The sequence below is a fragment of the Hypomesus transpacificus genome, chromosome 13 (genome assembly GCF_021917145.1).
Source record: "Hypomesus transpacificus isolate Combined female chromosome 13, fHypTra1, whole genome shotgun sequence".
In the NCBI taxonomy this organism is placed as follows: Eukaryota; Metazoa; Chordata; class Actinopteri; order Osmeriformes; family Osmeridae; genus Hypomesus; species Hypomesus transpacificus.
In genome coordinates, this window is record NC_061072.1 from 4,926,712 (window position 1) to 4,998,800 (window position 72,089).

Here is a 72,089-nt window from a genome sequence, read left to right on the forward strand (position 1 = left end):
GTCAGTGTGGACCCATGGCCTTGTTGAAGAGGCAAACAGCGGAAGGGTGGTGTTCAGGAGTTTGACGGACGGATGACTGGAGGTGCAGCTGTTGGTGTACAGGGAGAAGAGCAGAGGAGAAAGGACGCAGCCCTGAGGTGATCCGGTGCTGATGGACCGGGAGTCAGAGACTTGTGTTCTCAGCTTAACGCACTGCATCCTGTCAGACAGAAAGTCTGTGATCCACATGCAGGTGGAATCAGGCACGTTCAGCTGGGAGAGCTTGTCCTGGAGCAGGGCTGGGATGATGGTATTGAAGGCAGAGCTAAAGTGCACAAACAGGATCCTGGCGTAGGATGCTGGAGAGTCCAGGTGCTGCAGAGTGAAGTGGAGGGCCATGTTAACTGCGTCGTCCACAGACCTGTTGGCTCTGTAGGCAAACTACAGGGGGTCCAGTATAGGGTCTGTGATGGATTTAAGGTGTGCCAGCACCAGGCGCTCACAAGACTTCATTACCACAGAGGTCAGGGCGACGGGTCTGTAGTCATTATGTCCAGTTGGCCTGGGCTTTGTGGGCACAGGGATGATGGTGGAGGACTTGAGACAGGCTGGCACATGGCATGAGATGTTAAAGATGTAGGTGAACACCGGAGACAGCTGGTCAGCACAGTTCTTGAGGGTGGCAGGGGAGACAGCGTCCGGCCCAGCTGCTTTGCGGGGTTCTGCCTCTTGAAAAGTCTGTTAACTTTCTCTCCTGAATGGAGAGTGTTGTCACTGAGTTGGTGGGGAGCGGGGGGGAGGGAAGGGATAGTTTAGGGCAGTCCAATTGTCTTTCAAAACGACAGTAGAACTCGTTCAGGTCGTTGGCCAGACGAGAGTCGTTAGTGGAGTGGGGGGCTCTTGGCTTGAAGTTGGTAATCAGCCTGAGCCCTCTCCAGACAGAAGCAGTCGTTAGCACAGACGCTTCAGCCTCTATGAGTACAGTCGTTAAGCCTCTCTCACCGCCTTGCTAAACCTGTTCTTCGACTCCTTGAATCTGTCCTTGTCCCCACTCCTAAACGCGGTCTCTTTGTCCAGCCTCAGCCTTCTTAGTTTAGCTGTAAACCAGGGTTTGTCATTGTTGTAGCTCACCCTGGTGCGTGTTGGTATACAGCAGTCCTCACAGAAGCTGATGTATGACGTCACAGCCTCCGTGAGCTCATCCAGACTATTGGTAGCAGTCATGAACATGTCCCAGTCAGTACAGTCCAAGCACACCTGCAGTTCCTCCATAGCCTCACTGGTCCACTGTTTCGATGTCCTCACAGCAGACTTACAGCGCTTAAGCTTCTGCCTGTATGCAGGAATCAGGTGGACCATGGCGTGGTCTGAATGACCCAGTGCTGCTCGGGGAACCGCATGGTAGCAGTGATCCAAAGTGTTCTCTTCTCTGCTAGGGCATTTGATGAATTGTCTGTATTTGGGGAGTTCTTGAGTGAGATTGCCTTTGAGCACAATAACCAAGGAATCGGGATTTTCATGCTCCACACTCAATATCTGGTTGGCGAGCACACGTTGACCCACACGTATATACACACGTATACACCCATACATACACACATATACCAGGTTTTATAATGATAATAATAATAGTAATAATCAAATAATAGGTGTGACATTTTGAAAAATTACAGTCAAATTTTTACCAAATATGAAAACAAAAATGAAAACATGTTATGTTTGCAATATTATACATTTTTCTCATTGTGGCTGTCTCTAAGGCCATGACAGGCTGATACATACTTTGCTGCTAAAATACAGCAGTTAGGTTTTTCTCCCAATAAATAAACCAGTCTCTCTCTATTTGTTACATTTTCAAATTCCTTGTATATGTTGGTAATTTGGGGGAAGTATTTGGTTCGAATGTCTTTATAGTGGTCACATTCTGTTAGGAAGTGGAGCTCTGTCACCTCTTGTATGAAAAGTGCTATATAACTTACTATATAAATAAAGTCTTACTTACTTACTTCTCCCTGTGAGCAGACAGAGCACAGCCTCTCCTCTCTGGGCAGCCATGTCTGCCTGTGACGGTCTCTATGGCCAGGCTGTGCTCACTGAGTCTGTATTTAGTTAATGTCATCCTTATTTTTGGTTCAGACAAAGTGATCAGGTATTCTTCCTTTGTGTACTGTCTTTTTAGATTTAAATAGCATTCTGTTTTGTTATTTTGGAATAATTATGTGGCTGCTGTCTTGAGGCTCTGTGGGGTTTGGTGAGCAGAGCCTCTGGACTAGCTGGATGAGGGGACTCTTATCTGGCTTCATCTTTTGGCATAGAAGGGCTTTGTGGTGGAAGGTATTTTCATCATTTTGGCTAAGGTGTAGGTAGAATTGAGTTGCTCTTTTTTGTATTTTGATGAGAGGATACACTCCTAATTCAGCTCTGCAGGCATTGTTTGGGGTTTTGCGTTGAACTCTCTTAATATGTTTTTACAAAATTCTGTGTGCAGCCTTTCTATGGGGTGTTTGTCCCACTTGGCAAATTCTTGGTTTGTAGGTGGGCCCCAGATTTCACAGGCATATATCGCAATGGGTTATATAATGGATTTAATAATTTTAAGACAGATTTTGATTGGGATGTCAATTTTAACATTTCTTTTGATGGCGTAAAAAGCCCTTCGTGCCTTGTCTCTCAGGTAATTTGCAACTTTTTGGAAGTGGCCTGTGGTGCTGATGTTTAGACCTAGGTAAGTATAATTTTTGTTGTATTCTAATTTGTCAGTTCCCAGGAGGAATCAATATTTGGGATCCTGATTTCTGGTTCTTTTTCGAATTTTAGTCTTTTTAGATTGACTTTTAGGGCCCAATTTTGACAGAATCTGTGCAGCAGGTCTAGATGTTGCTGTAGTCCCTCCTTGGTTGGGGACAGAAGCACAAGGTCGTCTGCAAAGAGGAGGCATTTGACCTCTGTGTCCAGGAGAGGGATTCCAGGTGCTGCAGACTGTTCTAGTTCCCTCGCCAGACCATTTATGTAAATATAAAAGAGGGTGGGACTCAGACTGCATCCCTGTCTTACTCCTCGACCTTGGCCAAAGAAGTATGTGTGCCTTTGTCCAATTTTGACTGCACACCTGTTATTTGTGTACATTGATTTTATGAGGTCATATGTTTTCCCAACGACTCTGCTCTTTATCAGTTTATATAAAAGGCCTTCACGCCAGATTGAGTCAAATGCTTTTTGGAAATCAACAAAGCAAGAGAAGATTTTAGTCATGTTTTGGTTAATTTGTTGGTCGACAATTGTTTGTAGAGTGAATATATGATCTGATGTACGGAAATTTGGTAGAAAGCCAATTTGACATTTGCTCAGTATATTGTTTTCGCTGAGAAAGTGCAGGAGTCTGTTATTAATAATACTACAGAGGATTTTACCCAGTCTGCTGTACACATATCCCACGGTAATTATTGGGATCGAATTGTTCTTCTTTTTTTAATATTGGGGTGATCAGACCAGACTTTAGGGAATACACCAGAACTGAGGATGATGTTAAAAAGTTTTAGTATGGCCAATTTAAATTTGTAATCCGTAAATTTGATCATTTCATTTAGTATACCATCAACACCGCAGGCTTTATTGGGTTTTAGGTTTTGTATTTTATCTTGTAGTTCATTCAATGTTATTGAAAAATCAAGAGGGTTCTGGTCATTCTTAATTTCAGATTCAAATAATTGTAGCTCATCGTGTATGTGTTTTTGTTCTGGGTTTTTATCTATGTACATGAAAAGCTTGGAGAAGTGGTTAATCCATATATCCCCATTTTGAATGGGTAATTCTTCATGTTGTTTATATTGTCTGTTCCAGTTTTCTTTATAATTATTGGCCTTTTTGGGATTTTTGTTACATTTAGTCATTTTGTTACAGGTTTTAAGATTAGATAGAGAGGCAGATAAATCATACATGTTGTTTATGTTCTCTATTGCTACGTTGACACCTTCACTATTATAGGGGAATGTTTTGTTAAAGAAATTATCCAATAGAGATTGTACTTGTGGCTGATGATAGCATCCTGATAGGTTTCTTGGCTATCTTTCTGCCATCAGTAACAATTACTAATGCTATGTTGATTGCTTGTTTTAGATGATTCTTGATTAGTTAATTCTTTGTTCATATACAGTGTGATTTTGCTTTGGTCTGATAGGGAGGTGGATGGGCTTACTGTAAATGCTCTGAGAGACTCTGGGCTGAGGTCTGTGTGATACAGTAGTCCACAGTACTACTGCCAATAGATGAGCTGAAGGTGTACCTTCCGTAAGAGTCCCCTCTTAGCCTACCATTGACTATATAGAGACCAAGGGTGCAACACAGTTGTAGTAGTTGAGACCTGTTTCTGTTAGTCATTTTGTCGTAGTTCAGTCACACTGGGCACCTAGGGAAGCTGAGGCTGTCTCCACCAGGTAGATGCTTATCCCCTTGGTTGCTAAGAATGTTCTCCAGTTCTGGAGTTTAGGTCACCACAAAGCATTACATTTCCCTGGCTTTGGAAGTTGCTTATCTCTTCTTCTAATATGGAGAAGCTCTCTTCTTTAAAATAGGGGGATTCTACTGGGGGTATATAAATGGCACATAAGAAGACATTTCTCTCATTTGAGAGTATTTTGCAATCTATTTCTATCCAAGTGTGAAATGTTTCTTTTTTGATCAATTTAATGCCATGACTGAAGTCTGACCTATACCAAATGAGTACACCTCTTGAGTCTCTTCCCTGTCTAACTCTTGGTAATTTAGTGGATGGGATTATTAGTTCTTTATAACCTAGGGGGCAACCAGTAGGTTCATCGCCTCTATTCCAAGTTTCCTGTAGGATCATTATGTCTTATGGTGTGTTGCTCTACTCACCGCTTGAGCGTAGCTATGGCGGCCAGGATTGGGCTCTTGTCATTCTGTGGACTGGTTGTAGAGGGTGCACTGGGGAGGATCAGGTAGGTTTAGGAAGATATTGGGGCTGACCAGGGTTGGTTTGGGTAGAATGGATTGGGAGGTGGGGACTCTGTGACGGTAGGTATTCTGGTCCTGATGGAGTCTGTCTGTCTGTCTGTCTGTCTGTCTGTCTGTCTGTCTGTCTGTCTGTCTGTCTGTCTGTCTGTCTGTCTGTCTGTCTGTCTGTCTGTCTGGTGGTGCTGTAGTCTTGTGGGGGGGTTTCTGGATGTAGGTCCTCTGTGTGCAGCGTGTGTGTTGTAGCTCCAGGAAGACTTCTCCTTTCTCTGGTTGGGCTGTGTGACCTTACGCTTCTCCTATGGGAGTTGTTCGGATTTCGATTGAGCGCTACATCTTTGAGTGTCTTGGCGAAGGTAGGGATTACTGATTTGTAAAGGTGTACTACTTGGTTATACAGACAGTTGAGATCAAGTGTGGGGTGGTGGGCCAGTTGGACGTTAGGCTTGAGTGTACAATCTCTGGATAATCTGGCATTAATCCTCGGGATGGTGGCAGGGTGGAAGTATTTTCTTGGTAGCAGCGTAGAGATCACTACTCTTGAGTTAGGGAAAGTGTGTGTGGCTTTCTCTATCACACCTTTGAGTGCAGTGGCCACAATTATCTTGCAGTACTCTTTGTACCCGTCGTTTGTACCCGTATGAATAATTACAGTGTTTCCCACAGATTAGAAAGCTTATTGTGGCGGGGAGGGGTGGGGGTTGTCAGACCGGGGGGGAGGGGGGGGGGTCGTAATAATTCCTTCGTTAATAATTTGTTACACAGTTAATTTGTTAATAATTTGTTACATTAAATATTAATCCAAAATGATTCACACCTTCACAAAATTAACAACAACTAACATATCATTTTTGCATTATGCATGTAGCAACGCTAGTGCTAAACAACTATTTAACTGGTCGGCTCCATGACGCCGGGTAAGTAGCTAGCTCTTGAGACTTCTCACCAAAAGAACGAAGGGGTAACTTCGAGTACTGTAAGTCGCTCTGGATAAGAGCGTCTGCTAAATGTAAATGTGAGTAAGGTACCTAGCGAAAAGTAGCCTCAACGTTCCTCGACTTTTAGCTATGTTACTAATGCTGAAGGCTCGCTGATATAGCTGTCGGTCTTACTAGAACGGCATATGTATGCATTGTTGCTAACGTGTGCTGACGTTGTGACTGTGTGCATATGTGAGAAAGACGCATGAGTGACAGAGAGACGGAGGGAGAGCAGGGGAAAGGAAATGCAGCTGAACGAATACGCTGCGTGTTTTAACCTAAATAGCGATTAAAAAAAAATGTTTTACGAAACGCAATATGTGGCGGTCGGTGTTGATTCTGTGGCGCACCACCACAAATTAGTCTATGTGTGGGAAACACTGAATTATGTGACTGGGGGATCCTATCTTTTCTTCATTCAGCAGGTCAAGGGTACCTTGGATGTTTGGACACCAGAGTTTTGTAACTATGTGTCTCTGAAATAGCCTTTTTTTCTTCCATGTACTTGCCATTCGAGTCGATTAGGAGCACTATTTCTGGAATGTGTGTGTCCTCTGTAGGTGGTGTGGCCTCGGTATGGTTGTCATTTACTATGCAAGGGGCGGAGTTCAGTTGGTCCTGATTGATTTGTCCCATATTGTCGAGGTTGTTGTCGAGGTCAGAGGTGGGTTGTATTTTTTTCTTTGCTCTTTTTCATGCCTCAGCTCTCTTATCTCTTCACTCATTGCCGCCAGCTGGGCCTGATAGCTCAACCTTTCTTCCTGTAGTTCTTTCATTTCTATCCTTAGTGCAGACACTTCTCTCTTGAGGTCGTCCCTTCTTTCCTCTGATTCTTGATGATTGCTTAAAGGCACTTTTCTCTGTTTTTCAGTGTTTTTTGTCTGTGATGATTGTAGTATGTTGATGAGTTCTCTCATTTCAACAAGTTCAATTTCTAGTCCTGTGAATCTCTCTCTCCTGTCCATTAAGGAGGCGCAGAGTTTTGACGTCCGCTCGTCACTGGGGTCGACTTCCACGGGAGTCTGTGTGGTCTCTATAAGGCCTTCAGGAGGGGGGGGGGGGGGGGGGGGGCATCGTCTGCATCGTCTGCCCCAGCCAGGATGAGGGGGATGTTCTCAGTCTGCTCCTGTTGTGCCTTCTCTTTAATATTTAAAAACTCTTGTTGGAATTGTTTAATGTCTTTTCCTTGCACTATTATTGTTCCAGTTTTGTACAGGTTAATGTGGGGTATGTCTTTCTCTGGTTCTTCCTCATCTCTTATTCTTAGTTTCCAGCCATTGCAAATCTCTTCTTTTTTAGTTGAGGGGTAGTGCGCTTTAATAGCACTGTGCCAAGCGAGGGGCTGGTCACTGTAGAAGATTAGGTTGCTGACATCTCCAATTTTGTAGGAGTCGGCATATAGTATCTCAGGGTTCTTTTTTAGAAGCTTTTGTTTGTATTGTTTTCGGCCATTCTCATTGGTAATGTCCTTTGGATATACTATGGATATTACCTCCATACCAGGGGGGAGGGAATCCATATTCTAGTACATTTCAGAGGATATTCAATTGTCTGTCTTTCACTTTTATCAGTTAGCTAGTCTAACTAGTTGCCTGTTTTGATAGCTCTGATTTGTTTGACAACAACTCGTAGTCACTGGGATATCCTTAATTTCTCGTTTATATAAAGCTCTGTGTAGTTTTCAATTAACTCCTTACATTTTTTCCAGGTATTGATCTCTTATACTTTTATATTTGTAACATTTAAGTAGGAAATGTTTTTCAGTTTCAATTTCCCCTGATGTACAGTGCCCACAGATTCTGTACTCTTTAGGTAACCATGTTTTTTGATATCTTCCTTTTTCGATTGCAAGGGTGTGGTCACTCACTTTTGGTCATTCTGTATTTAGTGAGCAGTTGTGTCTGCTTTATGTCCTTGACAGTATATAGGTATGCAGCCATTTTATACTTTCTATTCAGGCCCCGATAGCAGTGTAATTTGTTTTGAGTCTTGGTATTTGAGTCTAAGTATTCTATAGTTTTGTTTCCCAGTGTGAATATGTGCCTCTTTTCCTGACATTTGGGCTTTTTTTGTTTGACCATGATTTTGGTCTTTGTTATATTAACTTCCATGGTCCAATTTTGGCAGTATTCTTCGAGTAAAACCAATTACTGTTGTAGCCCTTCTTTTGTGGGTGACATCAGAACCAGATCATCTGCGTAAAACAGGGATTTGATTTCTGTGTCATGGAGAGGGAGGCCGGGTGCAGTTGATGGTTCAAGGGTCTCTGCTAGTTTATTGATAAAGATGTTAAATAGAGTGGGGCTTAAGTTACAACCCTGGCGGACACCCCTCTTTTGAGAGAAAATATTTGTGTGTTGGTCTCCAATTTTAATGCTGCATTTGTTGCCTGAGTACATAGATTTGATGATGTCAAATGTCTTCCCTCCGATGCCACATTGGAGGAGTCTGTAGTAGAGTCCCTCATGCCAGATGGAATCAAAGGCATTTCTAAGGTCCACAAAACAAGTAAAGATTTTGCCGTTTTCCGTGTGGTGTACATTTTTTTCAATAAGTGTATGTAGGGTGTAAATGTGGTCTGTGGTGCGATATTTTGGAAGGAACCCTATTTGATTTTTGCTGAGTGTACTGTGTTCATTAAGGAAGTTTAGGATTCTGTTGTTTAAGATACTACAGAATAACTTCCCCAGATTACTGCTCACACAGATACCTCTGTAGTTGTTGGGGTCACATTTGTCTCCACTCTTGTAAATAGGTGTTATTATGCCTTGATTCCAAATGCTAGGAAAGTGTCCAGATTTGAGTGTTATGTTGTATAACTTGAGTACTCCTGTCTGCATTTCTAGAGAGCTACTTTTAAGCATTTCATTTCTAATGAGGTCGGGACCACAGGCCTTTTTAGTTTTAAGGGACTGGATCTTTGTTACCAATTCTTCCTTTGTAATCGGGAAATCAAGTGAGTTTTGGTTGTTCTTAATGGTTGCTTCTAGTTTTCTTAGGTGTTTGATTGTTAGATTTTGGTTTTGGTTCATACTTTCTAGTGGGATTTCTTCGTATAGGCTTTCAAAGTGGTTTTTCTAGATTTCCCCATTTTGGATTGGTGGTGTGGTGGAATTTTCTACGATTGAATGTCTGAAGTCAGAAGAATTTGTCTTTATCTGTTTATTCTTGAAATCAAGGAGGAGCAGTTCCAAAACAGTATCATAAATGATGTCTGCAGTAGAAGGGCTCTCTAAAGGTGTCATGATCTGAACACTCTTTTATACAGTAATTCCAGACAGTTACATCATTAGTTCAATAGTTCATGTCTATCAAAAGAGGAATCTTCAATAACAGAAAGTTAAAAAGGGAAATAGGTTGCAGAACTGGATACAGATGCTCAATATTAAAAAACAGAGCTTGAGACGACAGAAGCAGAACTTGTCAGCAAAACACCCCTGGAGTATGGGCAAAACAACCAGGGTCAAACAGTCAAATTGTTAGACGTTTGTCAGCAAACGGAAACTTAAGCAATACTGTCTTAGGCTAAAAGGTTATGCCATTTTTACAGAAGTTAAAACCTCAGCAATAATTGTTCTAGGCCAAAGAATATTATAGACATCTTAAAGGGGCAATTGACTGCAAAACCGATTTTACCTTGTCATTGTTGAAAAACGACAGTTCGGAGGGTAAACTGAACATACCGTGAATATCAAAGTCCATTGACACCTCTTTCCTATTCAAATCTCAAAAAGAAAAAAAATTGCTGTAAAACGCTAGCTTTTCAACAAAGCCACCGGTCCTACGTAGGACCGGTGATCGCCCTCTTATTGGCTCTGGTCTGTATCTTTGTCACGCCCCAGAATTTACATCCAGACCAGCCCGAGGTAGCGTCTATCTCCGATACTAGTTTAGCTGCGCGCTGCTCTGTGTAGGCTACTTATAAGGAATTACAAAGAAGAACGTTTTGAATTATAACAAGGATATTGAAAATGGACCACGATCGTAAATGCTGTGTTCCAGGCTGTATAGGGAAGGCTAACACTCACAGTCTTCCCAAGGAGCCAAACATTCAACAGGCATGGCTGCTGTTGTCTATGAGAAGATCCCGGCGAAGTTCGACACTCAATCATTCATTTGCTCTGAACATTTCACCCAAGACAGTTTTGACAACCTTGGACAATTTTAAGCAGGATATGCTAGGAAGCTGAACCTGGAAAGAGGTGCTGTTCCAACCGTATGCTCATTGCAACTGCAAGCTATAAGGACAGTATGATGTTGTGCTAACAGTTATTAGCAATGCTAACGTTTCCTGTATATAGCATACCAGGTAGAATGCTAAATACGTTTCTACACACATCAAATGGCTCTAGCTAGACTAGCTGTAGTCGGCATTAGAAGGGAAGCTTCCGAAAAATAGCCAGAAAACGAACTGCAGTCTGGCTTATTGCTGACGCCTGTCTAGATAATCTATTTGAAAGAACTGGAGAAAGGCAGGTTTTAGATACAGGATACGTTAGCATTGCCAGTAACTGTTACTAGTAACACCTAGACTGTAGGCATGTAAACAAGTTTAGCTTGCTAGTTAACGCAAGAGCATAGAATGTGTGATAATTTAGCCTAGTTTATTGGCAATGGGACTAACGTTGATTCATGTTCCTGACTGTGTTTCATTCAAATAAATAACCTGTGTAATGAAAATCTACAATTCACGATGCATGTTTGTCCCGATCTTTGTCATGTTATTTTACAGCAAGATATCTAGAGCTAGCCTAGCTAGCTAACTGAAGCCGAGTAGAATCACGATATGGTTTGGTTGCTAAGCTGTAGCCTAACGTTCTACCCACCTAAGTCAATCCAGTTTGTTTCAACAACAGAAGTGGAAACAAGTAATGTTATCATTTCAAATGATAGATAGTCAATCTGTTGAAAACAGTGTTGTGTAGACACAATAGATTTATTTGCGCGTTTTTATTTCAAGTCTCCAACTTCGGTGTTTCAGCGAGTGCTGCTGTTGGCCGTGTTGCGTTTTTGCTCCCAGCTTCACTCGTTGATAACCAACCAATCAGCGCGCAGCTTATCTAAATATTAATGAGCATACCATAAAAGGAGAAAAGCTAGTGTTTTTTCCCGGGAACATTTCAGAGGATCTGTCAGAGGGCATAGAACAGCACCCGGGCCATTTTCAACCCAACCAATGTTACACACCCTATTCGGAGACCTTAAGGAACAGTGTGAAATACCCAAAAAAAAACAGTCAATTGCCCCTTTAAAGAATAGTAATTTTCTATTACAATTCCCCCCTTTTGATCAAACCCTTGATCAACATAAAAATCATATAAAACAAAGAAAATACAACTACATGGAATACATCAAATGTGTTACCCTTGTTACAGTTGAAAACACTTCATCATTAACCAGTAGAAAAAGCAAAAGCTGTTTTTGCGAGACATAGACGTCTCTGAGTTTTTGAGCAAGCAGAAAAATATACAGAACAATTTTTACCATCTACCCGGAAGGGCAGAGAAGACACAAAGGTGTCCAACAAAAATGGAAATAAAAGGACAGTCACCTATTATAATCATATTCCAAATAAAAGTTGGTCATGATAAACTGATGAGAGCACGTACCCTAGCCTGATGATGTACTACCCAAATTGTAGGAGACAAGGGAAAATCAGAGCTATCAGGAGACATAGAAATGTAAGTGTCATCAGAGGATACAGTATGTAATGTAATATCAACATTTTCATACGGGCCAAAATGCAAATATCGTAATTCAGAAGGGTAAAATGTACAAGCACCAATAGGCAAACGTTCCAACAAATCAGAATGTGACACAATCATGATCAAAAACAAATTAGACTATGACCGAGGCATCATCAGAGTTGGAATCAGAACCAAAATCTAAATCAGATGGACTTGCCCAGGGCCTCCAAAGGTCAGTCGGCAGAGGAGCGAAAGTGGGGTTGCGGTCTGTAGCCACAAGATTGAGGAACTGAGTGTTAACAGATCTGTCAATGGCCTTAACAATCATCAGCCAGAGTCAGCCATCCTAACCGGGGAAAATACATTGTGAATTTAATGGTTGTCCCTAAACTCTCCCACGTACAGTACGTCTGTAGTTCTGAAAGCTTTTAGTCAAGGCGGGTGGGTATGTACGAACATAAGCAATGTTGCGAGAATTTTTTACTACTCTTAGATATCGAACAGTCTCAATTCTGGCTAGACATGAGTGTCACAGGACAATCTCCTTCTGTTATGTTGGTCGGGCCATATATCGCCACGCGCTGATCAGTCTGTTCCCTTGGGAGTCTCACCATCTGATATACTGTACGATGAGTGAGATACCACCAGTGGAGATAGGATCAGAGTGAGGATCAAGGCCAGCCCCATCACGGTACCTAATCTGGAACGGTTGCAGGATGTTCTCATGGTGGTCGGCGGTCCCACGTTGTCCCTTGGAGGTTGCTTGGTGACAACAGATGTGGGTGTATTCTCTGGAACGTGTATGTGCATTATGTATTTCGCCGGTGCAGTTCAGAGCAGCGTTCTTCGTACACTCTAGAACTGTGATGAGTCAGCGCAGCCCTGCCGTGTAAGTGTGTGGGAGGTGTGTGGTTACTCGGGAGGCTCAGGAACCTTTCTGCAGTGATTGGCGTGGATCCAGGTCGCTCTTTCAGCCGTCTTTACAGCAGTGTGTGTAGTTAGCAGGATCTGGAACGGTCCTAAACACCTCTTCGATCTCCAGTTCTTCCTGCGCAGATCTTTCACCAGGATCCAATCACCTGGCTTAAGGTTGTGTAGAGTACCTTCAGCTGGCTGGGGCAATGCGTCTCTTCTGTTAGGGTGCAGGCAGATTACTTCCACAGGGCTTTCTCCTGGGGGGTTGCGAATGACTGAAGAGCTGCAGCCAGATGACAGGCCTCAGTTAGGGCTATCAACTCAGCTGCCTGGGCTGAGAGGTGGCTGGGAAGAGAGCCTGAAACAAGAGTGTCATGTGCAGAACAAACAGCATATCCAACTTTGTTAACACTCGTAGAGGGGTCGCAAGAGGCGGACCCATCCACAAACAAAATGAAGTCGGGGTTGGATAATGGTGTTTCCTGGAGATCAGGTCTGGGAGTGCAGGCCTCCTGGAGGGTTAGCACACAGTCATGGGGTTCACCATCCACAATTGTGGGTTAAAGGGTAGCAGGGTTAAGAACATTACAACGCTTGATGGTGATGTTAGGCATATTCAACAATGAGGCATTGTAACGTAACCACCTAGCGGCGGACAGATGAGAAGTTTTCTGTTCGAGCAAAATTAATGAAACAGCAATGGGGACAAAAAGGGTTATAGGTGAATAAACTACTATGTCTCTTGATGCCATGACTGCTTTCTCTGCAGCAGCCACGGCTCTCAGACAAAGCGGAAGTCCAGCTGCAACTGGGTCAAGTTTAGCAGAGAAGTAAGCAACCGGACTTTGCCCTCCCCCATGCTCCCGCAGGAGAACAGAAGTCATGCACCCATTTTTCTCATCCACAGCTTGAATGAAAGGCCTAGTTGGATCTGGAAGACCTACAGTGGGTGAAGACTGTAGGGTTAGTTTCAGTTCACAAAAACTGTCATACGCTTCCGGTGTCCATGTAACTTTGTCATTTGAGGAGAGGCTCTGCCCATGAATCAGCGCACTGAGTGGGGCCTCTAGGATTGCATAATTTTGAATGAACTGTCGACAGTAAGAACAAATACCAAGAAATGACATGACTTGCTTTTTTGTAATTGGCTTTGGGATGTTTTGAATTGCTGCTATTCTCTTGGGAGAGAGAGATTTGCCCTCATGTGATCACAGCTGTCCCAAAAATGTTACAGACTCTTTAACAAACTGCAGTTTTGACAAACTGGCTTTGTGGCCTTCTGAGGCCAAATGTTTAAGCAAGGTGATGGTGTCTTTTCTGCACTGGTCAGCAGTTGGCGAGCAGGTCATGAGCTCATCGACGTAGGTCAGCAAAACTGTTCCTGGAGAGAGTTCAAGTGTCTCAAGGCTGGTCTTTATGGCCTCGTTGTAGATTGTAGGACTTTCACAGTAGCCCTGACATAACCTGGTGAAAGTGTAAGCCTTTCCGTCAAAGTTGAATGCAAACCAATACTGGCTGTCCTTATGAACAGGAACACTGAAAAAGGCATTGGCCAAGTCAACAACAGAAAAGAATCTTGCTGTGGGTGGGACTTGTGATAGAATGGTGTAAGGATTAGGCACGTGTGGAGCACGTGGCTTCACGGCAGCATTGACAGCTTGCAAGTCCTGAACAAGGCGCCACTCAACAGGAAGGCCCACGTCACAAATCTTTTTAACAGGAAATAAAGGGGATCTGACAGGAGATGACTCATAAGGCACAATATCTCCAGCATTGAGCAGAGACTCAAAAACAGGTCTGATACCAGCAAGAGCTTCAGGTTTAAGTGGGTATTGTTTTCGACAAGGCCGGAAATCAGACTTTGGAGGGATAACCACTGGCTCACAGTTCTTGATCAAACCAACATCATACTTGCCAGTGGCCCACAAAGTTTTAGGAACCGAGTCAAGTGCTGGGTCAGGTGATAAATCAGACTGTGTCATTGTCAGAAAAGGCAAGTGAACAGACTCCTTTACTATTTGTTCGTGACGGACCACAGGCACATCAGCAAGGAAAGACTTCTTGAAACAATTCATAATAAGTGAATAAGAAACGTTGGGGTCTGTTGTACTGACCCAGTCAGAGACCTTCAAGCATTCAGCCAGAAACGGGCCCAAATCTCGCCAAGACATGTCGGAACTCCTGACCAAATAGACATGAGAAGTAGAATCACAAACATCACAGAAACTCTGTTGATCTTGTTTTAACAATACTTCAGCAACACAACAAAAATCCATATAATACAAATTAACAATCTGCAAACTCTCTGATTTTACAGCCTGAAACCAGCCGGTTTCATAAACTGTATCTGCTCCAATACTAATATGAGAAGTACAATGCAAATCATCCAGCATCATAACAGGTCAAAATTCCAGCGGAGACAATCGGGGGCGCAACGGCCGGTCCTCCCCTCTCTTTGAAAATGTTGAGGTTTTGGAGACCAAACACCTTTGTTTGGGATGATCAGTCCCCGTCCGCGTCGCTCCCGACGATCACTCGTGGAATCCTGTTCGTGACGCCAAGTTTGTGGTGGAATTTTCTATGATTGAATGTCTGAAGTCAGAAGAATTTGTCTTTATCTGTTTATTCTTGAAATCAAGGAGGAGCAGTTCCAAAACAGTATCATAAATGATGTCTGCAGTAGAAGGGCTCTCTAAAGGTGTCATGATCTGAACACTCTTTTATACAGTAATTCCAGACAGTTACATCATTAGTTCAATAGTTCATGTCTATCAAAAGAGGAATCTTCAATAACAGAAAGTTAAAAAGGGAAATAGGTTGCAGAACTGGATACAGATGCTCAATATTAAAAAACAGAGCTTGAGACGACAGAAGCAGAACTTGTCAGCAAAACACCCCTGGAGTATGGGCAAAACAACCAGGGTCAAACAGTCAAATTGTTAGACGTTTGACAGAAAACGGAAACTTAAGCAATACTGTCTTAGGCTAAAAGGTTATGCCATTTTTACAGAAGTTAAAACCTCAGCAATAATTGTTCTAGGCCAAAGAATATTATAGACATCTTAAAGAATAGTAATTTTCTATTACAGTGGTACCACTGCTCTTGAGGTGTTCATGTTATTCTACCTTTCCCAGAATTAGTTTTGGTCAATTGACTGTTCTATATCATTCAGTGTTGTATACATGTAATTGAGCTTTTTTTTGTATTTAATAGTTTGTTTATATTGTTTGAGGATTTCGCAGTACCTCAGGCGTAGGACATGGTCCTTTGGCTGGAGGTGTTTCAAGTTTGAGTATTTTCTCAGTTCCTTTCTCTTTTTTTGCACTCATAATCAAACCATTTCTCTTTTTTAATTTTGTTAGGTTTAATATTTACTTTCTGCTGGCCAGCTTCTTTTGGAGCATTGTGAAAGATATGGTTTATATCTCTCACGGCCATCTCTCTCTATCTCTCTCTCTCTCTCATTGGCTTTCTGAGAGTAGAGTGTATTCTAGACTGCAACCTTTTTTACCCAACAAATCCAGTTGATCATTAAAAGTTCCAGAAAAAGGGGAGAATAAATGGCAACTTATCACATCTGGAAATTAATTGCATGTTGAGGAAATTAAAACTAGCTTGTATAGCATCATCATTAGAACTGCATCATTTGACGTCTTTATTAGGCTATTTACATTTGAATGTCCATTTTACTTAAATTGACTCAAGGTTGACTGGACACAACTTTCTACTCTAACTTTCACAAATTTCTACCATTATCATCAGATCAGAAGGATTTTATTTGCCATGAATGTTTGCACAAACAAGGAATTTACTTTGGCAGGGAGGTGCATACATTAAACATATAGGAATATTGAAACTTAAATATGTGGACTAACTATACAAAAGGAGCAAAGTCTAGCTAATACTAAGGGGGGTCTAGCTAATACTAAGGGGAATAAAAAAGAAAAGTAGCCCTAATTTACAATCTAACCTAAAAATAAAGATAGTGCAAACGATACAATAGTGCAAATTGAAATGTGCAGGGTGTCATTGTGCAGATTGTGACACTGAATTAAAAGACAAAACAAGACACAAGACAAAACAGAGCACACCGAGCTACCGCGGCTGCCATCGTCGGCGCCATCTTGCTACTTGCTATTAAAGTGCATGGAATACACATGTTTGCTAATTACTTGCTATTATTTCCCTTCAAGCTAATTCTTTCTTTTGGTTAAACCAGTAATGACAGATTTCACCCTTGTAATATTAATACGGCATGACAACAGAAATAGTTCCACTGGTAGTATTTTTGGATGACACACACGGCTCAAAGCATTTAGGGAATACACTGAGGTAAATACAGGATTTGATTTCAGACCATTTTTGACAAAGAATTGTAAGATGTAGGCCTACTGAGATAAAAATCTACATACATACATTAAAGCTTCATGAGTGTTACTGATCTAATCAAGCTACTTAGTAGGCCTACTGATGACTTTCCGATGAAAATAATGAATGAATTGTCTAGGATACAAATGTTTACTTAACTTAGGAACAAATCAAATCAAATTTATTTGTATAGCCCTTTTTACACGCAAGCATGTCACAGAGGGCTTCACATGCGCCCATAGAACTGCCCCTCAACCAACCTAAACCCTCAAGGAAGACAAGGAAAAACTCCCTGAAAAACTCCCACCGGGAGAAAAAATGGAAGAAACCTTGGGAGGAGCAATTCAGATAGGGATCCCCTCCTCCAGAGACGGTTGGTAAGAGAGAGGAGCAGAACACAAGCTAAACATAGTCATACAGTGTCAATGGGTTTTGAAACACCAAAATCCATTGTTCGGCTTTATAGACGTTGGATGGGACCGGGAAACTCGCTGTTGGCCGTCATGGAGACTGGATTCCGGGTGACGACCTGGTTCAGCGTTGGCAGACCGACGACCAAGCAGGTCCTGACAGCTCAAACCCCCCACACCACAGGGAATGTGTGGGGGGGGGGGGACAGAGAGGAGAGCAGGGATTAGAGAATGCCAGGAGCAGCTAACAGTTACAGTCATAATAGAATGAGATCCCCACCGGTCAAGTGTGGACTAGTGCAGCAATTTAACAGAGCAAAAAGGGTATTTGATGCAGCCCCACACACCAAAACAACGACAGCCCCCCTCAGTTGGAACATGAAATCTGTTCCAGGGGAAAGAACTCTAAAGTAGGTTATACTTATACGAATAAGGATGAAAACAACCAGTCCCCCGTTGTCTCCAACTAGTAATAAAAACTATAACAGTAACAATATACAGCAACGGAACTATAATAATAATAATACTAACAATATACAGTAACAGGTGTACTTTATTTGTAACATCTAGCTGGGCAATGTGAACATAAGCTATAATTAAAATTTAAAAGTTACATGTGATACACACATAGGCAAGCACACACCCCAGGTTTACATAGAAAGTACACACATACTTCCCTTTAACGATCATAGAATTGACTAAACAAGAACGTTTTTAATCTAGTTTTAAATGTCGAGACAGTATCAGCTTCCTTAATTGAGATGGGTAATTTGTTCCAAAGAAGAGGTGCTCTATATGAGAACGCCCTACCTCCAGCAGTTTTTTTCTTAACTTTGGGTATTACCAGATAGCCGGCATTTTGAGATCTTAGAGTCCTTGCGGGGCAATAGGGTGCAAGGAGACCGGAGAGGTACAGTGGTGCCAATCCATGCAGAGATTTGTAAGTTAGTAGTAGAACTTTGAAATCAGCTCTGGCTTGGATAGGGAGCCAGTGTAAAGAGATAAGAGTCGATGTTATATGATCAAACTTTCTAGTTTTAGTCAATAGTCTAGCAGCAGCATTTTGCACCCGCTGTAAGTTTTTTAGGTAGGTAATTGGGAGGCCAGAGAACAACACATTGCAGTAGTCCAATCGGGACGTAACAAAAGCATGTATTACTTTTTCAGCATCATCCTTTGAGAGGAATTTTCGTATTTTGGCAATATTACGTAGATGGAAAAATGCTGTTCTGGTGATTTGCTTAATATGGTACTCAAACGAAAGGTCTGGGTCCATTGTGACTCCCAGATTTTTTACCAGCTGGCTTTGAGATACTTTGACGCCGTCTAAGTCTAAGGTTAGATGGGATAAATTATTTCGGTGTTTTTTCGGACCAAAAATTTGAACCTCGGTTTTATCCGAATTAAGAAGAAGGAAATTTGCAGTCATCCAAGTTTTCAACCCGGAAACACAGGTTTCCATAGCATGTGGAAATTCTCCCGGCTTTATAGACATGTATAGCTGAGTATCATCTGCATAGCAGTGAAAATCTACCCCAAAACTTCTAATTATGTTTCCTAAAGGCAACATATAGAGTGAAAATAACAGAGGGCCTAAAACTGAACCCTGTGGTACTCCGTATTTTACAATGGAGCTCCTGGATGAGCAACCATCATAGTGGACATATTGTGATCTATCAGATAGATACGATCTGAACCACTGAAGTGAAGTACCAGAAATCCCAACATAGTTCTCCATACGTTCCAGGAGAATCTCATGATCTACAGTGTCAAAAGCTGCACTTAGGTCTAGAAGAACAAGGACAGAGCTAAAGCCCGCGTAAGAGGCTAATAATAGATCATTGACTACCTTGGCTAATGCAGTTTCAGTGCTGTGGTGAAGACGAAATCCAGACTGGAGAGGTTCATAGAGCTGATTTGAGGAGAGGTGCTCAGTGAGCTGTTTTGCCACAGCTTTTTCCAAAATTTTGGAGAGAGATGGCAAATTTGAAATGGGCCTGTAATTGCTAAGACAACCTGGATCCAGGTTTGGTTTTTTAAGAAGGGGCTTGATAATAGCTTGTTTGAAATCGTCAGGGACTTGTCCAGTTACAATAGATTCATTAATAATACTAAGCATGGGCGGTCCAATAATATGGAGAAGTTCCCTACAAAGTTTGGCAGGGAGGGGATCGAGAAGGCAGCTAGTGGGTTTCGAGGAATCTATCAGCTTGATGAATGCTTCCATAGAAATAGGGTTAAAGTGAGTGAGAGTCTCAACATGCAGAATGCTAGGTACAGCGGGAAAATCAGTGTTGATGGCCACTCCTCCAGGACTAGTCTGTAGTTTGTCCCTTATTGCATAGATTTTTTGGTCAAAGAAATCTAAGAAATCATTGGGAGAGAGATCTGAACTAACACAGAGTGTACTTTTCTTAGTGAGTTTTGCAACAGTATCAAATAGGAACTTAGTGTTGTGTTTGTTCTTACTAATCAACTTAGAGAAATATTCTGATCTGGACCTGATGAGGACTTGCTTGTACTCTATTTGGCTGTCCTTCCAGGCCAGGCGGAAAACCTCCAATTTAGTGGTACGCCACTTATGCTCTAATTTTCTAGTGGACCTCTTGAGAGTGCGGGTTTCCTCTGAATACCATGGAGCCAGTTTCTTGTCTATTCTTTTCCTTGGTTTGAGTGGAGCAACAGAATCTAGGGATTGCTGAAGAACCAAATTCAGATCCCTTGTTTTAGCATTTAATGATTTATTCGGGACATCAAGTGCTTCTAGTGCAGCGGGTAGAATACTAGCCAGTTCCAGAGCTGTATTTGGGGTTAAGCAGCGGCTAATAGAAATATTCTGGGTGCCTCCAAGGCTCTGGCAGAGATCCATTTTAAAGGTTACCAGGCAGTGGTCTGATAATATAGGATTGTGGGGATGGACAATGACATCACTAATCTTGATTCCCCGCGTGAGAACAAAAGTAAATGACCATGCGCGATTCACACACACACTGTTATTTTGTAGCCTAATGATATTATTTTAATGTTATCCCTTAGCCGACATATTAGACATTGTGATGATATCATTCTGTTGATACACTAGGCCTAGAGTGCATGTATTAATTTTCGATACTGAGACTGCAGTCGGCCAATGATCAAAAGGACTGTTTGGGAAGGAAAATCACTGATTTATTTTGCATACACAAGAGAACGATCCGCATCCTTCGGGGTGCGCGCAGCCCCACTTTTACCATAAGGAACTTCCCTGCAAAGAAGCATCAGGCGTGACATCATAATCAGAAGTTGACATAGCAACGGACACATCTTGGCATTCCAAAGCATTATGATGTCACGCCTGACGCTCTTTGGCAGCCGATATTAGCTAAGACTGACACAAACAGAAACGCAGTACAGAGATAAGGTCTTAATGCGTATCACTAATCATCATTGCACAGTTAAGAACAAGCACTGTCAGAAATATGGGAGTTACATCATCATGTGTGAGAACTTTTGGTGTGCTTTAGTTGGAAGAGAAGCCTTAAGTAGGCTACCTGTGTGCCTTACCAGTTGCCAAATACTAGTAGGTAAACACAGTCTTGTGTTTACAGAAGTGTTCACAATTTTCCATCTGCAAAATTGAGAAAACTGAACTTCCTCAAGCAACAAAGGGCCAAAGTTTCAGAAAATGAAGCTTAACCCTAACTTTAAACAAGATGGTCCTTACATGGAAACAAGGGTGAGTTTCTCTTTATTCAGTAGAGTATAGACAGCTGACTGGCTTTTATTTCAAAAATGGTGTGAGAGGAATACTCATCTGTGAATGGCACCTCATTTGTAGCGAGTAAATGTCATTTTAAATGGATCACAGCTCATAGCATGAAGCCTTTTCTCTCTTCCCTAGGAGTACGGTGCCTCCCTCAGAAGAGATCCCTCCACTCTGACTGAAGGGGGGAGAGGGGTGTACATGGGCCACCACCCGGCCGAGGGCAGGGGTCCCTGGGCTGAGGAGGGTGGACGTCCCTATAGAGAGAGCAGGACCACTAGACTGGGAAGGGTGGAGCCTGTTGAGTGGAGGGCACCAACGTACCAAGAGGAACTAGAACAGCAGGTGACCCCCCCCTCCCTTCTATGAGTTGGGATACTGTACAAAAATACGCAAAATACTGTAAATAGTATTGATTCTGCTCATAGATAAGTGACTGGTATTGAAGGTACAAACTCACCAAAACATGGACTGAACTTAGATACATGGAATTTTCTTGCTCAACTTTGAGTTAAGATTCTGTGTTTTACTTTAGTCTATCTTTGAAACAAGTAGAGCAATGATGGTGGGCATGTAATGTTTTGACTTGAATGGTACAGAGAATGGAGGAGTGAACGTTTTGGTCGGATCAATGATAAAAGTTGTAGATTTATATAGATTTTTAACATCATTTGTAAGTTAGTTTGATTCATTCCATTTAGACCGTCTCACCCAGTGAAAGTCAGTCTCATGTTCATGATGATGTCATAATCTATGCTGGGTCTATCCTCAAATCTTTGGTACATGTAGTTCCACGGGAGTCAGTATTCCTCACCATATTCTTTCAAAATCTTGAATCCCTCCAGATCCAGGAGAAGCAGCAGCGCCTGAGGCTGGAAAAGAAAGAAAGAGACTGGGCTGAGGCCAAGATGGAGGCTGAAATGAGGAACTACAACCCATGGGGCCGGGGAGGGTGCGGCGCACCCCTCAGAGACACCCGAGGGGACCTCATATGTACGTTGTAGCATGTTTCACTAACCTTCATTGTTGGCTCACCTTTCATATATATAGGTGCTCATCTGATCTGTGAAGCCCTCTGTGACATTGTAAGAAGGGCTATACAAATAACATGATTTGATATAGTCACTTTGTAGAGGGCCACATTTTAAACAGTTTTGAAGTCAGGGGTAAAAATGTTTGCTGGTCTGCTGCTACTTTTGAATCTTGTATTTAAAACACTTCTTATGATTTGCCTGTCTAGCTGACCTGAAGCAGATGCACAGGCAGAATGAGGAAGCTTGGTTGAACCCCGAGACCTCTCAGAGAAATGTCACCAGGCCCAACCTGAGAGAGGACAGACTGCCTCCTATAAACACAGTCTCAGGTAGACAGTCACTGCACCAGCTGGCACATTGCAGATAACACATACATTAACGTGCATGGAATACACATGGTTGTAATATATTTCATCTTTGCAGGTTCTGATCATGTCCAGACCAGTGACATTTCCAGCAGTTTGTTTGCTAACCAGCAGACAGGGGCGCACTGGGGGCAACACCTGGCCGAGGGCAGGGGTCCCTGGGCTGAGGAGGGTGGACCTCCCTATAGAGAGAGCAGGACCACCAGACTGGGAAGGGTGGGGCCTGTTGAGCGGAGGGCGCCAACTTATCAGGAGGAACTGGAACAGCAGGTGACCTCCTCCCCCCCACCTCTATATGGATATTGGAATACAGTACCAAAATACCCCAAATGCAATTAGTTCTGCTCATAGATAATGTTTCGGGATTGAAAGAACAAACTCACCATCATGTGGACTGAACTGTAGAACATGGAATGTTCTTCATCAACTTTGAGATGTGGTGGTTGAAATTGAGATGTGGTGGTTGAAATTGAGATGTGGTGAATGAAATTCCAAGGTGGACCTTGTGATGGTGGGCAGGCATGTAAGGTTTTGACAGAAAGGGTAGAGAAAAGGGAGTAGGTAGCCTTTTGGTCAGATGAAACAGAGCAGTTGTACATCAAAGTAGATTTGTGGGGGTTTTTTTTATACGTTACTTGAATTCACAAAGGGGATCCTTCCCATTTAGAGCCTTTAGCGACTCTGTTTCATAATGAAATAATCTTTATGCTTTTATAACCTGATAAAGGTAAATACAAGACCATCTTTATTCACAAAGGATGAATTATTCTAGTTGTGCAAGATGAAAGTCTCATGTTCATGATGTTGTCATTGTGTACGCTGACTGAGTCTATCCTCAAACCTCTGGTACATGTAGTTCCAGGGGAGTCAGTATTCCTCACCAAATTCCTTCATAACCTTGAATCCCTGCAGATCCAGGAGAAGCAGGAGCGCCGGAGGCTGGAGAAGGCTGAGAGGGACCGGGCTGAGGCCAAGCTGGAGGCCGAAATAAAAAATTATGACCCATGGGGCCGGGGAGGGTGCGGCGCACCCCTCAGAGACACCCAAGGGGACCTCATTAGTACGTTGTAGCATGTTTCACTTACATTCCATGTTGGCTCACCCTACAGGATTGCATAAGTTGATTGGAGTTCAATTGATGGCATATATTTCTGTGTAAAGTGTCTGACTGTACTCTGCCTGTCTAGCTGACCTGAAGCAGATGCACAGGCAGAATGAGGAAGCTTGGCTGAACCCCGAGACCTCTCTGAAAGAAGCCACCAGGCCCATCCTGAGGGAGGACAGACTGCCTCCCATCAACACAGTCGCTGGTAGACAGTCAATGCACCAGCTGGCACACTGCAGACATCACATCATTTCACGCGAATGTAATACACACGTACACACAATGCATATGACTGTTCTACTTTATCTTTGCAGGTTTTGCCCCTGTCCAGACCTCCATGTTTGCCAGAGGAAATGTGTTTCCTAACCAGCCAACGCTTCATCAACTCACTGAACTGGATAAGTATAAGCTTGGCCTAAAACAACAGGTACAGTGTGGTATGGTATGGTTTGGGATGTGTTATGTACAGATTTCAAGAACCTGGCCTCTGGTGGCTGTTGGGTCTTTTAGCTTCAACAAGCCATTGATTTAAAGGATGTTGTGTACTGTACACAAACACACACACCCACACACACACACACACAGGTACACGATGTTGTATAACAAACTGTTTACCTTTCGGGCCCTGCCCAGATTGAGGAGAAGCACCTTAGGGAGGCAGAGGAGAGGGAGAAGCTACGCCTGGAGGAGGCGAAGGAGGAGAGGAGGCTGGCAGAGCAGAGGGCTCAAATGAAGAGGGAGTTTGACGAGGAGAAGGAGATCCGAAAACTCAAGGAGATGGAGGTCAGCTGGGCACTGATTGGCTAAGAGGGATTTGGCAGACATTATTGTATATGCCTTTGCAATATACAGTATACAACTTATCTTATGTGGACCACACACTCTTGAATAACAATGCTGAACAATCTTGATAGTAGAATTGGATTTTTATGGTGTGGACAATACACGTAAGGGTTGATTTTAAGCGAGTGTAACATGTTCTTGTGACTCAGCTGTAATTAGCTCAATAAAGTTTGGTCTTCTTCTTGCAACAGAAAAGGGGCAAAAACAAGGAGCTGGTCCGTCTTGCAGAGGAGAAGAAGAAAGAGGTGGAGAAGAAGAAGAAAGAGGTGGAGGAGAATGAGATTGCTGCTGGGAGGATGCGCTATGAGAAAGAGAGACAGACGCGCATTCAAGAGGTGAGAGGACCACAAAACTTTATTAGAAAGTTAAACAAACAGAAATATCAGTATGATCCCCATCTTACTGTCTATCTGCAGGTGCGAAGGGAGATCTCGCCTCCCATCCCCACGCTCCAGAAGAGACACAGGACCCCCCAGTCCACCTCCAGTCCCCCCAGCATGGACAGCAGACGATCCACCTCCTCCATGTCTGTAAGTTACCGCTTGTATAAACCATAAACGTACTGTGGAGTGCATCATCTGAAAACAGGTAGAAACACATGTCTCTGTCCCCCACAGACACCTTTTAGGAATGTTCTCTTTCAGGAGTGTTCTTGTGACTCAGCTGTTATTAGCTAAATAAAGTTTGGTCTTCTTCTTGCAACAGCAAACGGACAAAAACAAGGAGCTGGTCCGTCTCGCAAAGGACAAGAAGAAGAAAAGGGTAGAGGAAGAGGAGATTGCTGCTGGGAGGACGCGCTACGAGAAAGAGAGACAGGCGCGCATTCAAGAGGTGAGAGGACCACACAACTTGATTAGAAAGATTTGAACAAACAGAAATATCAGTATGATCCCCATCTTACTGTCTATCTGCAGATGCGAAGGGAGATCTCGCCCCCCATCCCCACCCTCCAGAAGAGACACAGGGCCCCCCAGTCCACCCCCAGTCCCCCCAGCATGGACAGCAAATGCCCCACCACCCCCATGTCTGTAAGTTACCGCTTGTATAAACCATAAACGTAGTATGGAGAGCATTGTCTGAAAACAGGTATAAACTGATGTCTCTCTCCCCCCCCACACACCTTTTAGAAGGGTTCTCTTTCAGGGCTCCAATCCCAGACAGCTTCTGTCCCAGCTGTTAGGAAGGAGTTGAGAGCTGCAGGTAACACACACACAAAAACACTAAATGTTCCAAATAGCTAGAACCAACACATTGTGGATTAGTTGGTATGTTGGTATGTGATTGTGTGTGTACGTGTGTCAGGCTGCCTTCCAGAGTACGAGAGGGAAGTCCTCTGTAAGTTGTCTGCAATCCGTAAAAAGCTGCTCAGAGAGCAGAAACGGGCGGAGGGCCAGATGATGCGCTCAGAGTGAGAGGAGCTGGACTCACTTGACAGGTAACACCCTTCGCGACTGGGGCACTACTGCAAAGTTTAGGGGAGAATAGAACAGAGTTTGGTCATGAAGTATGAAATGCTAAATTTCTCTATGTGGCTTAGGATGGAGGCTTCCAGGGAGTTTATCAGACTGCCAGATGACTACATCCTGTCAAAGAGGGTGGACCCAAAGAACATGAAGAAATACTGACTCACTTTCTTTCTCTCTCTCTCTCTCTCTCTCTCTCTCTCTCTCTCTCTCTCTCTCTCTCTCTCTCTCTCTCTCTCTCTCTCAGTCTTCTCTCTCTCTCTCTCTCTCTCTCTCTGTTTCTCTCTCTCTCTTCTCTCTCTCTTCTCTCTCTCTATTTTTCTCACTCTCTTACTCACTTTCTTACTCTCTCTCTTTTTCTCTCTCTCTCTCTCTCTCTCTCTCTCTCTCTCTCTCTCTCTCTCTCTCTCTCTCTCTCTATCTCTCACTCTCTTACTCAATCTCTTACTCTCTCTCTCTATTTCTCTCACTCTCTTACTCACTTTCTCTCTGTCTCTCTCTTTCTCACTCTCTGTCTCACTCTCTCATTCTCTCTTCCTCTCTTACTCACTCTCTCTCTATCTCTCATTCTTTCTCCCTCTCACACTCTCTTACTCTCTCTCTCTCTCTCTCTCTGTCTCTCTCTCTCTATCTCTCATTCTCTCTCACATCTCTCTCTCTCTTTCTCTCTCTCTCTCGTTGGCATTCTGAGAGTAGAGTGCCTTGTAATCTGCAACCTTCTTTACCCTACGAATCCATTAGATCAAAAAAAAGTGGAGAATAAATGGCAACTTATCACATCTGGAAATTAAATGCTTGTTGAGTTAATTAAAACTAGCTTGTATAGCATCATCATTAGAACTGCATTATTTGACGTCTGTATTAGGCTATTTACATTTGAATGTCCATTTTATGTGAATTGCGATTGTTTCAGTTGAAAACGTAGTGGACTGAATAAAAAAAGGTCCACTGTGGATACTTATTACATTTACATTTATTCATTTAGCAGACGCTTTTATCCAAAGCGATTTCCAAGAGAGAGCTTTACAAAGTGCATAGGTCACTGATAATAACAACAAGATAGCCCCAAAGCATTACGGGTAGCCAAAACAAGAAGCACACATTGTGAACAACCAAAAAATAAGTGCCAAAGGGAAGAACCATAAGAGCATGTCGTTAAGCAAGTTACAATTAAACAACATGAATCTCTAAGTGCATGTGTACCTGTAGAAAAAGCAAGCAACAGTCAAAATAAAAATAAGACCAACTAAAATAGACTATTTCGCTGCAAATACAACAGTCCAAATCAGTTACAACTAACCAACAAGAGCAACAGGTCTCTAAGCAAGACTCATTGTGATCCTTGAGGAAACTAGCATTGGGTTCAGCAAACCATTCCTAAGTACCGTTGTACTCCCGGAACAAGTGCGCCTTGAGCCTTCTTCTTGAGCCTTCTTTTGAAGGTGGAGAGACAGTCTGTGTCTCTGATGGAGGTGGGGAGTTGATTCCATCACTGGGGGGCCAGGCAGGAGAAGAGCTTGTGTTGGGACCGGTCGGTCTTGAGCGGTGGGACCACCAGGCGGTTGTCTGCAAAAGGCCGTGGGTGGCGGGTGGGGGTGTAAGGCTGCAGGAGAGACTTGATGCTCGTCATCCATGGTGACCCCAAGGCTCATGGCAGAGGATGAAGGGGTCACCGTCGCAGATCCCAGGGTGATTGAGAGGTCGTGGGAGATGGAGGGTATTACAGTTTTTCTCAATTGCTAAAACACTAAAACCCATTGTCTGAACAAAGTTGTCAGTTGCCTAAACTCATGTAGCTAATTGTGCAGTCTGTTGTCAATACCTTAAACTATTTCACATGGTACAACACAATTTGCAGATCTCACTTAGACTTTTCAGCAAAACCCTAAACACATTCTCAGTCTCAAAACACATTCTGCACTCTAATGCACATGTCATCCATACTGGTAAACACAAGTGGCAACAATCCCATACCAATAGAGAACCCCTGTCATTGATTAAACACAACCACTCAAAATAGATTTCACTTGATGTCAAATGATGTGACACAACCAATATAAGGCAGTTTTGAGAGCAAACAGTTTGTTGAAGGTGGGAAGGAGAAGGTCTGAGAATGGATTGAAGAAACAATGTGAGAGGACGAGGACGAGTGCGTGTTCGAGGTGGGCGACGAGGAGGAAGAGGAGGAGGGCAAGTAAGAGGAAGAGGAGGACAAAGAGGAAGAGGAAGACAAAGAGTGGAAATATTGGATGAAATTAGAGCAACAGTCATCGACCATGTTATAGTCCATGGACTGACAATGAGGGAAGCAGGACTTAGAGTGCACCCCAATTTGAGCCGATTTTCTGTGTCCACCATAGTAAGAACATTCAGAGAAGAGAACAGGTAGAGTATACTACTGTATTTTTGTCATTGCAGATTTACTGTACTACACTATTGCAGCTGTTTCAATAGACATTTGTAAAGTTCATCACTGTATGTATTGTACTGCATGAATATTTTTTGTAACTGCACATCTATTTTCTGTAGAACTGCAAGGCTGCCACATGCAGGTGGAAGGACAGCCATATTCACTCCGGAGCAGAGACCATTATAGTGGGCATGGTCCTTCAAAATATTTGATACGACTCTGAGAAATCCAGGAACGAGTCATACAAGACAACACACACTTGACCGTGTCCTCCATCGTTACAGCATACGAATAAAACAGGTATACCGAGTACCTTTTGAGCGCAACTCACAAAGGTTGAAAGAACTGCGAGCTCAGTATGTGCAAGTAAGTGTACTTTCAGACACATTTACTATAATCCAGATTGTGGACAGTACTGCCACATACTACGTGAATGACATTACTCTTCAGTTCATACAATGTATGTGAATCAGAAGTGCATACGGTAGGCCTAATTGAACTCTACAATATAACACTGTGTCTGTACGACTTACAAAATTCTCCATACAGTATATTGTATTCCTACACAGACAATATTTGACTCGGAATCCTTGGAGAGACCCCATGAGTTCATCTTTGTCGATGAAGCAGGCTTCAATCTAACGAAGAGGAGAAGGAGAGGCCGAAACGTTATTGGACAGCAGGCCGTTGTTGAAGTCCCTGGTCAACGAGGTGGCAATGTCACAATCTGTGCTGCTATCAGCAACCATGGTGTTCTACATCACCATGTTACACTCGGGCCATATAACACCCAGCATCTTCTCAGATTTCTTGCCAATCTAAGACATATTTTTTTTGAGCAGCGGGTTCAAGAGCAGCAGGGTCAAGAGCTAAATGAGAATCCCATTCCCACCTATGTGATAGTGTTGGACAATGTCAGTTTCCACCAAGCTGCTCTGGTAAGGGAATGGTTCCACATCAATGGTCAGTTTATGACCTTGTACCTCCCTCCATACTCGCCTTTCCTGAATGCGATTGAGGAGTTTTTCTCCTCATGGAGATGGAAAGTGTATGATAGACAACCCTACACCAGGGTAAATCTGCTGCAAGCCATGGAATTAGCCTGTGATGACATAGGTGAGGAATCATGTCAGGGCTGGATACGGCACACAAGAGGCTTCTTCCCCCGTTGTCTCAGGAGAGAAAATATTGCTTGTGATGTCGACGAAGTGCGCTGGCCTGACCCAGCCCAAAGACAAGAAGATGCACATTGATGACATGATGACTCCTTCGATTTTTGTCCCTTTTTACTCTAATGTACAATAAACAAGTTGTATGGCCCTGGACATTGTGCTTTCTATTTGTTACAGTAACAGTACTGACAGCTCAATATATTTTAAGTGGTTGCAGGTTCATATCAACAAAGAACAAGAGTGAGTTGTGAGTAGTGAGATGCAGGGTACCGTACTGTATAGGGGTACAAGGAGGAGAAAGAACCAACAAAAATTTGAGCAAAGCAGAGTAGTCATTTCTGATACATTTTTTGCTACTACGCTCAAAATCTATTGAGCAGTCAGTACCGTTACTGTAACCAATGGAAAGCACAATGTTCAGGGCCATACAATTTGTTCACTGTACAGTATACGGCCTACAATGCACTGTACTACAGTATACAATACTATAGTAAAAGGGACAAAAATCAAAGGAGTAAATGTGATCAATGTGCTTCTTCTTGTCTTTGGGCTGAGTTAGGCCAAAGCACTTTGTCGACATCACAAGCACTATTTTCCCACCTTCAACATCCTGTTTACTCTCTGAACTGGCTTATACACAACTCATATATATATATATATATATGAGTTGTGTCACATCATTTGAAACAAGTGAAATCAATTTTGAGTGGTTGTGTTTAGTCAATGACATGTTTTCTCTATTTGTATTTGATTGTTGCCATTTGTGTTTACCAGTATTGATGACATGTGCATTACAGTGCAGAAAGCGTTTTAAAAATGAGAATGTGTTTAGAATTTTGCTAAAAAATTCTAAGTGAGATCCGCAAATTGTGTTTTACCATGTGAAATAGTTTAAGGTATTGATTACAGACAGTGTAATATTTGTATTTTATATTGTATTTTACACTGTAAATTGGCAAGTTATATTTTCTTTTATGGCAACTTATATTTTATTTTATTGCATATTTTATTTTAATTGTATTCCACTTAGTATTGCTAGTTTATGTATCCTTAGTATAGTTAAACCATATATCTACATTTAAGATTCCTATATGTTTATTGTATGCACCCTCCTGCCAAAGCAAATTCCTTGTCTGTGCAAACTTTCATGGCGAATAAATCCGTTTCTGATTCTGACAGGCCAATTAGCTACATGAGTTCAGCCCACTGAGAACTTTGTTCAGCCAATGGGTTTTAGTGTTTTAGCAATTGAGAAAAACTGTAATACGGCATGACAACAGAAATTGTTCCACTGGTAGTATTTTTGGATGACACACACACCTCAAAGCATTTAGGGAATACACTGAGGTAAATACATTATTTTATTTCAGACCATTCTGGACAAAGAATTGTAAGATGTAGGCCTAATGAGATAAAAATCTTCATAATAACCATCTACGTAAATACATTAAAGCTTCATGAGTGTTACTGATCTAATCCAGCTACTTTGTAGGCCTATTGATGACTTTCCGATGTAACTTATGAAAATAATGAATGAATTGTTTAGGCGGGATACAAATGATTACTTAACTTACGAATAAAAGTAAATGACCATGCGCGATTCACACACACACTGTTATTTTGTAGTCTAATGATATTATTTTAACGTTATCCCTTAGCCGACATATTAGACATTGTGATGATATCATTCTGTTGATACACTAGGCCTAGAGTGCATGTATTTATTTTCGATACTGAGACTGCAGTCGGCCAATCATCAAAAGGACTGTTTGGGAAGGAAAATCACTGATTTATTTTGCATACACAAGAGAACGATCCGCGTCCTTCGGGGTGCGCGCAACCCCACTTTTACCATAGGGAACTTCCCTGCAAAGAAGCATCAGGCGTGACATCATAATCAGAAGTTGACATAGCAACGGACACATCTTGGCATTCCAAAGCATTATGATGTCACGCCTGACGCTCTTTGGCAGCCGATATTAGCTAAGACTGACACAAACAGAAACTCAGTACAGAGATAAGGTCTTAATGCGTACCACTAATATTAGTGTCATTGCACAGTTAAGAACAAGCACTGTCAGAAATATGGGAGTTACATCATCATGTGTGAGAACTTTTGGTGTGCTTTAGTTGGAAGAGAAGCCTTAATTAGGCTACCTGTGTGCCTTACCAGTTGCCAAATACTAGTAGGTAAACACAGTCTTGTGTTCACAGAAGTGTTCACAATTTTCCATCTGCAAAATTGAGAAAACTGAACTTGAGAACTTCCTCAAGCAACAGAGGGCCAAAGTTTCAGAAAATGAAGCTTAACCCTAACTTTAAACAAGATGGTCCTTACATGGAAACAAGGGTGAGTTTCTCTTTATTCAGTAGAGTATAGACAGCTGACTGGCTTTTATTTCAAAAATGGTGTGAGAGGAATACTCATCTGTGAATGGCACCTCATTTGTAGCGAGTAAATGTCATTTTAAATGGATCACAGCTCATAGCATGAAGCCTTTTCTCTCTTCCCTAGGAGTACGGTGCCTCCCTCAGAAGAGATCCCTCCACTCTGACTGAAGGGGGGAGAGGGGTGTACATGGGCCACCACCCGGCCGAGGGCAGGGGTCCCTGGGCTGAGGAGGGTGGACGTCCCTATAGAGAGAGCAGGACCACTAGACTGGGAAGGGTGGAGCCTGTTGAGTGGAGGGCACCAACGTACCAAGAGGAACTAGAACAGCAGGTGACCCCCCCTCCCTTCTATGAGTTGGGATACTGTACAAAAATACGCAAAATACTGTAAATAGTATTGATTCTGCTCATAGATAAGTGACTGGTATTGAAGGTACAAACTCACCAAAACATGGACTGAACTTAGATACATGGAATTTTCTTGCTCAACTTTGAGTTAAGATTCTGTGTTTTACTTTAGTCTATCTTTGAAACAAGTAGAGCAATGATGGTGGGCATGTAATGTTTTGACTTGAATGGTACAGAGAATGGAGGAGTGAACGTTTTGGTCAGATCAATGATAAAAGTTGTAGATTTATATAGATTTTTAACATCATTTGTAAGTTAGTTTGATTCATCCCATTTAGACCGTCTCACCCAGTGAAAGTCAGTCTCATGTTCATGATGATGTCACAATCTATGCTGGGTCTATCCTCAAATCTTTGGTACATGTAGTTCCACGGGAGTCAGTATTCCTCACCATATTCTTTCAAAATCTTGAATCCCTCCAGATCCAGGAGAAGCAGCAGCGCCTGAGGCTGGAAAAGAAAGAAAGAGACTGGGCTGAGGCCAAGATGGAGGCTGAAATGAGGAACTACAACCCATGGGGCCGGGGAGGGTGCGGCGCACCCCTCAGAGACACCCGAGGGGACCTCATATGTACGTTGTAGCATGTTTCACTAACCTTCATTGTTGGCTCACCTTTCATATATATAGGTGCTCATCTGATCTGTGAAGCCCTCTGTGACATTGTAAGAAGGGCTATACAAATAACATGATTTGATATAGTCACTTTGTAGAGGGCCACATTTTAAACAGTTTTGAAGTCAGGGGTAAAAATGTTTGCTGGTCTGCTGCTACTTTTGAATCTTGTATTTAAAACACTTTTTATGATTTGCCTGTCTGAAGCTGACCTGAAGCAGATGCACAGGCAGAATGAGGAAGCTTGGTTGAACCCCGAGACCTCTCAGAGAAATGTCACCAGGCCCAACCTGAGAGAGGACAGACTGCCTCCTATAAACACAGTCTCAGGTAGACAGTCACTGCACCAGCTGGCACATTGCAGATAACACATACATTAAGTTGTAGTGCATGGAATACACAGTCAGGTTGTAATATATTTCATCTTTGCAGGTTCTGATCATGTCCAGACCAGTGACATTTCCTCAGAGACACCCGAGGGGCAGTTTGTTTGCTAACCAGCAGACAGGGGCGCACTGGGGGCAACACCTGGCCGAGGGCAGGGGTCCCTGGGCTGAGGAGGGTGGACCTCCCTATAGAGAGAGCAGGACCACCAGACTGGGAAGGGTGGGGCCTGTTGAGCGGAGGGCGGACCAACTTATCAGGAGGAACTGGAACAGCAGGTGACCTCCTCCCCCCCACCTCTATATGGATATTGGAATACAGTACCAAAATACCCCAAATGCAATTAGTTCTGCTCATAGATAATGTTTCGGGATTGAAAGAACAAACTCACCATCATGTGGACTGAACTGTAGAACATGGAATGTTCTTCATCAACTTTGAGATGTGGTGGTTGAAATTGAGATGTGGTGGTTGAAATTGAGATGTGGTGAATGAAATTCCAAGGTGGACCTTGTGATGGTGGGCAGGCATGTAAGGTTTTGACAGAAAGGGTAGAGAAAAGGGAGTAGGTAGCCTTTTGGTCAGATGAAACAGAGCAGTTGTACATCAAAGTAGATTTGTGGGGGTTTTTTTATACGTTACTTGAATTCACAAAGGGGATCCTTCCCATTTAGAGCCTTTAGCGACTCTGTTTCATAATGAAATAATCTTTATGCTTTTATAACCTGATAAAGGTAAATACAAGACCATCTTTATTCACAAAGGATGAATTATTCTAGTTGTGCAAGATGAAAGTCTCATGTTCATGATGTTGTCATTGTGTACGCTGACTGAGTCTATCCTCAAACCTCTGGTACATGTAGTTCCAGGGGAGTCAGTATTCCTCACCAAATTCCTTCATAACCTTGAATCCCTGCAGATCCAGGAGAAGCAGGAGCGCCGGAGGCTGGAGAAGGCTGAGAGGGACCGGGCTGAGGCCAAGCTGGAGGCCGAAATAAAAAATTATGACCCATGGGGCCGGGGAGGGTGCGGCGCACCCCTCAGAGACACCCAAGGGGACCTCATTAGTACGTTGTAGCATGTTTCACTTACATTCCATGTTGGCTCACCCTACAGGATTGCATAAGTTGATTGGAGTTCAATTGATGGCATATATTTCTGTGTAAAGTGTCTGACTGTACTCTGCCTGTCTAGCTGACCTGAAGCAGATGCACAGGCAGAATGAGGAAGCTTGGCTGAACCCCGAGACCTCTCTGAAAGAAGCCACCAGGCCCATCCTGAGGGAGGACAGACTGCCTCCCATCAACACAGTCGCTGGTAGACAGTCAATGCACCAGCTGGCACACTGCAGACATCACATCATTTCACGCGAATGTAATACACACGTACACACAATGCATATGACTGTTCTACTTTATCTTTGCAGGTTTTGCCCCTGTCCAGACCTCCATGTTTGCCAGAGGAAATGTGTTTCCTAACCAGCCAACGCTTCATCAACTCACTGAACTGGATAAGTATAAGCTTGGCCTAAAACAACAGGTACAGTGTGGTATGGTATGGTTTGGGATGTGTTATGTACAGATTTCAAGAACCTGGCCTCTGGTGGCTGTTGGGTCTTTTAGCTTCAACAAGCCATTGATTTAAAGGATGTTGTGTACTGTACACAAACACACACACCCACACACACACACACACAGGTACACGATGTTGTATAACAAACTGTTTACCTTTCGGGCCCTGCCCAGATTGAGGAGAAGCACCTTAGGGAGGCAGAGGAGAGGGAGAAGCTACGCCTGGAGGAGGCGAAGGAGGAGAGGAGGCTGGCAGAGCAGAGGGCTCAAATGAAGAGGGAGTTTGACGAGGAGAAGGAGATCCGAAAACTCAAGGAGATGGAGGTCAGCTGGGCACTGATTGGCTAAGAGGGATTTGGCAGACATTATTGTATATGCCTTTGCAATATACAGTATACAACTTATCTTATGTGGACCACACACTCTTGAATAACAATGCTGAACAATCTTGATAGTAGAATTGGATTTTTATGGTGTGGACAATACACGTAAGGGTTGATTTTAAGCGAGTGTAACATGTTCTTGTGACTCAGCTGTAATTAGCTCAATAAAGTTTGGTCTTCTTCTTGCAACAGAAAAGGGGCAAAAACAAGGAGCTGGTCCGTCTTGCAGAGGAGAAGAAGAAAGAGGTGGAGAAGAAGAAGAAAGAGGTGGAGGAGAATGAGATTGCTGCTGGGAGGATGCGCTATGAGAAAGAGAGACAGACGCGCATTCAAGAGGTGAGAGGACCACAAAACTTTATTAGAAAGTTAAACAAACAGAAATATCAGTATGATCCCCATCTTACTGTCTATCTGCAGGTGCGAAGGGAGATCTCGCCTCCCATCCCCACGCTCCAGAAGAGACACAGGACCCCCCAGTCCACCTCCAGTCCCCCCAGCATGGACAGCAGACGATCCACCTCCTCCATGTCTGTAAGTTACCGCTTGTATAAACCATAAACGTACTGTGGAGTGCATCATCTGAAAACAGGTAGAAACACATGTCTCTGTCCCCCACAGACACCTTTTAGGAATGTTCTCTTTCAGGAGTGTTCTTGTGACTCAGCTGTTATTAGCTAAATAAAGTTTGGTCTTCTTCTTGCAACAGCAAACGGACAAAAACAAGGAGCTGGTCCGTCTCGCAAAGGACAAGAAGAAGAAAAGGGTAGAGGAAGAGGAGATTGCTGCTGGGAGGACGCGCTACGAGAAAGAGAGACAGGCGCGCATTCAAGAGGTGAGAGGACCACACAACTTGATTAGAAAGATTTGAACAAACAGAAATATCAGTATGATCCCCATCTTACTGTCTATCTGCAGATGCGAAGGGAGATCTCGCCCCCCATCCCCACCCTCCAGAAGAGACACAGGGCCCCCCAGTCCACCCCCAGTCCCCCCAGCATGGACAGCAAATGCCCCACCACCCCCATGTCTGTAAGTTACCGCTTGTATAAACCATAAACGTAGTATGGAGAGCATTGTCTGAAAACAGGTATAAACTGATGTCTCTCTCCCCCCCCACACACCTTTTAGAAGGGTTCTCTTTCAGGGCTCCAATCCCAGACAGCTTCTGTCCCAGCTGTTAGGAAGGAGTTGAGAGCTGCAGGTAACACACACACAAAAACACTAAATGTTCCAAATAGCTAGAACCAACACATTGTGGATTAGTTGGTATGTTGGTATGTGATTGTGTGTGTACGTGTGTCAGGCTGCCTTCCAGAGTACGAGAGGGAAGTCCTCTGTAAGTTGTCTGCAATCCGTAAAAAGCTGCTCAGAGAGCAGAAACGGGCGGAGGGCCAGATGATGCGCTCAGAGTGAGAGGAGCTGGACTCACTTGACAGGTAACACCCTTCGCGACTGGGGCACTACTGCAAAGTTTAGGGGAGAATAGAACAGAGTTTGGTCATGAAGTATGAAATGCTAAATTTCTCTATGTGGCTTAGGATGGAGGCTTCCAGGGAGTTTATCAGACTGCCAGATGACTACATCCTGTCAAAGAGGGTGGACCCAAAGAACATGAAGAAATACTGACTCACTTTCTTTCTTTCTTCTCTCTCTCTCTCTCTCTCTCTCTCTCTCTCTCTCTCTCTCTCTCTCTCTCTCTCTCAGTCTCTCTCTCTCTCAGTCTTCTCTCTCTCTCTCTCTCTCTCTCTCTGTTTCTCTCACTCTCTTACTCAATCTCTTACTCTCTCTATTTTTCTCACTCTCTTACTCACTTTCTTTCTCTCTCTCTCTCTCTCTCTCTCTCTCTCTCTCTCTCTCTCTCTCTCTCTATCTCTCACTCTCTTACTCAATCTCTTACTCTCTCTCTCTATTTCTCTCACTCTCTTACTCACTTTCTCTCTGTCTCTCTCTTTCTCACTCTCTGTCTCACTCTCTCATTCTCTCTTCCTCTCTTACTCACTCTCTCTCTATCTCTCATTCTTTCTCCCTCTCACACTCTCTTACTCTCTCTCTCTCTCTCTCTCTGTCTCTCTCTCTCTATCTCTCATTCTCTCTCACATCTCTCTCTCTCTTTCTCTCTCTCTCTCGTTGGCATTCTGAGAGTAGAGTGCCTTGTAATCTGCAACCTTCTTTACCCTACGAATCCATTAGATCAAAAAAAAGTGGAGAATAAATGGCAACTTATCACATCTGGAAATTAAATGCTTGTTGAGTTAATTAAAACTAGCTTGTATAGCATCATCATTAGAACTGCATTATTTGACGTCTGTATTAGGCTATTTACATTTGAATGTCCATTTTATGTGAATTGCGATTGTTTCAGTTGAAAACGTAGTGGACTGAATAAAAAAAGGTCCACTGTGGATACTTATTACATTTACATTTATTCATTTAGCAGACGCTTTTATCCAAAGCGATTTCCAAGAGAGAGCTTTACAAAGTGCATAGGTCACTGATAATAACAACAAGATAGCCCCAAAGCATTACGGGTAGCCAAAACAAGAAGCACACATTGTGAACAACCAAAAAATAAGTGCCAAAGGGAAGAACCATAAGAGCATGTCGTTAAGCAAGTTACAATTAAACAACATGAATCTCTAAGTGCATGTGTACCTGTAGAAAAAGCAAGCAACAGTCAAAATAAAAATAAGACCAACTAAAATAGACTATTTCGCTGCAAATACAACAGTCCAAATCAGTTACAACTAACCAACAAGAGCAACAGGTCTCTAAGCAAGACTCATTGTGATCCTTGAGGAAACTAGCATTGGGTTCAGCAAACCATTCCTAAGTACCGTTGTACTCCCGGAACAAGTGCGCCTTGAGCCTTCTTCTTGAGCCTTCTTTTGAAGGTGGAGAGACAGTCTGTGTCTCTGATGGAGGTGGGGAGTTGATTCCATCACTGGGGGGCCAGGCAGGAGAAGAGCTTGTGTTGGGACCGGTCGGTCTTGAGCGGTGGGACCACCAGGCGGTTGTCTGCAAAAGGCCGTGGGTGGCGGGTGGGGGTGTAAGGCTGCAGGAGAGACTTGATGCTCGTCATCCATGGTGACCCCAAGGCTCATGGCAGAGGATGAAGGGGTCACCGTCGCAGATCCCAGGGTGATTGAGAGGTCGTGGGAGATGGAGGGTATTACAGTTTTTCTCAATTGCTAAAACACTAAAACCCATTGTCTGAACAAAGTTGTCAGTTGCCTAAACTCATGTAGCTAATTGTGCAGTCTGTTGTCAATACCTTAAACTATTTCACATGGTACAACACAATTTGCAGATCTCACTTAGACTTTTCAGCAAAACCCTAAACACATTCTCAGTCTCAAAACACATTCTGCACTCTAATGCACATGTCATCCATACTGGTAAACACAAGTGGCAACAATCCCATACCAATAGAGAACCCCTGTCATTGATTAAACACAACCACTCAAAATAGATTTCACTTGATGTCAAATGATGTGACACAACCAATATAAGGCAGTTTTGAGAGCAAACAGTTTGTTGAAGGTGGGAAGGAGAAGGTCTGAGAATGGATTGAAGAAACAATGTGAGAGGACGAGGACGAGTGCGTGTTCGAGGTGGGCGACGAGGAGGAAGAGGAGGAGGGCAAGTAAGAGGAAGAGGAGGACAAAGAGGAAGAGGAAGACAAAGAGTGGAAATATTGGATGAAATTAGAGCAACAGTCATCGACCATGTTATAGTCCATGGACTGACAATGAGGGAAGCAGGACTTAGAGTGCACCCCAATTTGAGCCGATTTTCTGTGTCCACCATAGTAAGAACATTCAGAGAAGAGAACAGGTAGAGTATACTACTGTATTTTTGTCATTGCAGATTTACTGTACTACACTATTGCAGCTGTTTCAATAGACATTTGTAAAGTTCATCACTGTATGTATTGTACTGCATGAATATTTTTTGTAACTGCACATCTATTTTCTGTAGAACTGCAAGGCTGCCACATGCAGGTGGAAGGACAGCCATATTCACTCCGGAGCAGAGACCATTATAGTGGGCATGGTCCTTCAAAATATTTGATACGACTCTGAGAAATCCAGGAACGAGTCATACAAGACAACACACACTTGACCGTGTCCTCCATCGTTACAGCATACGAATAAAACAGGTATACCGAGTACCTTTTGAGCGCAACTCACAAAGGTTGAAAGAACTGCGAGCTCAGTATGTGCAAGTAAGTGTACTTTCAGACACATTTACTATAATCCAGATTGTGGACAGTACTGCCACATACTACGTGAATGACATTACTCTTCAGTTCATACAATGTATGTGAATCAGAAGTGCATACGGTAGGCCTAATTGAACTCTACAATATAACACTGTGTCTGTACGACTTACAAAATTCTCCATACAGTATATTGTATTCCTACACAGACAATATTTGACTCGGAATCCTTGGAGAGACCCCATGAGTTCATCTTTGTCGATGAAGCAGGCTTCAATCTAACGAAGAGGAGAAGGAGAGGCCGAAACGTTATTGGACAGCAGGCCGTTGTTGAAGTCCCTGGTCAACGAGGTGGCAATGTCACAATCTGTGCTGCTATCAGCAACCATGGTGTTCTACATCACCATGTTACACTCGGGCCATATAACACCCAGCATCTTCTCAGATTTCTTGCCAATCTAAGACATATTTTTTTTGAGCAGCGGGTTCAAGAGCAGCAGGGTCAAGAGCTAAATGAGAATCCCATTCCCACCTATGTGATAGTGTTGGACAATGTCAGTTTCCACCAAGCTGCTCTGGTAAGGGAATGGTTCCACATCAATGGTCAGTTTATGACCTTGTACCTCCCTCCATACTCGCCTTTCCTGAATGCGATTGAGGAGTTTTTCTCCTCATGGAGATGGAAAGTGTATGATAGACAACCCTACACCAGGGTAAATCTGCTGCAAGCCATGGAATTAGCCTGTGATGACATAGGTGAGGAATCATGTCAGGGCTGGATACGGCACACAAGAGGCTTCTTCCCCCGTTGTCTCAGGAGAGAAAATATTGCTTGTGATGTCGACGAAGTGCGCTGGCCTGACCCAGCCCAAAGACAAGAAGATGCACATTGATGACATGATGACTCCTTCGATTTTTGTCCCTTTTTACTCTAATGTACAATAAACAAGTTGTATGGCCCTGGACATTGTGCTTTCTATTTGTTACAGTAACAGTACTGACAGCTCAATATATTTTAAGTGGTTGCAGGTTCATATCAACAAAGAACAAGAGTGAGTTGTGAGTAGTGAGATGCAGGGTACCGTACTGTATAGGGGTACAAGGAGGAGAAAGAACCAACAAAAATTTGAGCAAAGCAGAGTAGTCATTTCTGATACATTTTTTGCTACTACGCTCAAAATCTATTGAGCAGTCAGTACCGTTACTGTAACCAATGGAAAGCACAATGTTCAGGGCCATACAATTTGTTCACTGTACAGTATACGGCCTACAATGCACTGTACTACAGTATACAATACTATAGTAAAAGGGACAAAAATCAAAGGAGTAAATGTGATCAATGTGCTTCTTCTTGTCTTTGGGCTGAGTTAGGCCAAAGCACTTTGTCGACATCACAAGCACTATTTTCCCACCTTCAACATCCTGTTTACTCTCTGAACTGGCTTATACACAACTCATATATATATATATATATATGAGTTGTGTCACATCATTTGAAACAAGTGAAATCAATTTTGAGTGGTTGTGTTTAGTCAATGACATGTTTTCTCTATTTGTATTTGATTGTTGCCATTTGTGTTTACCAGTATTGATGACATGTGCATTACAGTGCAGAAAGCGTTTTAAAAATGAGAATGTGTTTAGAATTTTGCTAAAAAATTCTAAGTGAGATCCGCAAATTGTGTTTTACCATGTGAAATAGTTTAAGGTATTGATTACAGACAGTGTAATATTTGTATTTTATATTGTATTTTACACTGTAAATTGGCAAGTTATATTTTCTTTTATGGCAACTTATATTTTATTTTATTGCATATTTTATTTTAATTGTATTCCACTTAGTATTGCTAGTTTATGTATCCTTAGTATAGTTAAACCATATATCTACATTTAAGATTCCTATATGTTTATTGTATGCACCCTCCTGCCAAAGCAAATTCCTTGTCTGTGCAAACTTTCATGGCGAATAAATCCGTTTCTGATTCTGACAGGCCAATTAGCTACATGAGTTCAGCCCACTGAGAACTTTGTTCAGCCAATGGGTTTTAGTGTTTTAGCAATTGAGAAAAACTGTAATACGGCATGACAACAGAAATTGTTCCACTGGTAGTATTTTTGGATGACACACACACCTCAAAGCATTTAGGGAATACACTGAGGTAAATACATTATTTTATTTCAGACCATTCTGGACAAAGAATTGTAAGATGTAGGCCTAATGAGATAAAAATCTTCATAATAACCATCTACGTAAATACATTAAAGCTTCATGAGTGTTACTGATCTAATCCAGCTACTTTGTAGGCCTATTGATGACTTTCCGATGTAACTTATGAAAATAATGAATGAATTGTTTAGGCGGGATACAAATGATTACTTAACTTACGAATAAAAGTAAATGACCATGCGCGATTCACACACACACTGTTATTTTGTAGTCTAATGATATTATTTTAACGTTATCCCTTAGCCGACATATTAGACATTGTGATGATATCATTCTGTTGATACACTAGGCCTAGAGTGCATGTATTTATTTTCGATACTGAGACTGCAGTCGGCCAATCATCAAAAGGACTGTTTGGGAAGGAAAATCACTGATTTATTTTGCATACACAAGAGAACGATCCGCGTCCTTCGGGGTGCGCGCAACCCCACTTTTACCATAGGGAACTTCCCTGCAAAGAAGCATCAGGCGTGACATCATAATCAGAAGTTGACATAGCAACGGACACATCTTGGCATTCCAAAGCATTATGATGTCACGCCTGACGCTCTTTGGCAGCCGATATTAGCTAAGACTGACACAAACAGAAACTCAGTACAGAGATAAGGTCTTAATGCGTACCACTAATATTAGTGTCATTGCACAGTTAAGAACAAGCACTGTCAGAAATATGGGAGTTACATCATCATGTGTGAGAACTTTTGGTGTGCTTTAGTTGGAAGAGAAGCCTTAATTAGGCTACCTGTGTGCCTTACCAGTTGCCAAATACTAGTAGGTAAACACAGTCTTGTGTTCACAGAAGTGTTCACAATTTTCCATCTGCAAAATTGAGAAAACTGAACTTGAGAACTTCCTCAAGCAACAGAGGGCCAAAGTTTCAGAAAATGAAGCTTAACCCTAACTTTAAACAAGATGGTCCTTACATGGAAACAAGGGTGAGTTTCTCTTTATTCAGTAGAGTATAGACAGCTGACTGGCTTTTATTTCAAAAATGGTGTGAGAGGAATACTCATCTGTGAATGGCACCTCATTTGTAGCGAGTAAATGTCATTTTAAATGGATCACAGCTCATAGCATGAAGCCTTTTCTCTCTTCCCTAGGAGTACGGTGCCTCCCTCAGAAGAGATCCCTCCACTCTGACTGAAGGGGGGAGAGGGGTGTACATGGGCCACCACCCGGCCGAGGGCAGGGGTCCCTGGGCTGAGGAGGGTGGACGTCCCTATAGAGAGAGCAGGACCACTAGACTGGGAAGGGTGGAGCCTGTTGAGTGGAGGGCACCAACGTACCAAGAGGAACTAGAACAGCAGGTGACCCCCCCTCCCTTCTATGAGTTGGGATACTGTACAAAAATACGCAAAATACTGTAAATAGTATTGATTCTGCTCATAGATAAGTGACTGGTATTGAAGGTACAAACTCACCAAAACATGGACTGAACTTAGATACATGGAATTTTCTTGCTCAACTTTGAGTTAAGATTCTGTGTTTTACTTTAGTCTATCTTTGAAACAAGTAGAGCAATGATGGTGGGCATGTAATGTTTTGACTTGAATGGTACAGAGAATGGAGGAGTGAACGTTTTGGTCAGATCAATGATAAAAGTTGTAGATTTATATAGATTTTTAACATCATTTGTAAGTTAGTTTGATTCATCCCATTTAGACCGTCTCACCCAGTGAAAGTCAGTCTCATGTTCATGATGATGTCACAATCTATGCTGGGTCTATCCTCAAATCTTTGGTACATGTAGTTCCACGGGAGTCAGTATTCCTCACCATATTCTTTCAAAATCTTGAATCCCTCCAGATCCAGGAGAAGCAGCAGCGCCTGAGGCTGGAAAAGAAAGAAAGAGACTGGGCTGAGGCCAAGATGGAGGCTGAAATGAGGAACTACAACCCATGGGGCCGGGGAGGGTGCGGCGCACCCCTCAGAGACACCCGAGGGGACCTCATATGTACGTTGTAGCATGTTTCACTAACCTTCATTGTTGGCTCACCTTTCATATATATAGGTGCTCATCTGATCTGTGAAGCCCTCTGTGACATTGTAAGAAGGGCTATACAAATAACATGATTTGATATAGTCACTTTGTAGAGGGCCACATTTTAAACAGTTTTGAAGTCAGGGGTAAAAATGTTTGTTGGTCTGCTGCTACTTTTGAATCTTGTATTTAAAACACTACTTATGATTTGCCTGTCCAGCTGACCTGAAGCAGATGCACAGGCAGAATGAGGAAGCTTGGTTGAACCCCGAGACCTCTCAGAGAAATGTCACCAGGCCCAACCTGAGAGAGGACAGACTGCCTCCTATAAACACAGTCTCAGGTAGACAGTCACTGCACCAGCTGGCACATTGCAGATAACACATACATTAACGTGCATGGAATACACATGGTTGTAATATATTTCATCTTTGCAGGTTCTGATCATGTCCAGACCAGTGACATTTCCAGCAGTTTGTTTGCTAACCAGCAGACAGGGGCGCACTGGGGGCAACACCTGGCCGAGGGCAGGGGTCCCTGGGCTGAGGAGGGTGGACCTCCCTATAGAGAGAGCAGGACCACCAGACTGGGAAGGGTGGGGCCTGTTGAGCGGAGGGCGCCAACTTATCAGGAGGAACTGGAACAGCAGGTGACCTCCTCCCCCCCACCTCTATATGGATATTGGAATACAGTACCAAAATACCCCAAATGCAATTAGTTCTGCTCATAGATAATGTTTCGGGATTGAAAGAACAAACTCACCATCATGTGGACTGAACTGTAGAACATGGAATGTTCTTCATCAACTTTGAGATGTGGTGGTTGAAATTGAGATGTGGTGGTTGAAATTGAGATGTGGTGAATGAAATTCCAAGGTGGACCTTGTGATGGTGGGCAGGCATGTAAGGTTTTGACAGAAAGGGTAGAGAAAAGGGAGTAGGTAGCCTTTTGGTCAGATGAAACAGAGCAGTTGTACATCAAAGTAGATTTGTGGGGTTTTTTTTATACGTTACTTGAATTCACAAAGGGGATCCTTCCCATTTAGAGCCTTTAGCGACTCTGTTTCATAATGAAATAATCTTTATGCTTTTATAACCTGATAAAGGTAAATACAAGACCATCTTTATTCACAAAGGATGAATTATTCTAGTTGTGCAAGATGAAAGTCTCATGTTCATGATGTTGTCATTGTGTACGCTGACTGAGTCTATCCTCAAACCTCTGGTACATGTAGTTCCAGGGGAGTCAGTATTCCTCACCAAATTCCTTCATAACCTTGAATCCCTGCAGATCCAGGAGAAGCAGGAGCGCCGGAGGCTGGAGAAGGCTGAGAGGGACCGGGCTGAGGCCAAGCTGGAGGCCGAAATAAAAAATTATGACCCATGGGGCCGGGGAGGGTGCGGCGCACCCCTCAGAGACACCCAAGGGGACCTCATTAGTACGTTGTAGCATGTTTCACTTACATTCCATGTTGGCTCACCCTACAGGATTGCATAAGTTGATTGGAGTTCAATTGATGGCATATATTTCTGTGTAAAGTGTCTGACTGTACTCTGCCTGTCTAGCTGACCTGAAGCAGATGCACAGGCAGAATGAGGAAGCTTGGCTGAACCCCGAGACCTCTCTGAAAGAAGCCACCAGGCCCATCCTGAGGGAGGACAGACTGCCTCCCATCAACACAGTCGCTGGTAGACAGTCAATGCACCAGCTGGCACACTGCAGACATCACATCATTTCACGCGAATGTAATACACACGTACACACAATGCATATGACTGTTCTACTTTATCTTTGCAGGTTTTGCCCCTGTCCAGACCTCCATGTTTGCCAGAGGAAATGTGTTTCCTAACCAGCCAACGCTTCATCAACTCACTGAACTGGATAAGTATAAGCTTGGCCTAAAACAACAGGTACAGTGTGGTATGGTATGGTTTGGGATGTGTTATGTACAGATTTCAAGAACCTGGCCTCTGGTGGCTGTTGGGTCTTTTAGCTTCAACAAGCCATTGATTTAAAGGATGTTGTGTACTGTACACAAACACACACACCCACACACACACACACACAGGTACACGATGTTGTATAACAAACTGTTTACCTTTCGGGCCCTGCCCAGATTGAGGAGAAGCACCTTAGGGAGGCAGAGGAGAGGGAGAAGCTACGCCTGGAGGAGGCGAAGGAGGAGAGGAGGCTGGCAGAGCAGAGGGCTCAAATGAAGAGGGAGTTTGACGAGGAGAAGGAGATCCGAAAACTCAAGGAGATGGAGGTCAGCTGGGCACTGATTGGCTAAGAGGGATTTGGCAGACATTATTGTATATGCCTTTGCAATATACAGTATACAACTTATCTTATGTGGACCACACACTCTTGAATAACAATGCTGAACAATCTTGATAGTAGAATTAGATTTTTATGGTGTGGACAATACACGTAAGGGTTGATTTTAAGCGAGTGTAACATGTTCTTGTGACTCAGCTGTAATTAGCTCAATAAAGTTTGGTCTTCTTCTTGCAACAGAAAAGGGGCAAAAACAAGGAGCTGGTCCGTCTTGCAGAGGAGAAGAAGAAAGAGGTGGAGAAGAAGAAGAAAGAGGTGGAGGAGAATGAGATTGCTGCTGGGAGGATGCGCTATGAGAAAGAGAGACAGACGCGCATTCAAGAGGTGAGAGGACCACAAAACTTTATTAGAAAGTTAAACAAACAGAAATATCAGTATGATCCCCATCTTACTGTCTATCTGCAGGTGCGAAGGGAGATCTCGCCTCCCATCCCCACGCTCCAGAAGAGACACAGGACCCCCCAGTCCACCTCCAGTCCCCCCAGCATGGACAGCAGACGATCCACCTCCTCCATGTCTGTAAGTTACCGCTTGTATAAACCATAAACGTACTGTGGAGTGCATCATCTGAAAACAGGTAGAAACACATGTCTCTGTCCCCCACAGACACCTTTTAGGAATGTTCTCTTTCAGGAGTGTTCTTGTGACTCAGCTGTTATTAGCTAAATAAAGTTTGGTCTTCTTCTTGCAACAGCAAACGGACAAAAACAAGGAGCTGGTCCGTCTCGCAAAGGACAAGAAGAAGAAAAGGGTAGAGGAAGAGGAGATTGCTGCTGGGAGGACGCGCTACGAGAAAGAGAGACAGGCGCGCATTCAAGAGGTGAGAGGACCACACAACTTGATTAGAAAGATTTGAACAAACAGAAATATCAGTATGATCCCCATCTTACTGTCTATCTGCAGATGCGAAGGGAGATCTCGCCCCCCATCCCCACCCTCCAGAAGAGACACAGGGCCCCCCAGTCCACCCCCAGTCCCCCCAGCATGGACAGCAAATGCCCCACCACCCCCATGTCTGTAAGTTACCGCTTGTATAAACCATAAACGTAGTATGGAGAGCATTGTCTGAAAACAGGTATAAACTGATGTCTCTCTCCCCCCCCACACACCTTTTAGAAGGGTTCTCTTTCAGGGCTCCAATCCCAGACAGCTTCTGTCCCAGCTGTTAGGAAGGAGTTGAGAGCTGCAGGTAACACACACACAAAAACACTAAATGTTCCAAATAGCTAGAACCAACACATTGTGGATTAGTTGGTATGTTGGTATGTGATTGTGTGTGTACGTGTGTCAGGCTGCCTTCCAGAGTACGAGAGGGAAGTCCTCTGTAAGTTGTCTGCAATCCGTAAAAAGCTGCTCAGAGAGCAGAAACGGGCGGAGGGCCAGATGATGCGCTCAGAGTGAGAGGAGCTGGACTCACTTGACAGGTAACACCCTTCGCGACTGGGGCACTACTGCAAAGTTTAGGGGAGAATAGAACAGAGTTTGGTCATGAAGTATGAAATGCTAAATTTCTCTATGTGGCTTAGGATGGAGGCTTCCAGGGAGTTTATCAGACTGCCAGATGACTACATCCTGTCAAAGAGGGTGGACCCAAAGAACATGAAGAAATACTGACTCACTTTCTTTTCTCTTTCTCTCTCTCTCTCTCTCTCTCTCTCTCTCTCTCTCTCTCTCTCTCTCTCTCTCAGTCTCTCTCTCTCTCAGTCTTTCTCTCTCTCTCTCTCTCTCTCTCTGTTTCTCTCACTCTCTTACTCAATCTCTTACTCTCTCTATTTTTCTCACTCTCTTACTCACTTTCTTTCTCTCTCTCTCTCTCTCTCTCTCTCTCTCTCTCTCTCTCTCTCTCTCTCTCTCTCTCTCTCTCTCTCTATCTCTCACTCTCTTACTCAATCTCTTACTCTCTCTCTCTATTTCTCTCACTCTCTTACTCACTTTCTCTCTGTCTCTCTCTTTCTCACTCTCTGTCTCACTCTCTCATTCTCTCTTCCTCTCTTACTCACTCTCTCTCTATCTCTCATTCTTTCTCCCTCTCACACTCTCTTACTCTCTCTCTCTCTCTCTCTCTGTCTCTCTCTCTCTATCTCTCATTCTCTCTCACATCTCTCTCTCTCTTTCTCTCTCTCTCTCGTTGGCATTCTGAGAGTAGAGTGCCTTGTAATCTGCAACCTTCTTTACCCTACGAATCCATTAGATCAAAAAAAAGTGGAGAATAAATGGCAACTTATCACATCTGGAAATTAAATGCTTGTTGAGTTAATTAAAACTAGCTTGTATAGCATCATCATTAGAACTGCATTATTTGACGTCTGTATTAGGCTATTTACATTTGAATGTCCATTTTATGTGAATTGCGATTGTTTCAGTTGAAAACGTAGTGGACTGAATAAAAAAAGGTCCACTGTGGATACTTATTACATTTACATTTATTCATTTAGCAGACGCTTTTATCCAAAGCGATTTCCAAGAGAGAGCTTTACAAAGTGCATAGGTCACTGATAATAACAACAAGATAGCCCCAAAGCATTACGGGTAGCCAAAACAAGAAGCACACATTGTGAACAACCAAAAAATAAGTGCCAAAGGGAAGAACCATAAGAGCATGTCGTTAAGCAAGTTACAATTAAACAACATGAATCTCTAAGTGCATGTGTACCTGTAGAAAAAGCAAGCAACAGTCAAAATAAAAATAAGACCAACTAAAATAGACTATTTCGCTGCAAATACAACAGTCCAAATCAGTTACAACTAACCAACAAGAGCAACAGGTCTCTAAGCAAGACTCATTGTGATCCTTGAGGAAACTAGCATTGGGTTCAGCAAACCATTCCTAAGTACCGTTGTACTCCCGGAACAAGTGCGCCTTGAGCCTTCTTCTTGAGCCTTCTTTTGAAGGTGGAGAGACAGTCTGTGTCTCTGATGGAGGTGGGGAGTTGATTCCATCACTGGGGGGCCAGGCAGGAGAAGAGCTTGTGTTGGGACCGGTCGGTCTTGAGCGGTGGGACCACCAGGCGGTTGTCTGCAAAAGGCCGTGGGTGGCGGGTGGGGGTGTAAGGCTGCAGGAGAGACTTGATGCTCGTCATCCATGGTGACCCCAAGGCTCATGGCAGAGGATGAAGGGGTCACCGTCGCAGATCCCAGGGTGATTGAGAGGTCGTGGGAGATGGAGGGTATTACAGTTTTTCTCAATTGCTAAAACACTAAAACCCATTGTCTGAACAAAGTTGTCAGTTGCCTAAACTCATGTAGCTAATTGTGCAGTCTGTTGTCAATACCTTAAACTATTTCACATGGTACAACACAATTTGCAGATCTCACTTAGACTTTTCAGCAAAACCCTAAACACATTCTCAGTCTCAAAACACATTCTGCACTCTAATGCACATGTCATCCATACTGGTAAACACAAGTGGCAACAATCCCATACCAATAGAGAACCCCTGTCATTGATTAAACACAACCACTCAAAATAGATTTCACTTGATGTCAAATGATGTGACACAACCAATATAAGGCAGTTTTGAGAGCAAACAGTTTGTTGAAGGTGGGAAGGAGAAGGTCTGAGAATGGATTGAAGAAACAATGTGAGAGGACGAGGACGAGTGCGTGTTCGAGGTGGGCGACGAGGAGGAAGAGGAGGAGGGCAAGTAAGAGGAAGAGGAGGACAAAGAGGAAGAGGAAGACAAAGAGTGGAAATATTGGATGAAATTAGAGCAACAGTCATCGACCATGTTATAGTCCATGGACTGACAATGAGGGAAGCAGGACTTAGAGTGCACCCCAATTTGAGCCGATTTTCTGTGTCCACCATAGTAAGAACATTCAGAGAAGAGAACAGGTAGAGTATACTACTGTATTTTTGTCATTGCAGATTTACTGTACTACACTATTGCAGCTGTTTCAATAGACATTTGTAAAGTTCATCACTGTATGTATTGTACTGCATGAATATTTTTTGTAACTGCACATCTATTTTCTGTAGAACTGCAAGGCTGCCACATGCAGGTGGAAGGACAGCCATATTCACTCCGGAGCAGAGACCATTATAGTGGGCATGGTCCTTCAAAATATTTGATACGACTCTGAGAAATCCAGGAACGAGTCATACAAGACAACACACACTTGACCGTGTCCTCCATCGTTACAGCATACGAATAAAACAGGTATACCGAGTACCTTTTGAGCGCAACTCACAAAGGTTGAAAGAACTGCGAGCTCAGTATGTGCAAGTAAGTGTACTTTCAGACACATTTACTATAATCCAGATTGTGGACAGTACTGCCACATACTACGTGAATGACATTACTCTTCAGTTCATACAATGTATGTGAATCAGAAGTGCATACGGTAGGCCTAATTGAACTCTACAATATAACACTGTGTCTGTACGACTTACAAAATTCTCCATACAGTATATTGTATTCCTACACAGACAATATTTGACTCGGAATCCTTGGAGAGACCCCATGAGTTCATCTTTGTCGATGAAGCAGGCTTCAATCTAACGAAGAGGAGAAGGAGAGGCCGAAACGTTATTGGACAGCAGGCCGTTGTTGAAGTCCCTGGTCAACGAGGTGGCAATGTCACAATCTGTGCTGCTATCAGCAACCATGGTGTTCTACATCACCATGTTACACTCGGGCCATATAACACCCAGCATCTTCTCAGATTTCTTGCCAATCTAAGACATATTTTTTTTGAGCAGCGGGTTCAAGAGCAGCAGGGTCAAGAGCTAAATGAGAATCCCATTCCCACCTATGTGATAGTGTTGGACAATGTCAGTTTCCACCAAGCTGCTCTGGTAAGGGAATGGTTCCACATCAATGGTCAGTTTATGACCTTGTACCTCCCTCCATACTCGCCTTTCCTGAATGCGATTGAGGAGTTTTTCTCCTCATGGAGATGGAAAGTGTATGATAGACAACCCTACACCAGGGTAAATCTGCTGCAAGCCATGGAATTAGCCTGTGATGACATAGGTGAGGAATCATGTCAGGGCTGGATACGGCACACAAGAGGCTTCTTCCCCCGTTGTCTCAGGAGAGAAAATATTGCTTGTGATGTCGACGAAGTGCGCTGGCCTGACCCAGCCCAAAGACAAGAAGATGCACATTGATGACATGATGACTCCTTCGATTTTTGTCCCTTTTTACTCTAATGTACAATAAACAAGTTGTATGGCCCTGGACATTGTGCTTTCTATTTGTTACAGTAACAGTACTGACAGCTCAATATATTTTAAGTGGTTGCAGGTTCATATCAACAAAGAACAAGAGTGAGTTGTGAGTAGTGAGATGCAGGGTACCGTACTGTATAGGGGTACAAGGAGGAGAAAGAACCAACAAAAATTTGAGCAAAGCAGAGTAGTCATTTCTGATACATTTTTTGCTACTACGCTCAAAATCTATTGAGCAGTCAGTACCGTTACTGTAACCAATGGAAAGCACAATGTTCAGGGCCATACAATTTGTTCACTGTACAGTATACGGCCTACAATGCACTGTACTACAGTATACAATACTATAGTAAAAGGGACAAAAATCAAAGGAGTAAATGTGATCAATGTGCTTCTTCTTGTCTTTGGGCTGAGTTAGGCCAAAGCACTTTGTCGACATCACAAGCACTATTTTCCCACCTTCAACATCCTGTTTACTCTCTGAACTGGCTTATACACAACTCATATATATATATATATGAGTTGTGTCACATCATTTGAAACAAGTGAAATCAATTTTGAGTGGTTGTGTTTAGTCAATGACATGTTTTCTCTATTTGTATTTGATTGTTGCCATTTGTGTTTACCAGTATTGATGACATGTGCATTACAGTGCAGAAAGCGTTTTAAAAATGAGAATGTGTTTAGAATTTTGCTAAAAAATTCTAAGTGAGATCCGCAAATTGTGTTTTACCATGTGAAATAGTTTAAGGTATTGATTACAGACAGTGTAATATTTGTATTTTATATTGTATTTTACACTGTAAATTGGCAAGTTATATTTTCTTTTATGGCAACTTATATTTTATTTTATTGCATATTTTATTTTAATTGTATTCCACTTAGTATTGCTAGTTTATGTATCCTTAGTATAGTTAAACCATATATCTACATTTAAGATTCCTATATGTTTATTGTATGCACCCTCCTGCCAAAGCAAATTCCTTGTCTGTGCAAACTTTCATGGCGAATAAATCCGTTTCTGATTCTGACAGGCCAATTAGCTACATGAGTTCAGCCCACTGAGAACTTTGTTCAGCCAATGGGTTTTAGTGTTTTAGCAATTGAGAAAAACTGTAATACGGCATGACAACAGAAATTGTTCCACTGGTAGTATTTTTGGATGACACACACACCTCAAAGCATTTAGGGAATACACTGAGGTAAATACATTATTTTATTTCAGACCATTCTGGACAAAGAATTGTAAGATGTAGGCCTAATGAGATAAAAATCTTCATAATAACCATCTACGTAAATACATTAAAGCTTCATGAGTGTTACTGATCTAATCAAGCTACTTTGTAGGCCTATTGATGACTTTCCGATGTAACTTATGAAAATAATGAATGAATTGTTTAGGCGGGATACAAATGATTACTTAACTTACGAATAAAAGTAAATGACCATGCGCGATTCACACACACACTGTTATTTTGTAGTCTAATGATATTATTTTAACGTTATCCCTTAGCTGACATATTAGACATTGTGATGATATCATTCTGTTGATACACTAGGCCTAGAGTGCATGTATTTATTTTCGATACTGAGACTGCAGTCGGCCAATCATCAAAAGGACTGTTTGGGAAGGAAAATCACTGATTTATTTTGCATACACAAGAGAACGATCCGCGTCCTTCGGGGTGCGCGCAACCCCACTTTTACCATAGGGAACTTCCCTGCAAAGAAGCATCAGGCGTGACATCATAATCAGAAGTTGACATAGCAACGGACACATCTTGGCATTCCAAAGCATTATGATGTCACGCCTGACGCTCTTTGGCAGCCGATATTAGCTAAGACTGACACAAACAGAAACTCAGTACAGAGATAAGGTCTTAATGCGTACCACTAATATTAGTGTCATTGCACAGTTAAGAACAAGCACTGTCAGAAATATGGGAGTTACATCATCATGTGTGAGAACTTTTGGTGTGCTTTAGTTGGAAGAGAAGCCTTAATTAGGCTACCTGTGTGCCTTACCAGTTGCCAAATACTAGTAGGTAAACACAGTCTTGTGTTCACAGAAGTGTTCACAATTTTCCATCTGCAAAATTGAGAAAACTGAACTTGAGAACTTCCTCAAGCAACAGAGGGCCAAAGTTTCAGAAAATGAAGCTTAACCCTAACTTTAAACAAGATGGTCCTTACATGGAAACAAGGGTGAGTTTCTCTTTATTCAGTAGAGTATAGACAGCTGACTGGCTTTTATTTCAAAAATGGTGTGAGAGGAATACTCATCTGTGAATGGCACCTCATTTGTAGCGAGTAAATGTCATTTTAAATGGATCACAGCTCATAGCATGAAGCCTTTTCTCTCTTCCCTAGGAGTACGGTGCCTCCCTCAGAAGAGATCCCTCCACTCTGACTGAAGGGGGGAGAGGGGTGTACATGGGCCACCACCCGGCCGAGGGCAGGGGTCCCTGGGCTGAGGAGGGTGGACGTCCCTATAGAGAGAGCAGGACCACTAGACTGGGAAGGGTGGAGCCTGTTGAGTGGAGGGCACCAACGTACCAAGAGGAACTAGAACAGCAGGTGACCCCCCCTCCCTTCTATGAGTTGGGATACTGTACAAAAATACGCAAAATACTGTAAATAGTATTGATTCTGCTCATAGATAAGTGACTGGTATTGAAGGTACAAACTCACCAAAACATGGACTGAACTTAGATACATGGAATTTTCTTGCTCAACTTTGAGTTAAGATTCTGTGTTTTACTTTAGTCTATCTTTGAAACAAGTAGAGCAATGATGGTGGGCATGTAATGTTTTGACTTGAATGGTACAGAGAATGGAGGAGTGAACGTTTTGGTCAGATCAATGATAAAAGTTGTAGATTTATATAGATTTTTAACATCATTTGTAAGTTAGTTTGATTCATCCCATTTAGACCGTCTCACCCAGTGAAAGTCAGTCTCATGTTCATGATGATGTCACAATCTATGCTGGGTCTATCCTCAAATCTTTGGTACATGTAGTTCCACGGGAGTCAGTATTCCTCACCATATTCTTTCAAAATCTTGAATCCCTCCAGATCCAGGAGAAGCAGCAGCGCCTGAGGCTGGAAAAGAAAGAAAGAGACTGGGCTGAGGCCAAGATGGAGGCTGAAATGAGGAACTACAACCCATGGGGCCGGGGAGGGTGCGGCGCACCCCTCAGAGACACCCGAGGGGACCTCATATGTACGTTGTAGCATGTTTCACTAACCTTCATTGTTGGCTCACCTTTCATATATATAGGTGCTCATCTGATCTGTGAAGCCCTCTGTGACATTGTAAGAAGGGCTATACAAATAACATGATTTGATATAGTCACTTTGTAGAGGGCCACATTTTAAACAGTTTTGAAGTCAGGGGTAAAAATGTTTGCTGGTCTGCTGCTACTTTTGAATCTTGTATTTAAAACACTTTTTATGATTTGCCTGTCTAGCTGACCTGAAGCAGATGCACAGGCAGAATGAGGAAGCTTGGTTGAACCCCGAGACCTCTCAGAGAAATGTCACCAGGCCCAACCTGAGAGAGGACAGACTGCCTCCTATAAACACAGTCTCAGGTAGACAGTCACTGCACCAGCTGGCACATTGCAGATAACACATACATTAAAGTGCATGGAATACACAAGGTTGTAATATATTTCATCTTTGCAGGTTCTGATCATGTCCAGACCAGTGACATTTCCTGCAGTTTGTTTGCTAACCAGCAGACAGGGGCGCACTGGGGGCAACACCTGGCCGAGGGCAGTGGTCCCTGGGCTGAGGAGGGTGGACCTCCCTATAGAGAGAGCAGGACCACCAGACTGGGAAGGGTGGAGCCTGTTGAGCGGAGGGCACCAACGTACCAAGAGGAACTAGAACAGCAGGTGACCCCCCCTCCCTTCTATGAGTTGGGATACTGTACAAAAATACACAAAGTACTGTAAATAGTATTGATTCTGCTCATAGATAAGTGACTGGTATTGAAGGTACAAACTCACCAAAACATGGACTGAACTTAGATACATGGAATTTTCTTGCTCAACTTTGAGTTGAGATTCTGTGTTTTACTTTAGTCTATGTTTGAAACAAGTAGAGCAATGATGGTGGGCATGTAATGCTTTGACGTGAATGGTACAGAGAATGGAGGAGTGAACGTTTTGGTCGGATCAATGATAAAAGTTGTAGATTTATATCGATTTTTAACATCATTTGTAAGTTAGTTTGATTCATTCCATTTAGACCGTCTCACCCAGTGAAAGTCAGTCTCATGTGCATGATGATGTCATAATCTATGCTGGGTCTATCCTCAAATCTTTGGTACATGTAGTTCCACGGGAGTCAGTATTCCTCACCATATTCTTTCAAAATCTTGAATCCCTCCAGATCCAGGAGAAGCAGCAGCGCCTGAGGCTGGAAAAGAAAGAAAGAGACTGGGCTGAGGCCAAGATGGAGGCTGAAATGAGGAACTACAACCCATGGGGCCGGGGAGGGTGCGGCGCACCCCTCAGAGACACCCGAGGGGACCTCATATGTACGTTGTAGCATGTTTCACTAACCTTCATTGTTGGCTCACCTTTCATATATATAGGTGCTCATCTGATCTGTGAAGCCCTCTGTGACATTGTAAGAAGGGCTATACAAATAACATGATTTGATATAGTCACTTTGTAGAGGGCCACATTTTAAACAGTTTTGAAGTCAGGGGTAAAAATGTTTGTTGGTCTGCTGCTACTTTTGAATCTTGTATTTAAAACACTACTTATGATTTGCCTGTCCAGCTGACCTGAAGCAGATGCACAGGCAGAATGAGGAAGCTTGGTTGAACCCCGAGACCTCTCAGAGAAATGTCACCAGGCCCAACCTGAGAGAGGACAGACTGCCTCCTATAAACACAGTCTCAGGTAGACAGTCACTGCACCAGCTGGCACATTGCAGATAACACATACATTAACGTGCATGGAATACACATGGTTGTAATATATTTCATCTTTGCAGGTTCTGATCATGTCCAGACCAGTGACATTTCCAGCAGTTTGTTTGCTAACCAGCAGACAGGGGCGCACTGGGGGCAACACCTGGCCGAGGGCAGGGGTCCCTGGGCTGAGGAGGGTGGACCTCCCTATAGAGAGAGCAGGACCACCAGACTGGGAAGGGTGGGGCCTGTTGAGCGGAGGGCGCCAACTTATCAGGAGGAACTGGAACAGCAGGTGACCTCCTCCCCCCCACCTCTATATGGATATTGGAATACAGTACCAAAATACCCCAAATGCAATTAGTTCTGCTCATAGATAATGTTTCGGGATTGAAAGAACAAACTCACCATCATGTGGACTGAACTGTAGAACATGGAATGTTCTTCATCAACTTTGAGATGTGGTGGTTGAAATTGAGATGTGGTGGTTGAAATTGAGATGTGGTGAATGAAATTCCAAGGTGGACCTTGTGATGGTGGGCAGGCATGTAAGGTTTTGACAGAAAGGGTAGAGAAAAGGGAGTAGGTAGCCTTTTGGTCAGATGAAACAGAGCAGTTGTACATCAAAGTAGATTTGTGGGGTTTTTTTTATACGTTACTTGAATTCACAAAGGGGATCCTTCCCATTTAGAGCCTTTAGCGACTCTGTTTCATAATGAAATAATCTTTATGCTTTTATAACCTGATAAAGGTAAATACAAGACCATCTTTATTCACAAAGGATGAATTATTCTAGTTGTGCAAGATGAAAGTCTCATGTTCATGATGTTGTCATTGTGTACGCTGACTGAGTCTATCCTCAAACCTCTGGTACATGTAGTTCCAGGGGAGTCAGTATTCCTCACCAAATTCCTTCATAACCTTGAATCCCTGCAGATCCAGGAGAAGCAGGAGCGCCGGAGGCTGGAGAAGGCTGAGAGGGACCGGGCTGAGGCCAAGCTGGAGGCCGAAATAAAAAATTATGACCCATGGGGCCGGGGAGGGTGCGGCGCACCCCTCAGAGACACCCAAGGGGACCTCATTAGTACGTTGTAGCATGTTTCACTTACATTCCATGTTGGCTCACCCTACAGGATTGCATAAGTTGATTGGAGTTCAATTGATGGCATATATTTCTGTGTAAAGTGTCTGACTGTACTCTGCCTGTCTAGCTGACCTGAAGCAGATGCACAGGCAGAATGAGGAAGCTTGGCTGAACCCCGAGACCTCTCTGAAAGAAGCCACCAGGCCCATCCTGAGGGAGGACAGACTGCCTCCCATCAACACAGTCGCTGGTAGACAGTCAATGCACCAGCTGGCACACTGCAGACATCACATCATTTCACGCGAATGTAATACACACGTACACACAATGCATATGACTGTTCTACTTTATCTTTGCAGGTTTTGCCCCTGTCCAGACCTCCATGTTTGCCAGAGGAAATGTGTTTCCTAACCAGCCAACGCTTCATCAACTCACTGAACTGGATAAGTATAAGCTTGGCCTAAAACAACAGGTACAGTGTGGTATGGTATGGTTTGGGATGTGTTATGTACAGATTTCAAGAACCTGGCCTCTGGTGGCTGTTGGGTCTTTTAGCTTCAACAAGCCATTGATTTAAAGGATGTTGTGTACTGTACACAAACACACACACCCACACACACACACACACAGGTACACGATGTTGTATAACAAACTGTTTACCTTTCGGGCCCTGCCCAGATTGAGGAGAAGCACCTTAGGGAGGCAGAGGAGAGGGAGAAGCTACGCCTGGAGGAGGCGAAGGAGGAGAGGAGGCTGGCAGAGCAGAGGGCTCAAATGAAGAGGGAGTTTGACGAGGAGAAGGAGATCCGAAAACTCAAGGAGATGGAGGTCAGCTGGGCACTGATTGGCTAAGAGGGATTTGGCAGACATTATTGTATATGCCTTTGCAATATACAGTATACAACTTATCTTATGTGGACCACACACTCTTGAATAACAATGCTGAACAATCTTGATAGTAGAATTAGATTTTTATGGTGTGGACAATACACGTAAGGGTTGATTTTAAGCGAGTGTAACATGTTCTTGTGACTCAGCTGTAATTAGCTCAATAAAGTTTGGTCTTCTTCTTGCAACAGAAAAGGGGCAAAAACAAGGAGCTGGTCCGTCTTGCAGAGGAGAAGAAGAAAGAGGTGGAGAAGAAGAAGAAAGAGGTGGAGGAGAATGAGATTGCTGCTGGGAGGATGCGCTATGAGAAAGAGAGACAGACGCGCATTCAAGAGGTGAGAGGACCACAAAACTTTATTAGAAAGTTAAACAAACAGAAATATCAGTATGATCCCCATCTTACTGTCTATCTGCAGGTGCGAAGGGAGATCTCGCCTCCCATCCCCACGCTCCAGAAGAGACACAGGACCCCCCAGTCCACCTCCAGTCCCCCCAGCATGGACAGCAGACGATCCACCTCCTCCATGTCTGTAAGTTACCGCTTGTATAAACCATAAACGTACTGTGGAGTGCATCATCTGAAAACAGGTAGAAACACATGTCTCTGTCCCCCACAGACACCTTTTAGGAATGTTCTCTTTCAGGAGTGTTCTTGTGACTCAGCTGTTATTAGCTAAATAAAGTTTGGTCTTCTTCTTGCAACAGCAAACGGACAAAAACAAGGAGCTGGTCCGTCTCGCAAAGGACAAGAAGAAGAAAAGGGTAGAGGAAGAGGAGATTGCTGCTGGGAGGACGCGCTACGAGAAAGAGAGACAGGCGCGCATTCAAGAGGTGAGAGGACCACACAACTTGATTAGAAAGATTTGAACAAACAGAAATATCAGTATGATCCCCATCTTACTGTCTATCTGCAGATGCGAAGGGAGATCTCGCCCCCCATCCCCACCCTCCAGAAGAGACACAGGGCCCCCCAGTCCACCCCCAGTCCCCCCAGCATGGACAGCAAATGCCCCACCACCCCCATGTCTGTAAGTTACCGCTTGTATAAACCATAAACGTAGTATGGAGAGCATTGTCTGAAAACAGGTATAAACTGATGTCTCTCTCCCCCCCCACACACCTTTTAGAAGGGTTCTCTTTCAGGGCTCCAATCCCAGACAGCTTCTGTCCCAGCTGTTAGGAAGGAGTTGAGAGCTGCAGGTAACACACACACAAAAACACTAAATGTTCCAAATAGCTAGAACCAACACATTGTGGATTAGTTGGTATGTTGGTATGTGATTGTGTGTGTACGTGTGTCAGGCTGCCTACCAGAGTACGAGAGGGAAGTCCTCTGTAAGTTGTCTGCAATCCGTAAAAAGCTGCTCAGAGAGCAGAAACGGGCGGAGGGCCAGATGATGCGCTCAGAGTGAGAGGAGCTGGACTCACTTGACAGGTAACACCCTTCGCGACTGGGGCACTACTGCAAAGTTTAGGGGAGAATAGAACAGAGTTTGGTCATGAAGTATGAAATGCTAAATTTCTCTATGTGGCTTAGGATGGAGGCTTCCAGGGAGTTTATCAGACTGCCAGATGACTACATCCTGTCAAAGAGGGTGGACCCAAAGAACATGAAGAAATACTGACTCACTTTCTTCTCTCTCTCTCTCTCTCTCTCTCTCTCTCTCTCTCTCTCTCTCTCTCTCTCTCTCAGTCTCTCTCTTTCTCTCTCTCTCTCTCTCTCTATTTCTCTCACTCTCTTACTCACTTTCTTCTCTCTCTCTCTCTCTCTCTCTCTCTCTCTCTCTCTCTCTCTCTCTCTCTCTCTCTCTCTCTCTGTCTCTCAGTCTCTCTCTTTCTCTCTCTTTCTCTCTCTTTCTCTCTCTCTCTCTCTCTCTCTCTCTCTTTATCTCACATCTCACTCTCTCTCTCTCTCCCTTGTTGGCTTTCTGAGAGTAGACTGTCTTCTAGACTGCAACCTTCTTTACTCTACGAATCCATTAGATCATAAAAAGTTCCAGAAAAAAGTGGAGAATAAATGGCAACTTATCACATCTGGAAATTAATTGCTTGTTGAGTTAATTAAAACTAGCTTGTATAGCATCATCATTAGAACTGCATCATTTGACGTCTGTATTAGGATATTTACATTTGAATGTCCATTTTATATGAATTTTGTATGTTTCAGTCGAAAACGTAGTGGACTGAATAAAAAAAGGTCCACTGTGGATACTTATTATTTGGTGTAACTGAACCAATTGTCTTTGTCACACAAACTCATTACATAAGACTCAAGGTTGACTGGACACAACTTTCTATTCTAACTTTCACACATTTCTACCATCATTTCCTTTCCAGCAAATTCTTTCTTTTGGTTAAACCATTAATGACAGATTTCGCCCTTGTAATATTAATACGGCATGACAACAGAAATAGTTCCACTGGTAGTATTTTTGGATGACACACACAGCTCAAGTTGGTAGTAGCCTATTACTAGTTTCTGATATTAACTCCTGCATGAAATGAACAAAAATGGAATGGGAAACTGAAGTTAACAAATTACTTGACCTATGGGAAGAAGTTAGCGTTAACCAAACGTTATCTGAATTGAGCAAGAAAGACAAGAACGGTCTTAAAACTGATTTTACGCTAGCTGAAATAATTGAACATTGGCAAACTGTAGGAGTTCATTAAAAAAAGCTGAAAAGAAACAAACATTGAAGATTACTGTACATTTAATTGGCAAATGTCTTCTCAACTCTGTCCTCAAAGCAGCGACCCCTTTTTGTCCCACAAGGCAACACACCGCTAACATAAGCAGTGAAGAGACCAGCCATGCTGGCTCACATTCTACTACTGAGTGTTCAGACACAGTGGACAGTGGAATTGGTGCGCAAATTCCCAAACCACGTTCTACAAAGAACCGTTGTGCTCCTGATCCGCCACGCATTGCTGCCATAAAAATGGCGACGGAGGTAAAACCCAAGCCCCAGCAGCCCCCTCATATACAGTGTAACTTCTGTAAAAGACAAGGACACACCGAAATGCGATGTTGGGATCTTGGCAGAAATATGCCTATTCCACCCACACGCTTGTTTTATGCTAACAACAAAGTTAGATTTTGTCGTGCTTGTCTAAGAAGTGGTCACACTGAGTCCAAATGTTGGGATCTGGGAAAGGGTAGGCGTCCCCCATTTTTCATGCAGCATAAGCTGAGCCTTTATCAAGACAAACAAACCTTAACATTTTTTATGTGATTACATGCAATTCCAACTATATTTTAATTTAGACTTAATTCAGGTCCAAATTGTGATATTGCTACATTCCCACTGTATCACCCCTGTGTTTTAGTCTTTGTTGTAGTTTAAAGATTTGTTGGGGACAGTTTATTTGTTGCTGCTCCAGTTCCTTTAGCTGCTATGCATAGTGAATATGGTTTGTCCATCCATGAGTTCCTATGTTGGTTTGTGTGGATGAGTATTGGGTATTGTGGATCAGTATGTACCTTTGTGTGTTTTAGAGTGGTGGTAAATGTTCTGTGTTGTAGCTAAACTCACAATGGTTCCTGACCTGTAAATGTAGATTGGTATAACTTGTATTTTATTATTACTGTTTAATTTGTTTTATTTTGACCCAAGAACACTGTTTTGCTTTAATTGCTATTTTCATCTATGCTAGATGATATGTGTGTGTACCTCTCATCTATATACTTGTATCCTTAGTATAGTTAGACCACATTTAAATTTAAGATTCAAATTCGAGTCAAATACCTGGAATTCTATCGGTATTGGCATTATTTGGTTCATGCTAATACACTGTTCAGTTTCCCATCTTCCTTTAAACCGTAGGGGAATTCGTTTTGGTTGTTTGGACAATATTTAACCCCCTACAGGGTCAACATGTCTGAGGGAACACCAACACTTGAACTGAGGGAAACCATTAGTTCAGTCAACACACACACGATTGATTTCACCATTTATTCATATACATGAGAATAGGTTAAAGACTATTACAATAATCTAATCGAGAAGAAATAAAAGCATGAATAATCATCTCCAGTTCACCCTTGGACACTACTTTTCTTAATTAGGAAATATTCCTCAGTTGGAAAAAACAGTTTCTAACTACTTGTTTAGAGTAATGCCCCAAGGACATAGCGGAATCAAACACTACACCTTTCTCCCCCCCCACCCCTGCCCCCAGGTCAGACATCATCCACCACCATCACTTTCTCATTCAGCTGGTACTCTATGGTGGCCCAGTCAAAGATGTTGCCCTTGGGGACAAGGTGGCCGTGGTGCCAGGCTTGGACCTGGCTCCTGTGGCGCACGTAGTCCCACATGTTGACATCGATCACCTCCCCCACGAAGCTCTGCGCAGCTTCGAAGTTCCCCAGGTGCTTGTCTGGGTCCTGCCCAAGGAGGACGGTGCCCTTGGGCCTCACTGTGTGGCCGGGCTTGTACACCTGGTAGGTGCTGCGCCGGCCGTCCACCCAGAAGGCCGACAGCCCAGAGCTGGACTCCCAGGTGACGCAGAGGCTGGTGCGGAAGGTGGAGAGGGGTGGCAGGTGGAAGAGGACGCCGCCCTCGCTCATGCAAAAGGATATCGCGCCACACGTTGAGCTCGTCGTAGGCTGAGGTGCGGTAGGCGAAGAGGATGATCTTGCGCTCGCCCTGCAGCTCCGTGGCAACGCGCATGCACAGCGTGAACGAGCGCAGCTCCATCTTCTTCTGGGTGATCAGGGTCACAAAGCTGAAGTCTGTCTCGGAAGGGAAGACCAGGACCTTGCCACCCAGACCCACTGTACAGGCCATTAGCACACACGCACACACTTGTTTTCCTTTACAACTGTCACAGGCACCGATCGACATCATCCTTTTTCACATAATGCTCAAAATCATACCTTTACTGGCTGAACACAGGCCAAAGAAGCAAAGCATGAGAATACCAGCAACCTTGTCACTGCAGACACTCTTCCAAGACAAAGCAGACAAATGACAAACTATTAACAAAAACACACACTGTCTCGTAATACAACTAGTTTTGGTGCCCAAATACACATATCCACTGTTCAGCGTTCAACAGAGTAAGATGTATTGGAATAACTCAAACATAAAGATAACATTTCTTACCATGTTTATTTCTCCAGAGGGCCTTGTGATGGTCACTCAGTCAGGCTGGCTGTGGTAGTTATTGGTGTATCTGGTTTCTCAGTAGATCGAACGTGTAGGAGTTTTGTTCAGAAGGATTTAGATCAAGTCTTTGGAGACAGAATATCTTTCAGCTCAAGATGGCTTGATGTTTATTCAGCACGGCAGCAGCAATACATGTAGACACACAATAAGCAATAATATCTTGGACGCCCCATTATATAGACCGATATGAGGAAAATCTCTCGCCCTGCATGCCCCATCATGCAAGAGTGACACCCCCTCCTTTCCCGTCAGGAGGTCAAAAAGGGGGGGAGGGGGGGTTGTATGGGTCGAGGGACTGGGGGTGTTTCATTAATTGTGTTATTATTAGTGTTTGTGTTGTTGTTATTAATAATTGCTCTGACTTGCAGAACAACATATTTGACACATGGCACTGACAATTCAACCAAATACAAAGTATCTATTCAATTTCTGTGTGTGTGTGTGTGTGTGTGTGTGTGTGTGTGGGGGGGGGGGGGGGGGTAAGAGAGAGAGAGAGAGTCTGTGTTTGAGCTTGTAAAATTGACTTATTTTGTAGATATATGCCTAGCATATATGCTCTCCAGCTGTGTTTAATCTCTTACCGGTCTGTTAAACTAACAGCCATCCTAGAAGGTAAACACACACCGTAGGAACTGGATCCTGGTTATTAGTTACAGTTTTATGTTTGTGTCAAACAAGTTGTGAATTAGTTGGAACATTAAAACAGGAGATCATGACTTACTCTGTGCTCAAAGTGATGCTTGAGCTCCAGTGGTTTGCTCTGTGGATGAACGAAACTTTCTGAAGACGTTGTAGCAGAATCACATGAACAATTCCAGGATGCTTTTTTTTCATTGGTTATTGCGTTAAATCTTACCCAGATACAATAGTGCTATTTTCTGATACTTCCGCTCAATTTTGATTTTGCTTCTGTACTAGGTCTGGGATTTCAGTGCATCAGTCGGTTTTCAGAAACACATTTTTTGTAGGTCCAATCAGCGAACAGAGGGAGTGGCTGAGAACGATGACGTTGATGTTGTGCACTAGTTTGAGTAGTAGTTCAGTAATGGCAGCGGAGAACGATGCGAGCGAAGCTATTCTGCGGTTGTGGCAACGCTGTCGAATATCCATAAGTTAAAGCCGGAGCAAGAACAATCCTTGCTGAGTTTTGTTGGTGGTCATGATTGTGGCCTTCCTCCTCATTCAACTTGACTCTCAACGAAGGCAGTCGCATTTTCGTTCCCTCTCCTCCCCCTGACCTTCCCTGCTTGCTTCCCTGCTTGGCTTCACGGAGAAATGCTCTGAAGTTTCAGTAATTTGGATAGTTTTCGATGATATTATTCAAAATCAAGTGAATTGACTACAACCACAAAAAGGAACAACCTGAGGGACTGAAGAACAAGGGAAACAAGTATTTTGGGCTGCTCTCCCAGACTGACCACAGGCAAGCAAGGTAAAGCGTGTTCCCTGTAGAACTATGGCTTGCAACGACTGCAAACAACTTACTCAGAGGATAGTCGAACTGGAGTTAAGAGTCAGAACCCTTTTAGATATCAGAGAGACCGAAGACTTTATAGATTCCATGCTACCTTGCCCGGAGGCTAAGCTACCGGCTAATGAGCCACCCTTGGAACCAGCTTTCTCTCCACCGGCCGATCGACCAGATGAGTCATGGCCTGCTCTCGGCGCTAAACCAAAGAGGCCTAGCGCTGCTTCTACCTTCATCGGAGATGGGACTGGCGCCAAGGATAAAAAGCCAAAAAAGCGAGGCAGAAACTCTTCCCGCATCACCTCACCTTCTAGCGTGCTAGCCACGCAGCTAACCAACATGAAGAGCCCGGATTACCGACACACCATGATGGTAGCTACTACACACATGCAAATCCAACATATCATCGTCTGCTACGACGAAGAACTGGCTCCGCAGCTACAAATAAGGCAAACGTTAGAAATGCAAACACAACACCACACATTGCCACTATCTTGATTGGAGATGCCATGACAGCACGTGTTAAACTGGCAAAGACAGAAAATATTTGTCGTAGCAACACATCTGTCAAGGAACTGTCGTCAGAGGTACTAACAATCCTCAACAATAAACCAAACAACCCTAAGATTATCATCCACACTGGCTCGTTTGATATCCTATACAAGAAAACTGGCACTGAGATACTTAAAAAACGTTTCACCCAGCTACTGAACACACTCAACAGATATCAAGATGTATTCATCAGTGGACCAATTGCATGCTTTCGAAGAGGAAAAGAAGCCTTCAGTCGACTACTATCTTTCAACACATGGTTGGCATCTGTCTGTCTGGCACACAAACTGAGATTTATCGATAATTTCAATGTGTTCTGGAACTGTGCAGACCGTTTTCAAGCTGACTCCACCCAAACCGTAGAGGATGTCGACTACTGACAGCAAACATCAGTCACGTGCTCCTGACCACAAATCAAGTTGCTCCCCCTATCCCTGTTGTGTCTAAGATGACTGACACATCCCAAACAACCTCCCATCGAACAGAACAGAACATTCAAACAGCCTCCTGCAAGGACATGGGCCTTGCACAGATCTGCACCCCCCGGATGAATTCCCTTGTGATGGAACAGCTCAGTGACATAGACTTTCCCAAAGAAATACTACGCTAGGACAGCCACCATGCTATTTCATAAGACATACTGGTCATCATCACAAACAGAAAATGGCATGGTAAAATGCATGGTTACAAACCTGAAACTAGTGTTAGAAGTCACAGAACTATCCATATTCTTCAAACAGATTTATCAACCCCTGTTTTATCTGTTAATACCCCACAGATGAAACTGGCCCTTCTAAATGTTAGATCACTAAATAACAAAACATTTCTAGCTAATGATGTGGTCAAAGAAAACAAATTAGACTGCATCTGTTTAACAGAAACCTGGCTAAACAACGACACGGCAACAGCAACTTTGATAGAAGCGTGTCCGCCAGATTACAGCTTCCACCAAGTTTCTAGGAAATCCAAAAAAGGTGGAGCAGTCGCAGCTATTTTCTCCTCTGAACTATTGTTCAAAATCACTGAGCTAGGTGAATTCACCTCATATGAATATCTTGCTATAGAGCTCAAAACCGAATCAATACTTTTTGTCATTATATATCGGCCACCCAAGCACTCGCCAATATTCATACAAGAATTCTCTGAACTATTATCACTATGTGTCACTAGATATGACAAAGTAGTTTTAAACGGAGACTTAAATATCCAAGTAAATAAAAAAGCCGACCCAAGAACTGTTGATCTCTTAAATCTCCTAGACAGTCTCAATCTAACTCAACACATAACAGACGAAACACACCGGCACGGAAACACACTAGATCTAGTGATAACAACTGGACTAGTGGACTGGACGATCTACCCCTCTCAGACCATCATTGTATACTTTTTAATGTGGAAATTATCCCAACAAAAACCACAAAAGAATTCTTAGTCCAAAGAAGATATTTAGATGATACAGCTATGATGACATTTTCTGAACAATTTGCTCTATATGAACCAACTAATCTTGATTGCTCTCTGAATGAAATGGTAGAGAACCTCAATGATGCACTATTATCTGTTTTAGACTCTGTTGCACCACTGAAAACCAAAAAGAAGTCCACAAGCAGAACCTCCCCATGGCTGAGAAATAACAATGTTAGTGAAACTAAAAGAAAATGCCGTGCAGCAGAGAGAAAATGGAGGAAAACAAAGATCACTAGTCACTACAATATCTATAAAGATACACTAACCACCTACAACAAAACCATCCGTCTAGCGAGGAGAGAATATTTCTCCAACATTATTACAGAAAATACCAGAAACTCCAGAGTTCTTTTCTCCACCATTGACCAGCTGCTAAACACTGTCCCTGCCCCCCCCCCGCCATCCTCAGCATTTAAATGTGAAGAGCTTGCTTTGTTCTTCAAGAACAAAAGAACTTTGATCAGAGCTAGTACTAGTAATAGTGGGGTCGAAACTGACATCAGTAGATTCTGCAACATAACCATGAGCACATTTACCTGTATCACAGTTAGTGAACTTGTGAAAATTGTCAGTGAATCTAACTCCACAACCTCAGATATTGATCCTATACCCACAACATTCTTTAAGCGAGTGTTTGATAGTGTCTCAGGTCCGGTGCTAGAGATTATAAACACATCCCTAAGAACTGCCGTCTTCCCAGATGCCTTCAAAACAGCTGTTGTAAAGCCCCTATTAAAGAAACCCAAATTGGATAACAGTCTACTTGCAAATTACAGACCAATATCAAACCTTCCATTTATTAGTAAAGTACTGGAAAAGATAGTTTCAGTCCAACTAAATTATTTTCTTGAAGAAAATAACATTCTGGAAGTCTCGCAGTCAGGTTTCAGGAAATATCACAGTACTGAGACTGCTCTCACCAAAATAATTAGCGACCTCAGACTAAACTCTGATGCAAATAAAGTCTCTATCCTTATCCTTTAAGATCTCAGTGCAGTCTTTGATACCATTGATCACAACATCCTAATCAATAGACTGGAAAAGCTTATTGGGTTCACGGATAGTGTATTGAACTGGATGAAATCATATATCACAGGAAGGAAGTTTTATGTTAGTTTAGGAGACCATAGGTCTAAGAAACATGAGAACTGCTACGGGGTTGCTCAAGGAAGCTGCCTAGGTCCATTACTTTTTTCTCTTTATATGTTACCACTCGGTGACATAATGAGAGAACATAACATGAATTTCCATAGCTATGCGGACGACACACAACTATATATATCCACTGAACCCAACGATGCAACGGCCATCAATTCCATTACCAGCTGCCTGTTGGCAATAAACAAATGGATGAATGATAACTTTCTTAAATTCAATGAAGACAAAACTGAAGTCCTACTATGTGGCCCCAAATCCAAAAGAGAGATGCTTACTAAGAATCTAGGAAGTTTAACCCCCTGGCTTAAACCAGAGGTGACAAGTCTCGGTGTAATCCTGGACTCAGATTTGAATTTCAACTCCCACATTAATAAAGTGACCAAAACTGCTTTCTTTCACCTGAGGAATGTAGCAAAGGTACGACCATTCATAAACCAAAATGATGCAGAGAAGTTAATTCATGCTTTTATATCCAGCCGGCTGGACTACTGTAACGCACTTTTCACTCGTCTTCCCAAAAAAACCACTGAAAGACTACAGCTCATTCAAAATTCTGCAGCTAGATTATCAACCAAAACTAAAAGGAGAGAACACATTACTACTGTCCTAGCTACTTTACACTGGCTCCCTGTTACTTTCAGAATTTACTTTAAGGTCCTATTCCTCACATACAAAGCTCTACACGGACAAGGACCTAGCTACATTGCTAACTCTCTTATAAACTACACACCAGCTAGAACACTGCGATGCTGGCTTTGCCAATTATGCCCCAAAACTATGGAACAAATTACCCATAAATATCAGAGAAGCAAATACGCTAGACATTTTTAAAAGACAGCTTAAAACCTACCTTTTTACCAAAGCATTTAACACATTTTTATCTCAGAAGGGCCTTACAACTGGTAGTAGTTATATTATTGTTTTTATAGATTTGCTTTGTATTCCCGCAAAGATTGCGGCTTGTGTTTGACTTGCACTATTGCTTATGTGTTGCATTTGATCAATTTTGTTGAGTTATTGTATTTTGTTATTCTGTAGTTTTTATTATTATAATTGTACTTTTTTTTTTTTTTTTTTTGAGAAACCACAAAGACTGTGCAAGAGTGCATGTGTTTTGTTATGTGGTTGGAAACTGCAAGTGCAGCTCGGATCTAAGACGGATTCGAGAGACCGCAGATAGAGTGCGACTTGTCTGGATTGTTATATGTGTGGAAACTGCAAATGGCAGCTCTGATCTAAGACGGATTCGAGAGACCGCAGATAGAGTGCGCCTTGTCTGGGTTGTTATATGTGTGGAAACTGCACGAGGCAGCTCGGATCCAAGACGGATTCGAGAGACCGCAGATAGAGTGCGGCTAGTCTGGTTTGTTATATGTTTTAGATCTATTACTTTTATCACTTGTATTATTGTTTTTGTTGATTTGATGTAAAGCACCTTGAGCTACAATTCCTGTATGAAATGTGCTATATAAATAAAGTCTTACTTACTTACTCCCCACGGGGTTCGGGAAAAGTTTGATTTTCCAGCTACGGCAGCTAGCTCCGTGGTGAAGGAGTTGGCTAAGGCAAACGCTAGCGATTGGTTATGGCAGATCAGAGTGGCTCTGGGCAGATCCAATAGTAAAACTTCAACAGAGTACCCGCCTTCAAGGAAGTTAACGCTTGTCAATGGAGCGATCCCAGACCCTCTGTACAAATGAAATGTACGAGGGTCTGGTTAGGACCAGGCTAAGTGAGAGCGGCGCGGCCAGAGACATTTTGGTTGGGCGGCCGTGCGGCATATTAAACATAAAAAGTTTTTCCGCGTGAGAAATACAACGTGTGGCGTGAGTGAGTGACAAAAGACCGAAATGAGTGACTGTCACGCTCAATGCGTGACACTTGAGAGCCCTGAACCCAGATTTATGAAGTGACAGATCTTTCTTTTTTTACCTGGCTTTTTCAGTTCCTCCTGGCATCTTTTTCACATCCATTTTATTATTTTCGCATCAGCTTAATCTTGCTAACTCCCTTCACAACAATAAATGATGATTTAGGGTTGTGTCCATGAAAACAACCTGTACACGCACTTGTGTTTGAGAAAGAGAGCATGCGCGACAACTGAAAATGGCACTTTTTAATGCACGGTCTGATCATGCGTTTATTTAGATTAAAACGTAGTGTAGCGTATTAGCTTACTTATCAGTCACATAGTAACTTCAGTGTTTCCCACAGATTAGAAAGCAATTTGTGGCGGGGGGGGAGTTGTATCATGTCAGACCGGGGGGGGGGGGGGGGGGGGGATTAAATAATTCCATTGTTAATAATTCATTACACAGAACTTTATTATGTTAAATATGAATAAAAAATTATTCAGGGACCAGCCAGGAACCTCGGGGGGACCGTGGATGACGAGCTTTCCCTCACTGCCCACATTGCTGCGGTCTCCCGGTCGTGTAGATTCACCCTCTACAACATCCGGAAGATCAGGAGATACTTGTCTGAGCATTCCACCCAGCTGCTAGTCCAAGCACTTGTCCTCTCAAAGTTGGACTACTGCAACTCGCTGCTCGCCGGTCTCCCAGCATGCGCAACCCGGCCTCTCCAGAGGATTCAGAACGCGGCGGCCCGTCTGGTCTTCAATCTACCCAGACGCTCCCATGTTACCCCGCTCCTCATCTCCCTCCACTGGCTTCCCATCACGGCCCATATCAGATTCAAGACTCTGGTACTGACCTTCCGAGCAGTGAACGGGACTGCACCCGACTACATCAAGTCTCTCCTCCAGCATTACACCCCCACCCGCCACCTACGGTCTTCTTCTGACAACCGTCTGGTGGTCCCACCACTCAAGAGCGCCCGGTCTCAACACAAGTTCTTCTCCTGTCTGGCCTCCCAGTGGTGGAATCAACTCCCCACCTCCATCAGGGCCACTGACTGTCTCCCCACCTTAAAGAAAAGGCTCAAGACACACTTTTTCCGGGAGTACAACGGCACTTAGGAATGCCTGGCTGGACCTGATGTTAGTTTCCTCCAGGTTCACAATGACTCTTATTGAGAGACTTGGTGCTCTTGTTGGTTAGTTATAATGGATTTAAACTTTTGAACTCGCTGTGAAATATTTTACTGTTGATTGTTCTTCTACAGGTACACTCTTGCACTTTTTAGGTTTCATGATGTTTAACTGTACTTGCACTTTTTTGAGTTTCATGTTGTTGTTGTAACTTGTTTAACTGCATGCTCTTGTGGTTCTTCCCTTTGGCACTTATTTGGTTTTTCACAATGTATGCCTCATGTTTTGGCTGCTTGCAATGTTTGGGGCTACCTCGTTGTTAGGATCAGTGACCTATGCTCTTTTGTAAAGCTCTCTCTTGGAAGTCGCATCTGCTAAATGCATAAATGTAAATGTAATTCACACCTTCACAAAATCAACAACAACAAACAAATAATATCTGCATATGCAGGTAGCAACTGTGACGGGTATGTAACAGCTGTAGCCACGCTCCGTCGCGACAAGGCTCGTTCGCCACTCACTGGGCTCGAACACACGACCTCAGACTTTCCAAGCGTGACCACTACCAGCTACGCCAAAGGAAAGCTAGCTCTTTGTGACTCGGGTGGCCTGTTACATACCTGAGGAGCGAGTTTCAAGGTTCTAACTCCGTTACACAACGCTAATGCTAAATAACTATTAAACTGGTCGGCTCCATGACGCCGGGTAAGTAGCGTTTTATTCGGTGTGTGAAAAAACAAAGAGAAAGCAGGCGATCTGATGGCCCACGTATGAGCGGGCAGCAGAGCCGGATCCAGGGGGGGGCTGGGGAGGGCTGCACCCCCCCAGATTTGACTGAAGGGGGGAGAGGGGTGTACATGGGCCACCACCCGGCCGAGGGCAGGGGTCCCTGGGCTGAGGAGGGTGGACCTCCCTATAGAGAGAGCAGGACCACCAGACTGGGAAGGGTGGAGCCTGTTGAGCGGAGGGCACCAACGTACAAAGAGGAACTAGAACAGCAGGTGACCCCCCCTCCCTTCTATGAGTTGGGATACTGTACAAAAATACACAAAATACTGTCAATAGTATTGATTCTGCTCATAGATAAGTGACTGGTATTGAAGGTACAAACTCACCAAAACATGGACTGAACTTAGATACATGGAATTTTCTTGCTCAACTTTGAGTTGAGATTTTGTGTTTGACCTTAGTCTATTTTTGAAACAAGTAGAGCAATGATGGTGGGTATGTAATGTTTTGACGTGAAT

The 72,089-nt window shown here is 43.1% G+C and overlaps 1 protein-coding gene and 8 long non-coding RNA genes across 9 annotated transcripts; 8 read left to right on the forward strand and 1 right to left on the reverse strand.

The window, feature by feature from the left end:
- Nucleotides 1-23,400: 23,400 nt before the first annotated feature.
- Nucleotides 23,401-24,632, forward strand: LOC124476000. Its single transcript, XR_006956988.1, has 4 exons — nt 23,401-23,512; nt 23,640-23,762; nt 23,872-24,340; nt 24,592-24,632. It is a non-coding gene; the product is annotated as an uncharacterized LOC124476000 (long non-coding RNA).
- Nucleotides 24,633-24,693: 61 nt separating this feature from the next.
- LOC124476003 lies at nt 24,694-25,145 on the forward strand. The gene is made up of 3 exons (XR_006956991.1): nt 24,694-24,735; nt 24,817-24,930; nt 25,106-25,145. It is a non-coding gene; the product is annotated as an uncharacterized LOC124476003 (long non-coding RNA).
- A 9,057-nt stretch (nt 25,146-34,202) lies between these two features.
- Nucleotides 34,203-35,427, forward strand: LOC124476001. Its single transcript, XR_006956989.1, has 4 exons — nt 34,203-34,307; nt 34,435-34,557; nt 34,667-35,135; nt 35,387-35,427. It is a non-coding gene; the product is annotated as an uncharacterized LOC124476001 (long non-coding RNA).
- A 61-nt stretch (nt 35,428-35,488) lies between these two features.
- Nucleotides 35,489-35,940, forward strand: LOC124476004. Its single transcript, XR_006956992.1, has 3 exons — nt 35,489-35,530; nt 35,612-35,725; nt 35,901-35,940. It is a non-coding gene; the product is annotated as an uncharacterized LOC124476004 (long non-coding RNA).
- Nucleotides 35,941-44,947: 9,007 nt separating this feature from the next.
- LOC124475763 lies at nt 44,948-46,179 on the forward strand. The gene is made up of 4 exons (XR_006956966.1): nt 44,948-45,059; nt 45,187-45,309; nt 45,419-45,887; nt 46,139-46,179. It is a non-coding gene; the product is annotated as an uncharacterized LOC124475763 (long non-coding RNA).
- A 61-nt stretch (nt 46,180-46,240) lies between these two features.
- On the forward strand, nt 46,241-46,692 carry LOC124475764. The gene is made up of 3 exons (XR_006956967.1): nt 46,241-46,282; nt 46,364-46,477; nt 46,653-46,692. It is a non-coding gene; the product is annotated as an uncharacterized LOC124475764 (long non-coding RNA).
- Nucleotides 46,693-57,031: 10,339 nt separating this feature from the next.
- On the forward strand, nt 57,032-58,263 carry LOC124475777. Its single transcript, XR_006956969.1, has 4 exons — nt 57,032-57,143; nt 57,271-57,393; nt 57,503-57,971; nt 58,223-58,263. It is a non-coding gene; the product is annotated as an uncharacterized LOC124475777 (long non-coding RNA).
- A 61-nt stretch (nt 58,264-58,324) lies between these two features.
- Nucleotides 58,325-58,776, forward strand: LOC124475779. Its single transcript, XR_006956970.1, has 3 exons — nt 58,325-58,366; nt 58,448-58,561; nt 58,737-58,776. It is a non-coding gene; the product is annotated as an uncharacterized LOC124475779 (long non-coding RNA).
- A 3,273-nt stretch (nt 58,777-62,049) lies between these two features.
- Nucleotides 62,050-63,589, reverse strand: LOC124475710 (pentraxin fusion protein-like). The gene is given in 4 exon segments (XM_047032504.1): nt 62,050-62,617; nt 62,619-62,811; nt 62,914-62,983; nt 63,143-63,589. Coding segments are annotated over 4 exon segments (669 nt in total). The 5' UTR covers nt 63,146-63,589; the 3' UTR covers nt 62,050-62,214.
- Nucleotides 63,590-72,089: the final 8,500 nt, after the last annotated feature.